Here is a 56,796-nt window from a genome sequence, read left to right on the forward strand (position 1 = left end):
GTTATAAACAATTGCTATTCTGTGCGATATAACTTCCATAAAAGTGTTTTGAAAAAATAAAAATGTAACGGAAACAAAAAGGTTAATTCCATAATTATAAAGGTTTGTAAATTGCTCGAAACAAGAGATGTTTTTAAGACAGTATGCAACTCTGAGCCCCATGTTGTCAGGAATATTTTGCCAACTGAATGAACTATGCATAGACTGAAAATAAAGCTGAATTGCCATTGACATTGGATGTTATTGAGTCAGATTATGATCATTTAAAGTGTGCGGATAGTAGGGAAGAATGATGCCATACTAATGTGGTAGGAATGAAGAGGGCGAGGCATTCTTGGATTATCAATCAGACAAGCTTTTTGTGTTGAACGCCACAGTGACCTTTGGACCCCATGATCCAAATATCAAAAGGGGTCATCTACTGGTCACGTCAAATCTCCACGTAAAGTTTGAGGACCAAAGTCTACCCATTGTCTAGTTATCAGTTCGACAGGCCTTTCGCATTTAATATGACTGTGTCCTTTCCCTTTGACTATGGTACTATGTACTCAAATCAATAGGGGTCATCTTCTGGTCACCCCCCCCCACCTTAATGTAAAATTTTGAGGGCCATGGGTGCTGGCATTGTCGAGTTATCACAAGGACAAGCTATTTGCGTTCAAGGCAAGTGTACATTGACCTTTGACCCCGAAAATCAATAGGGATCATCAACTGGTCAAAACCAACCTCTAAGTCAAGTTTTAAGTCATGGTTGCAATCATTTGCGAGTTATCACTCTGACTTTGACAAAGGTCAGTGTGGCTTTGACATCTGACACGATGACCCCTTAAATTAATATGGGTCATCTACTGGTCAGGCCCAACTTTCATGTCAAGTTTGATGACGATAGGTCCTGGAATTTTCAAGTTATCATTCGGACTTTGGTAGACCGACGGATGGACGGACAGTCCGACCGACAGACATTTGCAAAGGGAGCATAAATATGACAGCTCCGAAAGCAAGAGTATTCGCTTTTACATTCAACATCGATTTATCGTTGAAAAATATAATGCATGAAAATGAAAGCAAGTTGTTATGATGTTAGTTTTGTTCGAAGTTATTGAGTGATTAGTTTTATGAATGGCTGGTATTGAGCTGAATACTATTCACATTGTTTATCAACATATTTGTTCCTATATTTAGAGATAACAGACACTCAGTGATAATCAATTCCGAGATAATTGTATCAACTAATGTAAACCTCATTCGTAAATGAGAGAGTTTCGAAATACTCATTCATCGTTTTATCCATTCTCATAACATTTCATTTTTAGAAGTTTGAACAATAAATATTGGTATAAATTCATGTATTTAAAAAAGGCTGCTTTTTTGTATGTGAACGACAGCGCTCATAGGAATAGGTTCGTTTAATTGAATAACATCAACTAGAATCAACTTGTACATGTAGCTTATAGAATCACTTGTAATAGTGTATCCTTGCGACCCAGGTTGTAGATCATTGTATTAAAACATTAACTAGAATCAACTTAATATCAACGAGAATGAATTATCTAGTAAAAGTTAAATTCACTGTTGGAACTAAGCTTGTAGATCATTATGAGTTTGACGTTAGGGTCCGATAATAAATCAACTTAGTCGTGTGCATAAATAAAATAAATACTGTGTACAAAACGAAGCGTACGAGATACAGTGTACGACATACAGTGTAGGAAATGCAGTGTACGAAATACAGTGTACGACATACAGTGTACGCTATATAGTGTACGAAAAGCATTGTAAAAAGAGCAGTGCAGGGAATGCAAAGTACGAAATACAGTCCACGACATATAGTATGCAAAAGAGCACGAAGAGCAGTGCATGAAATACAGTAAACGAAATACATAATACGAAATGCAGTGTACGCCATACAGTATACAAAATCCAGCATAGTACATACAGTGTACGACATGCAGTTTACGATAGACAGTGTACGAAATACATTACATGACAAATAGTGTACGAAATGCAGTGTATGGCATACAGTGTACGAGATGCAGTGTGCGAAATACAGTGTGCGATATACAGTGTTCGAAATGCAGTGTTCGAAATGCAGTGTAAGACATAAAGCATACGAAATGCAGTGTTCGAAATACAGTGTACGACATTTAGCGTACAAAATACAGTGTACGACAAACAGTGTATGAAGTGCAGTGTTCGACATACAGTGTACTAAATGCAGTGTACGACATACAGTGTAGGACATAGAGTGTACAAAATGCGGTGTTCGACATACATTGGATGACACAAAGTGTAAGAATTACGGTGTTCGACAAACAATGAACGAAATACATTTAACGAAATGCACAGTATGAAACACATAGTACGACATACAGTGTTCGATAAACAGTGTACAATATACAGTGTACGATAAACAGTCACAAAATACGGTGTAAGAAATGCTGTATACGAAATACCGTGTACGAAATACCGTGCTCAGAATACATAGTACGACATACAGTGTAAATCATTCAGTGAACGAAACACAGTGTATGACAAACAGCGTGCGAAATACATAGTACGACATAATTTTAGTGTACAAAATACAGTTTGCGAAATGCATACTACGAATAAAAGTGAACGACATTCAGTGTAAGAAAAACAGTGTACTTAACAAAACACAGTGAACTATGACATACAGCGTAAAACAGTTTACGAAATAAAGTGCTCGACATACAGTGTCCGAAAAACACAGTACGTCATACATTGTACGACATACAGTGTACGACATACAGTGTACAAACTACATGGTACCAAATACAGTGAACGAAACACAGTGTATGACATACATCGTGCAAAATACATAGTACAACATAATTATAGTGTACGAAATACAGTGTACGAAATACAGTGTACGAAATGCATAGTACGAATAAAACGAAATTCAGTGTTAAAAAACAGCATACTACACACCACACAGTGTAATATAACATACAGTGTAAAATAGTTTTCGAAATAAAGTGTTCGATATACAGTGTACGAAATACAGCGTACCAAATACAACATACCAGATTAGCGTTTAAATACAGTGTCCGAGATACACAGTACAAAATACAGTGTACGACATACACTATACGACATACTGTGTACAAACTACATGGTACCAAATACAGTGTAATAAATGCAGCGTACGAGACACAGTGTACGATATACAATGTGTGAAATACAGTGTGCGAAATACATTGTACGAAATGCAGTGTAGTAAATAAATTGTAGCAAATGCAGTGTGCGAAACTAAAAGTGTACGATATACTCTGTACGAAATATTCGGCTTTGGTTGTAGTGAAAGATCAGGGGCGTAGCCATGCTTTACTGAATGTTACGCACGAAAGGGGGACAGTGTGGGGGAAATATATCTGAAGACGGTGGGGGTTCGGGGCCACATGGAAAAAATGGAAAATGGAACTACCATGTTGAGCTCTGGGGTGTATTAGGAGGGATTTATAGGTTCGAGGCCGCCGACTTTGTAGTTACCAAGTGATTGATTTAGACTCAGTAAGCTATCTAGCACAGAGAAGCAATGCTTATTTTAGCATTTTACTTAACTGTGAACTGTGACCTCGAAGGAAAGCTACCGATGAAAGTCTATGATCCAAAAGTATGTTCCATTTCAGGTCGTGATTGTTATGTTTTCTTAAACATTTTTGTTGCTTTAAAGGTTCGTTTTCATCAATAATTTCTTTAATCAGAAAGATTACATGCCACGTAACATTCATCGACATCGTCAAAAACATGTGTTAAATGTAGAGACGCTCAATTGATTGTTTTTTTTTGAAAGAACATGAGTCAAACATTTAATATTTTCTACACTTCCCATACTAAGACGCAATATTTAAAACAATCTAATTGAAGTTGCAATAAGATTATGGCAATAAATCAAGCCACAGTCAAAAATAATAATATTTTCGTCTTTTTCAGTTAGAAGACATTGCACAAAATTCTGCACGAAATGCATCTATTCCGTTAAAATGCAGATATGCATGTAATAGTTTGCGCATCTTAACTATCGTTGACAACGTATCTTTGGCGTACCACAAAATGGAATGACAGGTGTTGACGATCGAACCCAACAATGATCTTTTCTATTTACCCGTCTCAAAATCCTGATATGTGTGACAAACAAATATTTAAAAAAGTAATATTTTTCGTCCTTAAAGAGAGACGACCATGGCATATGTTACGTGTGTGACCATGGAATATAGAGTTTTCCTTTAATTTGAATTTTCCTTAGTTAATAACAATGTAACTTACAACGATAATATTGAATTTTTACAGCTTATTTTAAACACTCTCAAGTCCGCTTTCCGTGCCAAACTAACCAGTACTGACTGTCAATGTGAGAGGCCTCAAGAACGTTTTTCCAAATGTGAATCAAATCCAGGACCTTTTAGTCGGGAGGCAAACAGTCTGCCTCTGAGTAATCCTGACCTAATATTTTGTTCGGATTGACAGATAGGCAACTGTTTAAAATGAATAAAATACCTTAACCATTTATAAGCAGTTTGAAATGCATATCTGTACTATCTTGCCTTAGTCAGTTTAAGCATACTTGGATTGTACTTAGTTTAGCCTTATTGGTGATAGCAAAATTGTCATGATACGTAGATGGTCTAATTTACCCTTAATATATGGTAATTTTGAAGGTTATATTACAAATGTATTGACGCATATGTTTAGATAAGATAGCGTATCTGAAGTATATAAAGCCGTTGACAACGTATCTTTGCGTACATTTGAAATAAAACATACAAAAATGTGATGACGATCTAACCCAGCAATGAACTCGTCTGTTTACCGCTCCGATGTGCTCGCAAGATGACATGGAACTTTAAGGTAACTAATTCATCTTATACCTCGCACAGTACTCATTAATCCTCTTCCACTACCTTATCTCTTTCATGTTACTCAGGCGTAGAAAACGAGGTGGCGGATTGATGAAATAGATACATTATGCTTAGATTTCGCACAGTACTTCTTAATTTAAGTTCATTACCTTCACCAGATTCCTACTAAAACATTGGCACCGTGTTATTAAAGAGTATACATTCTGCTTACGCCTCATACGGTACTCCTCAAATATGTTTCTGCACCTCCATCCGTTTAAGTAAATTAAACATCGGAACATAGTTGGCGGGTTTTCAAAGGGGATTCTTTCGACCTATGAATCACACAGTGGTTCCCAATCTTATATTTACTACCCCAGGACCATTTTGAAACTAATCTCTGTAAGTTAGCTCTCATTGATCTCGTAGTCTACATTTAGCAGGTCTCAAGACATAGATTCGTATGAGCATCGGGTCAAAAATCAGAAATCACAAGGTATGTTTAAGTATTAGCTGGTTATCATTGATTTAGTTTGATAAAACCATGTCCCGGCTATCAATTGCCCTCGTCCTGTGGCTTATACTTCTGATTCAACTAAATATTCCTTAAGCTGAGATATAAGGTTTGATATTAAGGTAAAGATATTCTACCAATAGTGTTTAAGTCATACTCCTAGGTTCATTATTGATTATAATGACTCATTCCTTTTTTGTGATGATATATATAGGAAAAGTATTGAGTATATGGCATCAGTTAGGTGATTTCAAACAGTGCTCTTGGGATCATCTGGTCTCTTGCACATCTGTGAATAATAATGGCATCTTTTAACAATAGTACTGGTTTACATGATCTTTAATTTTCGTACATTGTTTATCTTAACTGCATATGTTAGATTGAAAAACAAAGGGATGTAAGCTGCTGTCGCCATTGCTGTGGTAATGAAATGAAAGTTCAGTTAGAAGTATGTAGCTTAAATGTGTATGGTCACAAAATGAGCTTGTTTGTAGAAAGTGGTTGTCTAAGGACAATAAACAATAACACTTCTGATAGCAATACGTTTGCTTACGAAACGATTTGCTTATAAAATGATGCCTTTCATTAACATGCCTTAAGAGGATACTAACTAGAGAGTACCCGATTCGTTAATAATAAGTATATCCTCAGGAAAATTGTGTTGATATAATTTTGAGGCTCATTTTCGTTTTTTATTGCGTAAACTAAACATAAGTTTTAAGCGCATGAGGTATTGTTGCTCACTGGCTTAATTTTTGGTTATTGTTTTGCTACACGTGAGTTTAGAATGACTAAACTCACTACATGTAAACTAATATTTCTAAAAACTAAGGCTGTATTCATATCTCATGAATTATGTGACCACTCTATTGAACCTAAATGTGTTCTGAGTGTCAAGTAGATATCATGTTCTGATGTAAGTTTCTGCTGACTTTAATTACAATAATTTCACATGAGGATTTATACCAAGTGTTTAAGGGTTTAATTCGAACATTTGCGTCTTTAATGGGTGGCCTACTTCCCCGGTATCATTATGTGCAGATGACGGTTTATCATTCGGCAATCACACCCTGATAAGATGCTGATACACTCGAAACTGTTGGTGCAGACACACTGAAATATACTGCCATATAACCAGCTACATCGTTTTTGTTGATTAGGAAAAATTGGGAATTACAGTTCATTGTATGTATTAGAGAAAAATATCCAAACAATAATTCACTAAATAATGAACAATGACAATAATAGCTGTATTTTAGTTATGCTGGACGGTAGATCTTTCGATGTGCAAATTCACCCCAAACCTTTTCGTAACACTGAATGTCATAGCATATAATGTATGTATTTTATAGTACATGTAAGCAGTATTTCGTTCTATATAATGTTTGACCTTTACTGATATCGTACCGCATGTGTCCGTTAAATATGATAAAGGGTTCATAGTTAGCAAAATCAGACAGTCGTCCGATCATATGTCTCGTTCGGTATCTTTCTATCAATACGAAATATAATCGCCGGGGTAGTTTAATGATATGCATTGATCATGTAAAAGATAACGCCCGTCTATCGTTGTTTTCAGTTTATAGTTATAGTGAGGTTTTTGTCTTGTTGATGGGCAGAAAGATCGCGCAGTACTGACGACAAAATTACATTCAGGGTGTAGTTAAGTTTAGAAAGATTTCTGTTTACAATATCTAGTTTTTGTCTTATATTGGTGAACAGTTTACATTCAGTGTGTAGTTTAGTTTAGAATATGTGCTTCTCATCAATATTCACTAATCGCGTACAATTGTTGAACAATAAACATTCAGAGTGTAGTTTAGATTAGAGTAGCTGCTGCTCTACATTGATGGAACATTTACATTCAGAGTGTAGTTAAGAAAGGAATGATTGATTTTTTACTGTTTTCACTAATTGCTTTATATTGATAAAATATTTATATTCAGAGTGTAGTTCAGATTAGAGTAGTTGCTGCTTATCATTACAATTCGCTTAATATTGATGGAACATTTACATTCAGAGTGTAGTTTAGAAAGGAATGACTGCTGTTCAACTGTTTTCACTAATCGCTTTATATTGATGGAACATTTACATTCACAACGTAGTTTATATAGGAGTGACTGCTGTTCAACTGTTTTCACTAATCGCTTAATCATTAATCAAACATTTACATTCACAGTGTAGTTAAGATAGGAATGAAATGTTCAATCGCTTTATATTGATTGAACATTTACATTCACAGTGTAATTTAGATTAGAATGGTTGCTGTTCAACTGTTTTCACTAATCGCTTTATATTGATAAAACTTTTACATTCAGAGTGTAGTTTAGTTAAAACAATGTTCTTTGTTCAGCATTATTCACTTTTCGTGATAAGCCGGTATTATAGTAGCATTTACAGTATTGTCCCCTTCCTTTGCGGTCAGTAAAGACGAGACCGCTGCATACGTGTTCTGAAGATTCGCTCTTCTTGTATTGGTATCGTATACATATCATATCAATATTTTAAATGTTAACTTTGTACACAACAGAGCATAACCTTCTCAGTATATACACATTCCAGTATAATCTCGCAGTTGTTACTATCCTTTTTACTACAGAAATCCCTATCGAAATGAAGAAAAAACACTGTTAGTCCTAGTTTAGAAAAATCTCAATAAATCATTCTGGTTTTTGATGTTGATTTTTAGTGTAGTACACCGGGGAAAAGATGAAGCTTAGGTATGGATTTTTTTTATTTAATCAGTGGGCATCATTTAGTATGCAGTAAAAATAAAAAGGCTACATTCTATGAGGCTCGTCACTGACAATATTGATATAAAAAACGCTTTAACGTATTGAATATATGAAATATACATCACCGTGATTAAAAGTTTATTTATTAAAAAACTTATTCTTTTTACAAGGCAAGTTCACATAATCTACGTGACAATCTCCGGAAAAGTTAAAATAATTGAATCACAATTCAAAAGCATACTAATAAGTCAGTTTAAAAGTTACGCATTTCTAGTAAAGTTATCAGTTATAAACAAAGCCCGCCTCTTATCCGTCATTCCAGTGACGTCCTCCATTTCATTTCGTAGTAGCAACTAGGGTGGATGTAGCCTTGCTGCTGATGCACTGGATTGTCTTTCAAGGTCAAAAATATGTGCTGATCAAAAAAGGGTCCTGTCCTGAATAGTTTCCGAGAGGAACACCGTCTCTATGTAACCATAACTTCTAAGCAAGTGTGGTTTTGGCTCTTAAACCCTTAGTGTTGTCAACTTTTTGAGTTTAAAGTTGGAATTTGCAAAATGTCCAAAGATTAAATATGGTCTGCAATTTTCTCAGAAATCCTACTAAAGTTAATGAATGTTATGCCAAGTGTATTATATCAAAGTTGTGTATGTTTTATATGATTGTTAACAGGCACTGTTCATGTTTAAGTCGATGGTAGTTCAATTCAGTGTAAGACATTGTTTTTTGTGTCTCTTTGTCGCTTCGGATGTTTCAAAAAGCCGCGACATTGCACGCAAGCAAAAGCCATAAGATGTGTTTCTTATTAACTGAAGATGAAGTACCACCTCTTAGACTTACCGTGTGTTAGTGTTTAGTGACAAAAACTTCACCTTACCGCATACTTAAAGTAAAAAATCCAATTTTGACATATTCATGTTCTCTTCATTTTCCATATCATTTATGATATGAAATAGGCAAAACATTTAAATCTTTTAACTCTTTGTTATGTTACGTTGAAAAATTATTAGGATAAATCGTACCGAAAATATGCAAAAAATGCAAATAACGTTAAGGAAATAAGTTTAAAGGAAATTAAAACGCATGAACATATCATTAGCCTTGGCTTTGTAAACGCAATTTATAGTATTAACGTCCGAAAGCGCAAATCGCATGATGCGCTTCATTTATATCTAGTACATGAAAGCAGTGTGACGTTCTGTATTATGTCTGATCTTAACTGATAAATGAGCGAGATTGATAACCGATATTAACGTACCGCAAACGTACTTAATTTAGGATAAAAGGTTCATTGCAAGCTACTATCAGACAATATCATCTGTCCATCATATGACTAATTTGGTATCTTTCTAGAACGTTGATAGGACAATACGAAACATAAGCACCAGGGCGAATTAATGTATGAAATTATCATAACACTCGTGAAACAACGTTTTCCCTTTACAGAATTATTATTATAATTTACAGAATACACTTTGACTTAATGGTTAAAAGTCAAATCGCGTTGTATTGGTGCAAAATAAACACTCAGAGTGTAGTTTGAAATAATTGCTGCTCACCATTTTTCAATAAGTGCGCAATAGTGTTGACAATTTACATTCAGAAGGCGGTTTAAATAAGAACGATAAAAGTGCAACGATATTTAATTATCGCGAAATATTATCCGTGTATCATTGTTTTAACTTGTTTGTTGTTTTATTTTACATTTCGTTGGAAAGACATATGGCGTTATATTGTTGGTCAAACTGCATTCAAAATGTAGTTAAGACTTGACTTGTTGCTGCTCACCATCATTTACTAACTCTGTTGAGGCGTTCATAAGCTGATTCTAGGCGAGTGTTGACAGTATTGTCCGTAACTGTCAATCAAACCGAAACTGCTGTTGGCATTATGTTTCTGAAGTTTATCTCTTCTTCTCTTTGTATCGCTTAACCTTTATTATTATATCAAATACTTCAATTTTCATTTTCACAACATGCTATAATCTTACCCATGTGTGATTTTTTACATCATGTACAAAATACTTTTATATTTTTCAAAATTACTCTCGAAAAGGCATTTTCTTAGTAATTTATTTAAAGTGACACTCTTATTCAAAATCAAAACCTACACATGTATAACAAACATGAACTTTGAGTGGTAAATCTTAAGCTACAAACTAAATAATGCATTTATGGATAATATTTATTTCTGATCACAAGATTTTAACAGTGTATTTTATAGTTGAACACCTAAAAATATTAAATGATTGATGGATGCTAAAATATTTACAGTGATCTACTTTAGTATCATAAGGTAGAGATACTGTGTTTTCTTCACATTTCTTTCAAATTAAACTCGGAATCCTTCATACGAACCATTGTTTTCGACATGTATTCATCCTTTCTGGTCTTTTTGATATTTTCAATGCATTTATTTATAAAAAATGTTGCTGTTATTATCGAAATAAAAGAGTTTTTATACAATTTTTACATTTCGTATCGAAATTTTAAAGAAAAACACAATATTTTGAAAGATAGACATCATAGATGTAAAAATCAATATCTACACTGTCGACGATACACACAGTAAGATTTGTCATGAAAAGATATCATGATTTCGGTTCGAGGGCTTCAAATAACTGTAATGATGGCATTTTAACCACTTCAGCCACTTTTTACTAGCGCTGAGTACCGGTTCTTGTTTGATATATCGTATTGAACGTTCGCGTATCGGTCAAAATATCGATCAAATAAAAGCTTGAAAAACATTTGTCTTATTTATTTATTTTGTGTCATTTCATCGATGAGCGCCGTCATATTAGTTTTCAAACAGTACTACAAAGGCAATACAATCATTTTTTAGATATCGCTAGATTTTAATATCAAGTAAGTGGAACATGTATCGTGTGACTTTCAGCGAGTACGATTTCTAGATCGTTGCAATGACTGGAGAGCTCACTGTGTCCAGTTGAAATAAATTAAATGTACGCATCGGCACGGTTTTTAACTCGAACAATACTGTTAAAATAGAGACACATATATCCATTCCCGCATCATTTATTCCGTCAGCAAAAGAGATGCATGCGTATGAAATAAAACTATATAGAGAACACCAAAATCGAGTCAATCGCTTCAGTTCAATCTAATATAAACTTAGCAAAATTAGTTTCAAAGTACCCTGTTTTCACAGGAACTTCAGTTGCTTCTGAGCGTGTGTTCTCAACATCAGTAGAAATACTCTGGTCGTAATAGTCATGTCTTGATCAGGACGCTTTGTAGGCCATACTATTTCTCGAGGAAAATGCAACCAATGGCCATGAATGGCCCTGATGTGATCATATGCTCAGTTTTGTTTTCACCAGACTTGCTTAATATCATAGTATGCAAATAAATAAATCAAGCTGTTCATCAAGCTAGTTCATCATACAATCTTCATTAATTACCAATTTTAATCCTAAACCTTGGTATATCAGATATCGGAAATTTTTTATCGATACAAATATCGTATCGAACATTTGATTCAGTTCTACTTTTTACACAACTTACAGTTTTTCTTTAAAGATGCTATAGCGTTAGAACCAGATATTTATTATCATAGTCTTTATCTTATATTTGGACCACTCAAGAATTTAAATACTTCAAATACTATATAAACCAACAAAGGACTCTTTTATCAAGTATTAGAATTACCAAATATATTTACTTCGCTAAAAGATGAATGCATATACGATATAATACATTGTTGATTGGAAGCAACTAGTTTCGTTTTAAGCAATAAATCATTAACAATAATAATAAAATTGTAATTGTTATCATAGGCTTCAACTCTAAAAGATGATACAGCATTGCTAAGATGTCTTGTCGAAGATCGCTCTTCTAAGATCAGTTGTAGAATGAAGCATGCCATTCTATGGGCACTTGTTAATGATTGCCATCCTAAGATTACTTGTAGCGTGATGATTTTTTATCTAAGATCACTTGTTGAAGATTGCCATATGATCACCTGTAGCATGAAACTTGCCATTCTAAGATCACTTGTTGAAGATCGCCAATCTAAGATCAATTGTTAAACATTGCAATCATATGATCACTTGTAACATGAAGCTTGCCATTCTAAGATCGCTTGTTAAAAATTGCCATCATATGATCAATTGTCGAAATTGCCATCATAAGATTACTTGTTGTGGATTGCCATAATAAGATCACTTGTAGCATGAAGCTTGATATTCTAATCCTCTTGTTTGGGTTGAACAATTAACTCGCTAATTAGTGTAGTATATTATTCTGCTTATAAAATACATTTTAAAGACGATATTGCAAGCTATGGGATCTGAGTGTGTTGTTCAAATGGTGGTAAGATTTAAGTTTTGCTGTTTGTGTACATTGATTGGACTTGTAGTACTTTCAGAATGAAAGAACTGCGATTCATACTGTATAACGAGCAAGGTTTCGTAAAAGTAATTGTTATTCCATTAACAATCTCTGAAATAATGCCACCGGTTTAGTGTTATAAAAGTTATTTATTCGAGCCGGAAGAGATCAATTAGGAGTTTAAAAATTGAATTGTGATATAGAAGTTCAGTTTTTGAGCCCGAAGAGAGACATTAAGAGTGAAAGAGTGGTCTTATGGTATCGAAAGATATAAATTAAGAGGGCGAAGTAGTCTAATGTAAAAAGAGTTCGAGCCCAAAGATATAACAGTTGTGTAGAAGCACTGCACTATGTCAAAATAGAATACGGGATACAGCTAATGTACCTTGCGCTATTGTTTTATGAATTGCGGCCATACCGTTTCTCTTTGCTCTTAAATATCATTTGACTCAGTGGTAACTTAACGTCTATCTATACATAAGTGACGTTTTTGTTCAATCACCAGTCGTCTCCATTTGAGATTCTGATACAGGTATGTATCTTTGTCACGTTAACTGTCAATGTAAAAACTTGCAATACCAACTGTTCTCTTTCTAACGGATGTCTGTATAGTTCTGTGTAAGTTATTTGTAAAGCAAATAAAGAAATGATCAATATTTATAAATGACTGATGTCCTTAGTTCTCTGACGCCTGGGTATATCTGACAAATGATTATCTGTAAAATGATTATTTAAAAAACGGCTGTCCTTAAGTCTCTGTTTCGTATTTGTATAGCAAATAATTATATAATAGATATGTGTAAATGGCGATTGATCAAAGCTCTCTCTCTCTCTTACTTATAAGTAAAGCAAATGATGGTACATAGTTTTCTGTTGCTTTTTGGTAAAGCACATGATGATCTTGCAAACAACATGTGAATGTCAAAATAATACTGCATAACAAATTATACAATTTTATGAAAACATCCATATTATTCAAAGAGAAAACTGGTCAATAAAATGCATGCATATCTCAATATAATTAAGAGCCTAGTTTCTCCCATCTCAGATAAGTAGATCCAATAATTTAACCATGCTAGATATTCTTATCTTAACCACGGGCGAAGATAAAATGCCCGGATGGAACTCCTTTTTCATGGTCAACACATTGTAATTACCTCCCTTGTTGAAGACTGTCGTCTGGAGTATCAAGGAAATCTTGTCTTATGGTAATATTTAGAACGCTTATTAATTATTTCTCGCTTCAAATGTCGCCATAAAACAGTTTTCACGCACCATTAAAGAAATAATGATTCATTCTCCTAAGAACTATTTAAAAAGACCGATTTGACTATTAACATTAACTGGTTCACTGCGCGCATTTCCATGACATCCACGTGCTATCGCATATCCATACGCATATCCATTATTTTCACTAAACAAAAAAGAGTTCCAGTAAAAAATACATTTTTACTTAATTTTGTTTAACTGAGGTGGGAGAAAAAGCATCTACCATAGCCGCTCGTGTAAACCTCGTTTCCGCAAAACACCCTACGCTCGGGTCGGAATGAATCTTACACTCTCGGCCATGGAAGATACTTATAATCTAGCCTGCAAAACATGTTTTCTTCTAACGATGGAATACCAGCTCAAATATACCCAGAGCAACTATACAATGTCTACTTATTTTCGTTATGACATGGAACAAGATAATATGTATGGCATCATTACTGTGCCAACCGACTCCTGCTGCATTTTGTTGGTTTGTTAATAGTTTAAACATTCTGAAATACTCACGCACAATGGCTGTACTACGGCCTTAACAACGTCCTTGGCACTAAGTTTGACACAAATTTTAACAAATAGTGATTGTATAAGAACTATACTATATAAAACTATACTCTAATTCAAACTGACAAGTAACCGTATATAATTTTGAATAATATAATTATATGAGTAATACACTGACAATACTAATAAGGATACAAAGCATGTAGAGAAATTAGTTGAAACATTTCGATGCTTTTCTTAGCTAATGAAATATAACACGTATATACCCACTCCTGGTACACAATGATAAGTATTGGATATAAGGTTACCACAAAGTTTCCTTAAAATGATAGACAAAAAGAGAAAATATGGCCCCAAAAACCTTAATTACTCTAAAAGATACTCATGTAACTCCCCTTAGAGTCATATTGTTATACTAAGGCTTCGAGCAACAGATTGGATACTTCCAGGCTCCGTACGCCTTATCTATGTCGGCCATTGAGGGGTTACTTGTGATCGTGAAATATCAATATTACCTACTCCTTGTCCTCAATGGTCTGTTGTGGGTATAATACTCTCATCTATGATGCTAGACAATCTAAATACAATATTGTTGTCCAAAACTCAGCAGCACATATTTAGAAAGAACACACGTTTCAGAAACCATTGCCTTGTGAAACTCTAATGACATAAGCGGGATTTGGCGTTACTATAGTCAAATCAAATCTGTAGATCAAATATAAAATGAAAAAAGTGCAAATGAACATTCCGTTGATCTATCATCCAATCATGTACATAACTCGTCATGAGCATTACATGTTTACTGAATCTGTACAAGTGTTCTAGCCGTGAGATTTGTTTTGTATGTGAATCGCCACTTGACTGCAATGCCGCGAGGTTGGACAAGGTTTCTGCTACGCTTTGTTGTACACCATAATTTTCTCACCCGCTTAAAATGATCAATCATACTATCTAATGACAACTATTTTTCAAGTTCAATTAAGGTTTTGAAAATGCAATCTTTGGTTGACTATTTTATTATATATGATTATAAGAAACACTGAAACTCTACACCTTAGGTGGTAATATTTGAATGGAGACCGCACGATTGTTTTTGTTCCTTTTGTAAAATTAGCTCGCCAATTAGTGTAGATTAAATCACCGTGAATGTCTTTTGAATAGGTTTAGCCAGCAGATGGCCTTTATACAACATAATTACGAATAAATTGAGTAAATTAAAATTGATATAAATGCATTTCAAGACAATAAGACAACAAGTTTTCATATTTAAAAAACATTTTAAAGCTACAATCTTCATTTGAATATTTGAAAAAACTGTAATTGTCCTTCCTAGATTTTGTGATATATTTGAACGCAGGACGCACACTCATGGCTTCTTTAAAGGTTGAATAGGTTGGCTGATGCAAAGTAGCTCTCATTTGCATATTTTCTGTCCTGAATTCGTTGCCTAAGAGTTGGAAGATACGGTAAAAAGCTTTCGCCAAAATCACTCGGTAAACAATGTAAACTTCGTGAGGCCGCCATTTTGGTTAATGCGTGTCGGAGATCATCTGGTTGCGTGGTCATGTGACGAGTGGGTGGAGCTACTCTGGGAATCGCGTCGTGTCAATTGGTTTCTTAAATTCTTATCAGTGTAGAATAAATATCCGTTTGTGTCCTAAGAAACACATTTAAAGACGGTATTGGAAGCTATTGGATGGAAGTGTGCTGTTGAAATGGTAAGTTTTACATTTTGCTGTTGATTGTATATTAATCGAACCTCCATTATTGTTTCAGTCAAATTTTATAATGAATAATATTATATTTTTACATTCGACTTAGACTTTATGTATATAGGAAAGCAATGCGATTCATACTGTTTAACACGCAAGGGTTTTGACATCATTGTTTATTCAATGTCGTATAAGTATTTGTATAAGTATTTGTATAAGTATTTGTATTTAAGTATGACTTCTTATTTCCGTTGGTAGACGACGTTACAATTATCAGCTTTTCATTTATTCAAGCATATCTTTCAACCTACCTTAAAGAATATGTACAACGCTGCATGATATTGTAATGATTATTCTGTGTGATTAATAATTGTTTCAAATGTTAGTATAGGAATTGTTTGCATGTGTTCGTGTGTTCATACTGTTAAAGGCAGATAGGCACGATTACTCATTGCACAAGAAACAAAAGGCGCATGCTCGATGGAATATGCTCAAGTGCTCTACTATGTGCCATTTAAGGCAATGAGATTGATGATTACTGTCCATGTTATCGCGAATTTTACTGCTCCCTGCCTCATAAATTCGCATAGTAATGTATTCGTTATTATATAAAATTACCAAAGGTGTGTTAAGAATTGTTCGTGAATAAGCAGCGCCCGCTCCATTTTTCGAAATTTCTTAAGCGTTACAACTTAAGTGGTCTTTTATCTTTATTTAAATATCTTACTTAACATTATTTCCTTCTAAATAAAAAAATCTTATCGTGTTTAACTTAAAGGTAATTTATTTTTTTTATATACCAATAGATAAACAGTGTGCTCAGTTTAATTCTTTTATAAGGGACTTCAGATGTTTGTCTCTCATGGTTTTGCTTAATAAAACATTAGACAAGATTACATTTTATGTCCCTCAGTGTCAAGTAAAGTATCAGTTATAACGTTAAGTTTGTCTCCTCACTTTGACATTAACAATTTCAATGGTATAATGGTAAAAGTTAGTGAAGTTCGAAACAAAAGAAATGTATTAAAACTGTGATAGGCTTGTGTTTTTGAACCAGAACAAGTGTTAGGCAGTTGTGTGGAAGAGCTAAAAGAAAAAAGTTAAGAGGGTGAGAGAGTTTTCTTTGTACAGAAGTTGTCTGTTCGAGCCAGATAAGAGATATGAAGAGGATAATAGTTGCTCAGTGGCAAAGAAGTTGTGTGTTCGAGCATGCAGAGAGTCAGTAAAAGATGGATAGTGCTCTAGTGATATAAACGTTGAATGTTCGAGTCAGACGAGATTCATAGACATTGTGTCCAGTGGTCTAGTGGTACAGACACTGTGCGATCGAGGCAGAATATAAACATTACGAGGGTGCGAACGGTCCATTGATTTAATTAGTGTTAAGAACCCTGCAACATTGTCTAAGTAGATAGGGGTTTAGTAATAGTATTATAACGTTCAAGAAAAGTAAATTCAGGATTGATGCTATGTTTGTTAAATGGCATTGCTCCTTGGTTGAATTAAATGGTACTGCACGTATCCCTGCATTTTCTTTTATACATTAATTAAAGGGGCGGTACAATGGTTAAGTTTAACTAGAAATTGATTTAAGGCTCAACTTTGGACGAAATATAGAAATATAGATATCAAGAGGTGTTAAACATCTAATTGACTTTCTTAACTACTTTAGTGTGCATTGATTTTTTTAAAGGTTTTTATCTTGAATAATTTAAAAGTTGACATAAAACATTGTATATTTAAACATTCATACTTCTAACGGTGAGTAGACAAAAACTGGCCACGAAAAGATTCCATGATCAGGCGGCTTGTCACGCAAAATACACAGAGCTGTACCTCAAAGGTTAAGGACACACTTGAAGGTCAAAAGCAAGATGAGTACACTGATAAATAGAGTATGTGATGTCGGTGTCAAAGGCTTGACCAACGGGCTCGACAGGTCGCCATTCGCCATCTTGTTTAAGATACTTAAACAATACAATCCTTGCTTTTTCAGATATTATATAGAACATCCTACATATAAACCGATAATCAAATTGATTTGTCTTGCAGAAATTTAAAACACTGCATGAGAATAAAACAGATTATTTTCCTAAATTTCTTTGTTCTTATCTGTCTAAATGTAAACAAAGGTACAATAAAGATAACTGCTAAACTAGCCTAAACATATACAGATGGATCTTTGATAAGTGCCTGTATTTCTTATTTAAGCTCAATTGATGTGTGGACCATTGAATGACATTGAGTGACAACTAATGCTTCTTTTAAATACCCAGGATACATTTGTCACCTGGGGATATACCCACAGGAAAGGTGCAAATGGCTTCTTTTATGGCAATATAAAAGTACGTATTTGAATAAAATGCCTATTACTTGTGTTTAAAAGTTCATCAAAAATAATCATCAAATGAAGTTAAAAGTATTGTTATTACTCTGCATGTGATATAATTATCTGTGTAGATATCAAGTTGAATACGTTTCGCGACATAGTGTTGTAGAAACTGGTATGGTAATACCGTTAGAAAACATTTAAACTACCCATGTTCGTTCAAGCCAAACAGGAGACATGAAGATGCTGAGAGTCGTCTTGTGATATAAAATGTGTCAGTATTAGGGAGAGCCCGCAAGAAGCACATGTACTACAATATACGAAAACAATGAATATATCTAAATTAACGTGAATGCACTTTTTGGCAAATGGTTTTCAAACACACAAAACATTTTGTACGCTATTATACAAGGAAAGCTGACAATGTTTCAATGGAGAACGCACAATTGTTTTTGTTCAGGCTGAACTATTAGTTTGCAAGTTTATGTAGAATAGAGTGCGGTTTATGAATTATGAAACATATTCATTTTAATGACGGTCTTGCAAGCTGTGGGAATAGAGTCTATTGATGTCAGGGTGGGTCTATTTCATTTTCAGTTTCGCTGTTGATTGTACATTGATCGAACATGTTGAAAAGGTTGTGAAAACATGTATTAGCCTTCCAGTAAGAATCTTATAAAAAATATTTACAGTCGCCCTAGATGCTCCAGTGCCGTTGCCAGAGGCATATTTAAACCAAGGCATTGTATTTATTTTTTGAATAGTATACCGAATATTTTAGCTTGTATGGCGCGTAGTCTTAAATTAATGTATTAATGTACTTCTAACGAGCATTATTTTATTGAACCAAACGACTGAGTTTTAATACTAACATTTTGTTGATAAACTATAATTATGCACGTTATGCTGTTGTGTTCATACGCTCTATATTTCTTGTTCAGTGTAATTGAGTCATCAACTAATGTTTAATACTTTTAAATAATTGGCCTATATTCCTGTATCGTCCATCCATCAGTCATTCGGTCCCCCTGCCATTATGTGTATATGTAAATAATTGCGTTAGTCTTTGGTACACAGGAGTTGGGTAACTTGATTTGGTATGTACGGGAATTACACCCTCTGATTTTGCAATCGAAGAGAAAGTGCATTTTGAACACCTCTGTCATTTTCCATCAAAAAAACCCTCGGATGTATGTCGGTTATTCAATAGAAGTAGCTCGTAAAAAATAAAGTATAGTATTAATTAATTGTGGTGTTTTAACGTATATTTTGTATGTCTAAGTTTTAATTGAGTGCCAACTAATTGTATTATTGCATAAATAGTTCAGATTCCAACAAGTATTATAAGTCATTAAGTTTAACTGCTAAATTAAACTTACTATGCGATCTACTTGCAGCGTAGATAAAATTTTGGACATTATTAACCGTCCATATACATTCGAGGTTATTTTCGATGGAAAATTGGCCGAGAAGTTCCGAATGATAGAAATGATGATGATTCTTTCGAGTTTGCTTTTTTACACCTTTTATGTTTCCTATCTTCCGCGATGGATAAATTCGATGGGTCGAATTCACAAATTTTATTTGAGTATGGTTCACTTTGTACCATACTTTATTTTTTACAAATACAGTAACTGTGAAAAATAGTTGTGTAACAGGCGAGCATTTGTCCTTGACACAGAAGGTGCAATGAAAGAAACGTTCTTGATATTACTTTAAACATATTTATTTTACAACGATTGTGAGACAAGTTATAATAACATTATATTAATCACTCTCGTTGGCACGATTTTACGCGAGAGTGTGGTCTTTTCTAGTGGGGGAAACCGGAGTACCTGGAGGAAATCCACTTGTCCGGCTTGGTGAACACAAACCAAACTCACATGCGCCCAGGCTGGGAATCGAACCCGGGTCGCCGAGGTGAGAAGCGAGTGCGCTAACCACTTGATATTCATTTTGCACTAAACACGGAAAATTTCAAAGCCGTTTACAAAACGATCGCAATGCATGACAGAACGACCCAATACAAGGATGAAGGTTACACCAGCCTTTTGATGTGCCAGCGTCTATCTTATTGTGAAATAATTAATGATTTCAATGTTAGATCAAAGTAGTATTCTCACGTTTCGAAGAATATTAGTAAATGCGTATTTTTATACTTCCAGGAGTGCTCAAAAGAGCAATTTATGAATTTATACTATTTTTGGAATTTGTCGATTCAAAGGATGCACTGGAGGATCATTTGAAGGAGGGCGCAGGGGATAGAAATTGACCTTTGTTTTTTTAACAGGCATATTCTTTAACAATATCACTCTAGCGGACCCCCACCCCTCTCAAATCGTTAATGGGTTTTTTTCTATCAATATAGGAGAAACAGGTTATAAAATGCGCCCAAACTGCACCGGAATAGAAATGTTATAATTTCTTGGAAGAGTACCCTCAAACTCCCTGCCAGCATTTCAAACCAAACAAAAAAAGGTTCTGATGTATGGGTGCAAGTCAAAAGGCTACGCCCTTACGTTGTGTCCCTCCAACATCAAATCCGGGATGCGTCCCTTTGATAGCAAATCGCTCATTTTCTGTGGAATGCATTACAGCCGTCAAAAGAGATTGTTGTTTCGCAACCATCGTTCTGCATATTTTAAGGAAAATCGATAAAACTTAAGTTAAAATTATTTAAAAGCTGTTTACTGATTCTGGTCATTGTCGGTAAGATTTTAATGTGAATGCCACGTTTTATTAACATTTAAAAACGAAATTGTTCGTCATAAACCTCCACGATACTAGATAATATTACCACGAAAAGCGTAATTATGCGCAAAAAATTCATTTTTATTTAAACCGCTTTCGTGGAATGATATTTTTTAGAAAATTCGGTTACTTTGCCAAAAGTCACCAGGATGTGTGCACGCCACAAAAATGGCTTCTTTTTTTTAAATAAAAAGCCTTTCCAATTCATGGAAGTTTAAAAGAAGTTTTGACGAAGCTGTTTTTGTATGAATTTCGAAATACATTCCACAGACGTTAAATTATTTAGAACTTTAGTCTTTTAACGTGATTTCTGTACTAAAAAAACCAAACGCGTGTTTTAGTATTTTAATTGGACCATTAGTGCAGCCAACCTGAACGATTAATTGAATTATATATATATATGCTTTCTGTGCTGTTTACTGTGACATAGTTTTTGGGGGGTCGATAGTTGTTTTAAATAAAATGTTTGCAAAAAGTCTTATATCTTAGAAAAATATAATAGGAAAACATGGTCTAAATGTGCATTTAAAAACAATATCGACCAATCATTACATCCGATAAATATGACGTCTTGTGATTAATGTGACTAGAATTGCAGTGGAAGTCAACTAAAATATATTTAGAATGTCAAAAGATGAAAAGAAAATGTAAACAACACGTTGTCATTTATATGAGCCTGTAACAAAAGTCTAAACGCTCACATCAAGCGCACATTGTATAAATGATACGACCTGAAGAAGTACCGGCAGGAATACGCGACCTTTGGTGCGACATCACTTTAAGAGTCGCCTGTAATTCTACAGATGGGCTGAGAATCATGCTGATAAAATGTTGACATTAGCTCACTAGGAGCGCATATTTGTTTTTTGGCATAAAACAATAGCCCTCCTTAGATCACTTTTGTAGCACGAAGAATGCCTATTTAAAATTTCTTGACGAAGATCGCTCTTCTAAGATCAGTTGTAGCATGAAGATTGCCATTCTATGATCACTTGTTGAAGATTGCCACCATAAGATCATGTGTAGCAATAGTATTGGCCTTTTCAGATAATTTGTTAAAGACCGCTCTCCTAAGATCACTTGTAGTATGAAGATTGATCATGTTATTTTCTACCAGATATAGTCAGTTAGGCTTTTGGAAATTGAATAATTATTAGGCTCAGATTTGCAAAAGTATCCCCAAATGAGCATGTACCCAAGCCTGTTTCGTGTTTGTTCATGAAATTTAGTAAAATAAACCTTATCGTGGCAAACATACAATATTTATGTGTAAGTTGCTTTACTGATTGAAATCGGAGTTGTTCTATTAAGCTATTTCTTAATTTAAAATGCATTGATATGCAAAGGAGTTTAATACATGTGTTTTTACAAAATAAAAATGTCTTAGAAGTCTGATTTAGAGATAACAAAGTATAATAAACCAAAACTATCAGTAAATGTCTTACTATTCAATTATTACTTAGATGTTTATGACTCAAAGTTCGGATTCACGAATAAGGTAAACAAATCATTTTGGTACAAAGAAAACACGGTCGACCATTGCTGCTTTCATGGAATGAAATTGAATACAAATCGGTTACTTTGCAAGGCGCTCAAGAGCAGTCATTTGGTAAAACTCGGTTAACCGGATGCGTGTATGACACCATGTGATATATAGTGCTAAATGATACCTTACACCTGAATAATCCAGAAGTTAAATCGCTCAAAACGTTTTACTTACAGTAACTTCCATAGAATAGTGTGTAAACATTACCCGCACAATAATGTATACGCGATAGGTTGAAGTTTCAAAGATCGGTTGACGTCTGGCTTGCTGAATCCTTGAACAAAATAGTTGTGCCCGAGGGTGTTATGCATGTTTTTACAAACCATTCTCTCTGTTCCGGCTAAATCCCAACCAAAATGATAACTGAGTCTGTCGCATAGCAATTGATTTTTGTACATGTTGAGCACATTGCTTAGGTGTTCTCGTCCTAACAATAAAAAAACAAAAACTTCGTCTTATCCTTTCCGCCATTGAGAATAAGAAAAACTAAACAAAACATGTGATGGATAGAGATGGTGAAGTTTATAGATGAAGTTGTTGTAAATAAACTAAACCAGAATGAAAAAAAATCATGTTGAGCACGCCGTAGTACAGTACAAGTAGAGATTGAACTAGTGGTATGTAACATCTTTTTGACACAATACAGTTACTCCCCTTACTTATAAATAACCATTTTTTAAATTTTGCGAGACTGTCATACAAAAGGAATTTGGTAACACTTTATTGATTAGTCTAAAATAATAGACGTGTTATACGGGATTCTTCTAATCCCTATGGAAGGATTTGCCATGTATTAAAAATCTGTCAATCATTTGGACTAATTATTGATTACCATAGATCGTGTTTTTCTCTTGTTTGGCTGTCGATACAATCAATGTCTCTTGTTACCCTTAAAATAACTAGTTTTATTATTTACAGTAAAATTTACATCTGTATTTAGTCTATACACAGTCTCGTTTGTTTCATTTGACGAACTTTTGTTGAAAACACAAATACCAATGGTGATAAGAATTGCCTACCTAGGCCTTCTCGAGTTTGAGCTCAGGATATGTTGTTAAAATTGTTCATTTTCTGAAATGTTATAATATTCTGAGACGAATGCAAGTGATTTGGGGACAATTGGTTAAAAATAAGTTAGAATGCAATCGATTGTCACCGAGTTCAGGCCCAACCAATCAATTTTCGATTATATCCGATAATCGGAACATCACTTATTTTTGACTCCACTATTCTAAGACTAAGTAATTCTGGTTCAGCTTTTTGTGAGTCAATATCTTAGCAAATACTTCAAGTTAAGTAATGACTCTTTAGAAAGTCCATCCTACTTATTTACTCAAGAAAATTACTGGCATATTATGCAGAGCAATGCTCTATTACTCGATACATAAATGTTTGTTAAGGTTTTGCGCTCATAAGTCAATATCTTGGTTATTACTCCATGTATTGTATTCAAACTTTGTACAAGGGTTCCCAACCATCCACCTTACTTTATTAATCAAGTTTGATAACTCTTGCATAAAGTACATATTTTAGCCGTTTATTTATCGACTTTGAAATTACGGTTAAGGTTTTACATGTACTTCCATGTTTCACCAAAACTTTGCAATCCTTCAACTGAAAAGCAGTGGAATAGTTGAGCGCACTGTTTCTGTGGCACCTCTTGTTTGATATTTGTTTTGCATGGGATCACATGGGATATCCGTAACGGACTATCTAAGAGGACGCTTTCATTTAAAAGATTAAAATTATTTATACGTAATGAATTTAAAAATTGTGACAGATCTAAGAAGAAATGTTGAATCATAAAGATAAATTGCACAGTTTTGCCTAAAAATGGGATAACAGAATAAGGATAGAAAATATCATTTGTAATAAAGGTTGTAAGAGTAGAAGCAGTAGCAGTAGCAGTAGCAGTAGCAGTAGCAGCAGCAGAAGCAGCAGTAGCTGTAGTAGTTGGTGTCGATTCTTAGGAATTACAATTCAAAATTTGCCGCCAATTTCCGAGCTTCCAATGAAATGGTTTTTAGTTTAGTTTATTTATCAAAACAAGTAAGCTTTTGCGATTATTTTCGAGCTCTTCGTTTTGTTTTATTCTTTTATTTCCTCAAGTTTATGTTCGATCTGATTTTACTTACATTTTGAATTTTACTTTTCCTTAATATACTATAGTCCCATAAAAATAGGTAAAACACTTCTATTTTGCGTCACTTCTGGACACAATAAGCTCCAATTGTTAACCATAGCAGTAGAACTGTCAGAAAACTTTATTTGAAAAAGAATGGGAATGCTAGTGTTAAATAACTTCAGTTTTATTTGAAACAACACCAATAAGTCATTTTTAATTAATGCCAAATTAGACCCTTCATTTAGAATGATTTTACATGTAAAATACTTCTTTAAAATCCTGTTGTTTTTGTTTGCCAGATTTTACATATCTACCAAAGCCTAAAACCTATGCCCTATCGTTTTCTATGTATAGTGCACAACATTGAAAACGCATCAAAATATGGTATGCTTATTCTAATCTAAAATTAATGAAATTTATCTACTTTAGGTAAAGGTATTTATATTGAATTGCAATTGGGCTCTCAGTTATAAAAAAAATATACATATTGTAGCCTAGGCAGGTCATATGAGGCTCATTCAGAGTTGGACCAGTGATACCAGGGTTCATGATGGGTGAATTTATCATTTTGCACCCATGTGAAAGCCATTAGAAGGGATGATGCTTTCCTTTGCCTCTCTTGTGGTGATAAGTAACTAAAAAGTAACTGTATTGCAAATATGTAAATATTTAATTACTTTTTTTTAAATAAAATACATTAAACAGTTTAAACAAGTTATACAAATTAAAATAAAAAATATTGTGCACAAACTTTTGTTGCGAAGTATAGTTAAAGGTCATGGTCGAAAACAGGTTGTATATAGGTCAAATACAACATGTGACAGCCGCCATTTTGGATTCAAAATGTAAACAGTAGACGATTGAAACAGATTTTATTTTTTGTTTTTTGAAAGATGAATGATTGCTTTAAATGGGGTATACACAAACATTTATCTTTTATTATCACTTATTTATGATTGAAATGTAAATAATCCTTAGGCGGTTGAAAACAGGTTGTTCCGGGATATAACGATGTGTTTAATATTTGGATACAAGTTGCCAATTCCTAACAGTGAGCTAACTGTTCTAACTTGGTAAACCTTACATTAATGGTAAACGCCCACTTGATGCAACTTGTATATGTTGGGTTGGAACGTTGTATGTGTATGTGTGTATGCATTAATGAACAGCAGAATGAGATCAGTGAGAACGCCACAATTGTATGTTAGCTTTAAAGCCCTGTTACAACCAAAGAGTATATAAAAGGCATTTGTTTTTATTAGAAATCGTTTTCAAATATTTAGATGTGTGTGGGGGCGCGCACACATGTGTCGTGGGGGACTCTCGTACATGTATCATGTATCAGAGTGATATAATACGGTGGGGGAGACACTCAAATGTATCAGTGGGTGGGTGACGGGATGCTGGAAAGGACACTCCCCCACATGTATCAGGGAAACGGGGAGGGGATGTACGGGTGTGGGGGTCACTCACACATGTATCAATGGGAAAGGGGGGCACTCTTACATGTATCAGTGGGGAAGGGGGGCGCTCATACATGTATCAGTGGGGAAGGGGGTGCTCATACATGTATCAGTGGGAAGAGGGGCACTTACACATGTATTAGAGGGGAAGGGGGGGGGGGCACTCACACATGCATCAATGGGAAAGGGGAGCACTCCTACATGTATCAGTGGGGAAGGGGGCGCATATACATGTATCAGTGGGAAGGGGGTCACTTACACATGTATCAGTGGGAAGAGGGGCACTTACACATGTATCAGAGGAAAGGCGGCACATACACATGTATCAGTAGGAAAAGCGGCACTCACACAGGTATCAGAGGGGAAGGGGGGCACTCACACATGTACCAATGGGGAAAAGGGGCATTCACACATGTGTCAGTGGGAGGGACTCACATATTTATCAGTGGGGAAGGGGGGCACTCATACATGTATCAGTGGGGAAGGGGGGCATCATACATGTATCAGTGGGAAAGGGGGGCATCCACAAATGTATCATTGGCGAAGGGGGCCCCCCACACATGTATCAGTGGGGAAGGGGGGCACTCATACATGTATCAGTTGGGAAGGGGATCACTCATACATCTATCAGGGAGGAAGAAGGGCACTCATACATGTATCAGTGGGGAATGGGAGCACTCATACATGAATCAGTGGGGAAGAAGGGCCCTCATACATGGATTAGTGGGGAAGGGGAGTACTCAAACATGTATCATCGAGGCACTCACGTATGTATCAGTGGGAATTGGATTCACCCACATTTGAATCAGGGAGTTGGGTGTGCTTGCGGGTTGGGGGATGGCTCTAAAACATATCTGGGGGTGGGAGATATGAGTGGGGGTGCTCACACATGAATCAGTGCGGGGGAGGGGGCAGTCACATATGCATCAGCATGTAGACCTTGAGCTTTAATTTTTAAATAAACTGCGTTAATGTTATAATAGATCAAAATGAATGTGCATGTCTTAAAATTATACTAATCGTTATTATATTACAAGCAATATCCAATATGTTTACTTTTTAACAAAGGAATTCAAAACGCAAAAACGTCGACTTATACCCTCGCTCAACACCATTAAATTTTAACTTCACAATAGACATTTAAATTAACGATTTGAATTGGTGAAAACAATAACTTAACAATAGAAAATTAATATACAGATGGACATTAAAACGACAATGCAAGTTTCATAAAACTTTTCTTTGCAGAGAAGGGATACAAAAACAAAGTAATTATGGGAAATTCCTTGAAAAGGACGAGAAGAAAAAAAGAACGTTTTGACGAGCTAGCTGCTAGTGGAGAGGCCGAGAATTTACAGCACCAGCAACAGGCAGATGAAGCTTTAAGAGCTGGTAGGTTTAATGTTTAGTATGGAAAACAATGTAATTTGGTATTTAAAAGTTTCCCGGTGATTTTTGCAGCACAAAGTCTGACATACAAACCAAAATATAGGATCCACTGTTAACATAGGAAATGTCAAAGTTTGAATCATTTTATTTTCAATAGTAAACATTTTAACATTTCAGTAGTTGACAACAATCATTGTTTAATTAGTAAAATAAGTAATCACTACACATCGAGAGCAATTTAAATTAATATCGTATACATCTGGCAATGAGCCTCTTATATGTGTATTATATTTTGTTCTAGTCGTTTCAGAAAAACTGATGATTACACATTTCGGACCGAAACTTATGTACCTCCAAGTTTTATTTATCTTAAAGACTCGACGAACAAACACAAAGCGCAGTTAGAGACAAATACAAATTTGTTAGCAACAGCCATTGAAGTTGCTGGGGATCGAGAATAAGAACGCATTGATGAGGGCGCAGAAGCACACAAACGAGACATTGACGCTGTACAGATTACACAGCAACAGAAGATTAAAGTGTGTACCTTTCACATTTAATTATCTTTATAGCCTCGACGAGTAAACACCACGCGCAGATAGAGAAACATACAATTGTGTGTACAACAGCCATTGAAGATGCTGCGGGTCGAGGAATAGAGCGTATTGATGAGGACACAGAAGCACACAAACGAGACATTGAGGCACTAGCTACTAGAAAGAAGTCCGAGATTTCACAGCATCAGCAGCAACGGCAGCAGGAGGATGAAGCCATCAGAGCTGGTAGTTAACAGTATTGAAAACAATCCTATATTGTATTTAACCTTTTTTCGGTGTTTTTGCACACACCAGTAGGACATACACTTGTACTAGAAGGGAAAGTAGATAAAAGTGTGTTCCTTTCATATTTAATTATCTTTATAGCCTCGACGAGTAAACACCACGCGCAGATAGAGAAACATACAATTGTGTGTACAACAGCCATTGAAGATGCTGCGGATCGAGGAATAGAATGTATCGATGAGGACGTAGAAGCACACAAGCGAGACTTTGACCTACTAGCAAATATGAGGAAGGCCGAGCTTTTACAGCAGCAGCAGGAGGTGGATGAAGCCTTCAGAACGGGTAGGTTCAATGTTTACAGTATAGAAAACAATGTAATCTGGTATCCAAACGTTTTGCGATGATTTTTTAACCCACCAGTAGATACATACACATCTGAACCCACTATCTTCATAAGAAAATATCAAAATTTGATATTTTACTTTTAACATATAAATCGTCAACATATGAGGATTTTTCTACACTCATTGTTTAAATATTTAGGTATTTTATTAAGACAATTGGAGTGCAATTGTAACTAAGAATGGAATATATCCGCATACTATGCATCCCTTTGAGCGCGAAAACACCTTTAACTGTTTCCCATGGAGCGCGAAAGCATATGTAATTGTTTCCCCTTGAGCTTGGAAATACATAAAAGTGTTTCCCCTTGAGCTTGGAAACACATGTAATTGTATCCCCTTGGTATTGCAAACACATTTAATTGTATCCCCTTGAGCTTTGAAACACGTATAATTGTATCCCCTTGGTCTTGGAAACAAATGTAATTGTATCCCAATGGTCTTGGAAACACATGTAATTGTATCCCCTTGAGCTTGGAAACACATTTAATTGTATCCCCTTGAGCTTGGAAACACATATAATTGTATCCCCTTGAGCTTAGAAACACGTATAATTGTATCCCATTGAGCTTAGAAACACGTATAATTGTATCCCCTTGAGCTTTGAAACACATATAATTGTATCCCCTTGAGCTTAGAAACACGTATAATTGTATCCCCTTGAGCTTGGAAACACATATAATTGTATCCCCTTGAGCTTGGAAACACATATAATTGTATCCCCTTGAGCTTAGAAACACGTATAATTGTATCCCATTGAGCTTAGAAACACGTATAATTGTATCCCATTGAGCTTAGAAACACGTATAATTGTATCCCATTGAGCTTAGAAACACGTATAATTGTATCCCATTGAGCTTCGAAACACATATAATTGTATCCCCTTGACCTTGGAAACACATATAATTGTATCCCCTTGAGCTTCGAAACACATATAATTGTATCCCCTTGAGCTTGGAAACACGTATAATTGTATCCCCTTGAGCTTCGAAACACATATAATTGTATCTCTTTGAGCTTAGAAACACGTATAATTGTATCCCATTGAGCTTAGAAACACTTATAATTGTATTTCCTTGAGCTTGGAAAAACGTATATGTAATTGTATCTCATTGAGCGTTGAAATTCATGGTTCCCCAGTCTGCGATACTGAAACTACAGCAAGAAATTTTGTTACATTGACATATTTTTCATTTTTTGCTTGAGTAATATGGATAGTCAAAAGCCTATGAACCTCTCAGACGCTAAACTGTATATAGTTTATTAAATAATGATTAAAAAGAACACATTTGACACCCAAACCATTTGCACCTTTTACATTTTGATTCTCTTTGGAACATTCAAAACACATTTTACAGAAAACACGTCTTGGCAATTACTTACAAAACAATTGTGTTTGATTTCTTTAATGATATAAGTGGCAAACAACAAATTGTACAAGAACGCAAACGCGTAGCTACACATGCGGATAAAAGTTGCAATTGAGTTTAAAATTTGCAAATTCATTCAACTCGTACTAGTATGTTCACTGATATTGCATTAATTACTTGCATTAATCCTCCTGCAATTGTAAGTGCAATTTTAAACCTCTACAAAGTACACACACCTAGATGACATGGTACGTCTAAAGAAGTTCTAATGCACACAAAGTGTTTCGTATTATTTCTATTGGACCTTTGGTATTCAAAAGACAACATGACAACAACCATACTATAAAACAAGCAAGTTAAAGCTGTAATTGGATTTGATTTACAACTGGAATGTATTCACATGTTAAAGCTGCACTCTCAGAGATTTAACGTTTTGATAACTGTTTTAATTGTTGTTTTGGAACAAGCCAATTTATGCAAAAATGCATGTAAACCAGTCATATAAGACTGCTGACAAAAAATAAGATCGCATATTTTTATTTTTAAGTTTAAAAATAAATGTTTTATGCATTTTTCTTAAACCGTTCGTAACGCTTTTTAGACATAAAACATTAATTTGGGAATGAAAATCTGCGATCTGATCTTTTGTCAGCAGTTTTTTATCACTGGTTTGAGATATTTACGCAAAAATGTGCTCATTCCAAGACGAAAAATAAAAGAAAGTTGTAAAAACTGTAAATCTGTGAGAATGCAGCTTTAAGAGTCATGTTTCTAGGTTTAAATTCATTATGCTCTATGTGAATACTAAATATATAATGAATAATAAATAAAGAGGCTTTAAGCTTCACTACTTATCTTTTATCACTTCACTGTGAGCGATAAGAAAATCACGTGATCACAAATGTGAATGACCATGGTGAAATTGATGCAAAGGTATATATATATAGTTTTAAATTTTAAAATTTAGTTTATTATAGTTTCTTTCTCATCGGTAATCGATTTCAAATAAAGACCCAGCCAACCGTATTTCACTTGATTTCTGCTTTATTGTGGTAAATTGTCTGTCATTCTTCATTTGTACTTCACAACATTCAAAAACAAAGTCGAAAGTGGCAAAGCCCACTGATTTTGTATAACTTGAGAAAAAAAAACGGATATTAACAACTGTTCATTACCAAAATCATTTATAAAGGCCTAATATATACCCTTAAGATTAGATATGCGAACTACCACACATTTTGGTCAATTTTAAATGGCTTTCGAATAAATCGTGCATGGTGCCAAATAATTGTTAACGGTTATTTACAATGTAGTATTTGAACGTTTTGAACGATACTGCACCTAACTTAAATTTTGTTCATGTTTACAAACCATCAATAAATCATTATTTATGTTCTCAAAAACAATCACAGACATGATTAGTGGCGTTCGGTGGGCTAGGTCTCTATTAAATTCGATTACCATTTGGAAAGAAAGCTTCAACATGCATTGTGGTATGTTGATATCATCGTGGTCATTCTCATTTGTGGCCGTGTGGTATTTTTGCTTCCTTACAGTGTCACTTAAATATTTGTACAGTAGCAAATGTGTAATATAACAAAAATGTTTTCTTTGTTCCAGAGCTAAAAGAAACTCTAATTAAACACCATTTAGAACGCAACTCGTTCCTTTCGCTTGGACCGTTTATTTCTTCGGATGATTCACGTCTGGAGGATTTTTACGTCCCTCCAAGGCTGTCTGAGGTTTTACAACAACAGATAAGCAAGAAGAACGGGCCAAGGGAAAATAAGACACGCCCTATAACATCCCTTGAACAACTGTTGACACCTGCTGATACAACGAAGCAATTCACAATAATAACCGCGAATGCTGGTGTTGGTAAAACATCGTTTTGTAAGTTTGTAGTTGTTTTGTGGTGCGCGTTACATGGCCGCAAGACGGATTCTATAAGTACATTTAAAAAGAGATTTGACATTCCTTTTGAATCTTTAGAAGACATACCCTATCTTCTCTACATTCCAATGAGGGATATTCCACCAGACCGCACACATTCCATTGAAGACATTATTTTTGCTCATTTGGAAAATGTGATTGGATACTCTACGGAAGACCGAGACAAATTGGGAAGAGTTTTCATGAAGGAACGATGTTTGGTCATCTTAGATGGAATGGACGACTCTTCCTTGCCTAAGCTTGACCCACCAATGGCTAAACGGAAGTACAGCATTATTATTACATGTCGCCCATGGAAACTCGCAGATACGAAATTACCGAAGTACACGCATGTTAGTATTGATGATCTGAATCGCTTTTCACAAACAAACCTGTTTGAACACGTGAATAAAACATTAAACGCATATTATTCGACCGCATTTGAAGTTCAGGACTTCTTAGCAACTTTGGAGGCTAAGACACTGGGGCCACTTTCCTCCAACACGCTCGTGGGTCTGCAACTATACTGTCTCTGGCATGACCAACGTATGGACAACGAAACATCAGAAAATAACAAAACAAGTATGACGCTTGGACCAACAAGATCACACATCTATGCAGACATATTAGAAACGATGTTCAGTCTAGAAATGAAAAAGAGAAAAGAATTTTCAGAACGTCCACAAAATAAAATTCCCACACAAAGACCTCTTCCTAAATGCTTTGAGGGACGGAAATTGTGTAAAGCAAAATCCTGTTTGATTTATGAAACGGGCAAGATTGCTCTCAATATGTTAGTTAACTCGAAGATCGAGTTTGATGAGGAAACCATGCATTCGTTACTAGATGGGCAATTTCTATTAGATTCAGGACTCATTTCAGCCTATAGGTCACACAAGTGCAGTATTGAAAACAAAGTGTACCATTTTCTACACAAAACCTACCAGGAAATGTTTGCAGCAATATATATTTCGTCACTGAATTTCACGAGTGAAGACTGGCTTAAGCTTGAAGACAACTTCGCTACTGTGTTTTCACCGGACATAATGTCATTCTTGTGCGTGATGAATTACGAGCAGGGCCGGCGATGTTCGGAAATATTCGGCAACATAGAGCGGGAGTTTTACAGAGAAGGCGCATTTTATGCCAGTGAGATAATCGAGTACCAAGAGGCCGTGCAACTGGCGTACAACGAATGTGTGAACAATGGTGTGTCAGAGCCGCAACTTACGTTAAGACATGCAAGGTTAAATAGGGAAATCGCTGCGTCAACCGGTCCACTCTTGCAACAAAACCTTAGCGGACTTTATTCGTGTGATATTGAATGTTCCGAAGGATACCCTGTTAATACAAGCATTACAAGCATGGAACAACTTCACACATTATACATATCGAGTGAAGAAGAGGGCAATGCTTCTCTACAAAGTATTCCAACATTGTTTCTTAACAAATTAACAGTTCTTTGTCTATTCGATTTGAACATAGAAACGGATAATCTTAACCTGGCCTCTTGTGGAAATATAAAAGTAATTAATCTGCAAAACCTCCGCCTTCGGCATGTGACCATCGCCCCGACCCAGCTGGAGGAGTTCTGTGTCTTCACAGATAACATACGAGAGAACACACCGCCTATGGAGGTGACATTCGCACACGGGAGACGGTTTACAAACAAATTAAAGAAGCTCTGTCTTGACAACGTTACTTTAAATGAAACACTTAATATACAGCAGTGTGATCAACTACAAAAACTATGGCTGGACACGTTAACATTTTCTGACGACTTCCACCTGGACCTGTCCTCATTCACGCACCTTTCTGAGGTAGTTCTTCGAAACCTCCGCCTCAGGCATGTGACCATCGCCCCGACCCAGCTAGAGAGGTTCTGGGTCTCTATCAAGATTAACATACGAGAGAACATACCGCCTATGGAGGTGACATTCGCACACGGGAGACAGTTTACAAACACATTAAAGGAGCTCAGTCTTGACTACGTTACTTTAAATGAAACACTTAATATACAGCAGTGTGATCAACTACAAGATCTATGGCTGGACACGTTAACATTTTCTGACGACTTCCACCTGGACCTGTCCTCATTCACGCACCTTTCTGAGGTAGTTCTTCAAAACCTCCGCCTTCGGCATGTCACCATCGCCCCGACCCAGCTTGAGAAGTTCTTTGTCTCTATCAAGGATAACATACGAGAGAACACACCGCCTATGGAGGTGACATTCGCACACGGGAGACAGTTTACAAACACATTAAAGAAGCTCAATCTTGACAACGTTACTTTAAATGAAACACTTAATATACAGCAGTGTGATCAACTACAAAAACTATGGCTGAACACGTTAACATTTTCTGACGACTTCCGCCTGGACCTGTCCTCATTCACGCACCTTTCTAAGGTAACTCTTCAAAACCTCCGCCTCAGGCATGTGACCATCGCCCCGACTCAGCTAGAGGAGTTCTGGGTCTTCACAGATAACATACGAGAGAACACACCGCCTATGGAGGTGACATTCGCACACGGGAGACAGTTTACAAACACATTAAAGAGGCTCAATCTTGACAACGTTACTTTAAATGAAACACTTAATATACAGCAGTGTGATCAACTACAAACACTATGGCTGGACACGTTAACATTTTCTGACGACTTCCACCTGGACCTGTCCTCATTCACGCACCTTTCTGAGGTAGCTCTTCGAAACCTCCGCCTCAGGCATGTGACCATCGCCCCGACCCAGCTAGAGAGGTTCTGGGTCTCTATCAAGATTAACATACGAGAGAACATACCGCCTATGGAGGTGACATTCGCACACGGGAGACAGTTTACAAACACATTAAAGGAGCTCAGTCTTGACTACGTTACTTTAAATGAAACACTTAATATACAGCAGTGTGATCAACTACAAGATCTATGGCTGGACACGTTAACATTTTCTGACGACTTCCACCTGGACCTGTCCTCATTCACGCACCTTTCTGAGGTAGTTCTTCAAAACCTCCGCCTTCGGCATGTCACCATCGCCCCGACCCAGCTTGAGAAGTTCTTTGTCTCTATCAAGGATAACATACGAGAGAACACACCGCCTATGGAGGTGACATTCGCACACGGGAGACAGTTTACAAACACATTAAAGGAGCTCAATCTTGACAACGTTACTTTAAATGAAACACTTAATATACAGCAGTGTGATCAACTACAAGAACTATGGCTGAACACGTTAACATTTTCTGACGACTTCCGCCTGGACCTGTCCTCATTCACGCACCTTTCTAAGGTAACTCTTCAAAACCTCCGCCTCAGGCATGTGACCATCGCCCCGACTCAGCTAGAGGAGTTCTGGGTCTTCACAGATAACATACGAGAGAACACACCGCCTATGGAGGTGACATTCGCACACGGGAGACAGTTTACAAACACATTAAAGAAGCTCAATCTTGACAACGTTACTTTAAATGAAACACTTAATATACAGCAGTGTGATCAACTACAAGAACTATGGCTGAACACGTTAACATTTTCTGACGACTTCCGCCTGGACCTGTCCTCATTCACGCACCTTTCTAAGGTAACTCTTCAAAACCTCCGCCTCAGGCATGTGACCATCGCCCCGACTCAGCTAGAGGAGTTCTTTGTCTCTATCAAGGATAACATACGAGAGAACACCCCGCCTATGGAGGTGACATTCGCACACGGGAGACAGTTTACAAACACATTAAAGAAGCTCAATCTTGACAACGTTACTTTAAATGAAACACTTAATATACAGCAGTGTGATCAACTACAAAAACTATGGCTGGACACGTTAACATTTTCTGACGACTTCCGCCTGGACCTGTCCTCATTCACGCACCTTTCTGAGGTAGTTCTTCAAAACCTCCGCCTTCGGCATGTCACCATCGCCCCGACCCAGCTTGAGAAGTTCTTTGTCTCTATCAAGGATAACATACGAGAGAACACACCGCCTATGGAGGTGACATTCGCACACGGGAGACAGTTTACAAACACATTAAAGGAGCTCAATCTTGACAACGTTACTTTAAATGAAACACTTAATATACAGCAGTGTGATCAACTACAAGAACTATGGCTGAACACGTTAACATTTTCTGACGACTTCCGCCTGGACCTGTCCTCATTCACGCACCTTTCTAAGGTAACTCTTCAAAACCTCCGCCTCAGGCATGTGACCATCGCCCCGACTCAGCTAGAGGAGTTCTGGGTCTTCACAGATAACATACGAGAGAACACACCGCTTATGGAGGTGACATTCGCACACGGGAGACAGTTTACAAACACATTAAAGAAGCTCAGTCTTGACAACGTTACTTTAAATGAAACACTTAATATACAGCAGTGTGATCAACTACAAAAACTATGGCTGGACTCGTTAACATTTTCTGACGACTTCCGCCTGGACCTGTCCTCATTCACGCACCTTTCTAAGGTAACTCTTCAAAACCTCCGCCTCAGGCATGTGACCATCGCCCCGACTCAGCTAGAGGAGTTCTGGGTCTTCACAGATAACATACGAGAGAACACACCGCCTATGGAGGTGACATTCGCACACGGGAGACAGTTTACAAACACATTAAAGGAGCTCAGTCTTGTCAACGTTACTTTAAATGAAACACTTAATATACAGCAGTGTGATCAACTACAAAAACTGCAGTTGGACACGTTAACATTTTCTGATAACTTTCACCTGGACCTGTCCCCCTTTACGGACCTCTCTTTACTTATACTACATAACCACCGCCTCCAGCGTGTGACCATCGCCACGGTCCCGCGGGAGAATTTCTGGTTATCCATCAAAATGATCATGCAAGAGAACACACCGCCTATGGAGGAAACATTCGCACACGGGAAACATTTTGCAAACAAATTACGAGAGCTCCGTCTGCATAATGTTACTTTAAATGAAACACTTCATATACAGCAGTATGACAAACTACAGCAACTGCGGTTGGGCACATTATTACTTCCTGACAACATTAGCACTGATCTGTCCTCTTTCACGGACCTCGCGGTGGTAACACTACAGAACCTCGGCCTCCATCATTTGATCATCGTCCCGGACAAGCTCGAGAAATCATGGGTGCTTGTCAACAATAAAATTTCGAAGTTGATACCAAACATTATAGAAGCATTGCAGAGTGACGAACAATGTTCAAATATATCTCAAATATATCGCTCTGCGGGATTCGCGTACATTAGCTAAGTCATTCAAATAAACACAAGTTTGTAGCTACATCAGTTGACCCTCAGTTTTATTTAAAACGTGTTGATATTGAAAAAGTAGGAGTGTTATTTAAAATGATAGATTGTACGAGGGGTGATCGGGAAGTTCGTAGAATGTTCGTAGAATGTCCGTATAACTTCCTTATTATTTGTGTCATTACTATGAAAATTTAAAAAAAACTATGATTAACATCTTCTCATAAGCGTAGAGTTGAAATACAAAAACATTTTGTATTATTCGCTGAATTATAAGTGTCCATAGCAACGCGTTTCGGCATACCCGGGCACCTAAAAAATTATGCACTTTCCAACATTGATTAAATTTATTACTTCCGCATTTTAATGCGTTTTCTTTTGCGGACGACTTCGCGAAATCGTCTGCTGTCCAACGTCGTTTATGACGTTACTTCCTGAAATTGTGACGTTTGTCGTTGTTTCCTGTTGAAAGATATAAGCATTTTTAACGGCGTTGTCACTAACCGAAATTTTAAAACCATGACGCCAACGGGCGACGTCGTGTAAATGGCAGCCATTAAATTTTGCGTGGGATCAGACAAGACACGAAGTAAAACGTTGAAGATGTCACAGAGTTCCAGTACAACCAATAAATGCAGTAGGGCGCTTGTCTTTAAGTGGCACCGACGGTCTCGGGAAGGAAGATGCTCTATAGAAGACGATCAACGATATGGCCGGCCGTCTAAGGTGAAATGTGTACAGTGACAGGCGAAACACTTTGAGAAGTTTAGCTTCTGAAATAGATGTTTCCACTTCTACAGTGCATGAAATTTTGAAAACAGAAATAGGCATGTCTGAAGTGTCGCGCGCTGGATGCAGAGACTCCTTAAGGATCATGAGCGGGCAACAAGGGTTCACTGTTCGTAAGAGTTCGTCCGCCGGTATGAGCATGAAGGCGAAGAATTTCTCGACTGCATAGTTACAACCGACGAAACTTGGTTATGGAACTTCGACCCGAAGACGAAAGCCCATTCCTGAATATGGAAAACCCAGGGGACCCCTCCCCATGCTCCTAAAGCACCAGGTTCCCGATGGCCAGACAGTGGCCGCTAGTTTCTATTCGAAGGTAAGCAGATTAACATTTTGAACATTATTTTAACTATTAAAATATACAAAGAAATTTAAAAATATTAGAATTTAATGTAAACAAAAAATATCAAAATGCACTGTTTTGGCGTTACTGTCACGATTCCAAATTTGACTTAATTTTATAACTTCAGATTCTCAAGCGTGACTTGATGCAGGCATTGAAGAAGAAACGCCCAAAGCTCGACCCCGAGCGCATAATATTCCACCAAGATAACGCTCCAGGACACAGAGCTAACTCAAGCCTTATTGAAATCAACTTGCTTGGTTTTGAAATTCTTCAGCATCCACCCTACGGCCCCCATGGATTTCAGAGTTCACCCGGAAACCAAGGCAGTGCTACGGAGCGTGCGAGGACGCCAGTGAGGTTCGTATGTATACGCAAAATGTTGTTTCGTCATACGACAGTGAATGGTTCAGCTATACCTACACGATATGGTGACAGATACATAGAAAATGCATTCAAATCCGCGTTGATTACGTTGAAAAAGTGTGACTGAATCTCTGACGTTATCATGACGTCTCTTGTTGTACTTTGGCTTGCTCCGGGTATTTACATGTATATAGTAATGTATAAAACAACATTCTACCAATAGTCTACGAACTTCCCGATCACCCTCGTATAATATATAGATATTGCTAATAGTACGTGTCAATCTTGTAATGTGTTTTAGGTCATCTTTTTTAATAAAACATGTATTCAGAAATTGTACAAAGACACACGCTATAAACTAACTATTTTATACATCCAACATTTAAAAACCACTGAATATTTATGCCAAGATATGTTAATATAGTTAAATAAACTCGCTGTATACAGCATATACAGTTGTATACAGAGCTTTTAAAGATGCACTCTTACTCCCAAACAAGATGTATTACAAGTAAAACAATAGCTTTAATTTACCCAAAAGCATTTATAAATATCGAGAACAATGGTTCTTATGAAGGATGCTGTGTTTAATTTGAAAGACAGATCTATGCAGAAAACACGATATTTATACTATTTGAAATGATAGCTGATCACTGTAGATCGTTTAGCACTCACAAATCATTTAATATTTGTGCGTTTTCAGCTATTAAATACACGCTTACAATCTTTTTATCAGTAATTATTACTTTCCATGAATGCATTATTAAATAAGTATTGAAAGGTTTAGCACCCAAATGTTATGTTTGTTACACATGTGTATGTAATAATATTTAATAAAAGTGTCACTTTAAAATTAGAAAACAATTTACTATGTTGCTTAAAACATTTTTGAGAATCATTTTATTGGAATTACATAACTCGTTACAATGTTAAATACATCCCAAATCTAAAGAGGTCATGCATGTAAGTGGGAAAAAATACAATAACTATTGACATATGAAAGTCTGTTTTACATACAAGTATTTTGTTTAGAACCTAATTGATCCACATGTATGATTTCATTTCAATATGCCATAATTTATGCTCAAATGCTAAATGTTCTTTTATTTCATGTACTCTGAAATCGCCATGTTTTGTGAGCATGTATTATTTCTAGTCAATGATCAAGGGTCAGTTTAACCCAATTCAATGTATTAATAAGGTTGAATATTTAAACTGGAAGACAATAATGTTCTGTTCTTTGTTCTGTTGATAATCTTGCGCATGCATGTTCTTGTGTTACATTAAAGTTTTGTGTGCACAATATTTTCAGTTACCATAAAGAGTAATATACGTGATCGCTCTTTAATCTGTATGTTTAGTTTGTATATTTAGATACATTCAAGGAACTATAATTGTAAAATATGTTGAAACTAGTTTTTTGCATTTCATGAAATTAATATAGAGTTTTGTATATCATAAAATAAATTGAGAATTGGTTTAATATGTATGCATTATCTGCAATAAAGTTATTAGATATCGATGGTCTCATTTCTTGCAAGAGTTAATGTAATGTTTGGAAACACAAACTAATGAAACAAACAAACGTATACATGATACGTAATATAACCAATTTGCAAAAATGTGTTACAGAATTAAAAGAAGATATAAATCCGTTAACTTTGGAAAGCGTTCTTTGCATAATCGAGGTAAATTCTCTGGCATGGGTATATCAGTATTTTCAATTGCTGCTTGCTGAGTTGAGGAGTTGAGCACATTTTACAAAGGACGATTCTATCATTGATATCATGACAATCTGCTACCACTCATATGTTTGTATGCGAGCGTAAACGTGTGTCGACAATATGAATATGTCAAAATGTTTCAGACATCCCGCGCAACATGCTTTGTGGCCTTTTGAAACGTTTAAATTAAGAAGGACAAGAGCTGTCACAGAAAACTGACAAATACCCCCGACTTGGCCTTTTTCTGAAAAATTCCAATGAGACCGTACTAAATTGAATTAATATTTATCGTCAGATCCCTATTTCATAACCTACCTATCAAGCAAGGAAAAAGTGCCGATAAAAAAATATCATTAGTTTTGCATAAATTCAATACACTTGCAAATGACTTTAAAGCACATTTGTTCAAAAAACACCTTTAAAACCTTTTAATCATTAAACTTGCCTAAATTTAATATGTTTGTTGACGTAATGAGTCATTATTTTTATTATTAAGATTTTGAAAAAGTTGTATGTTTGCGTTATTTCGATATTTTGGTGAGAGTTTCTGTTTCTTTAAATCTTAAAGCTGCACCCTTTCAGTTTGACCGTTTCGACAACTTTTTATTTTCTTGTCTTGGAATGAGCCAAAGTGTACGTGAATATCTGAAAACCGGTGATATTTAAGGCAGCTGTGTCACAAATCTCATTTTACATTTATATTATGGTATTATTATTTAATACAATTTGCTTGTACTAGTTTAAACATTGATTTAAAATCAATCATTAGGTAGTATTGTATCGACACGATACGGTAACACTTGACCAATTTTCACTGCTCTGACCATTTTTACGTCATCATAATTTGTACATGTTTTGGGTGTGTAATTCTCTAGTTAGTTGGGAACAGGTTTTTGACCAAGACAGACGTGTAACATTCTCTGGGTGGACGGACGGAACTGCCACGTCTGCAGTTATGCAGCCGAAAAGCTGTTGGGGAATGAATGTGCATTAATACTAAGTATTATTAACACCTGATACCAGGGTAAGTGCCATTACATTATAATTGTTTTATAGACATTCTTGCATTACAATTTAGGTTTGTAAATACAGTTAAATATTGTCTCTTGTACATGTACTTTGCAATTGTCAGGTTTTTATATTGCAAGTAAGCTTTGTAAACATTATTTGCTCATATAATTATCTAGAGAACTATTTTCATTCGTGTTAAACTATAATTGTTTAGATTCTCACAGTTTTGCCTTGACGGGGAATGAACCGACATTTTATTGTTTTGCTTTGCATAATTGTTGAGAGTAAAAGTGTATAATCATGCTTGTTAAATATAATTTAGGTAAGCAATGATATAGTAAATAGTATGACTTATGTCGTAATTTTGAATGTCAGGTTATACGTAAACAGCAGAACATCGTTTGCTATGGTTGCCACGTTACGGTTACATTGACGTTTTGGGGCTCATGACGTCAGAGGACGTTTTCAACGTAGTTGGGCTTCCGGACGCTAACAGGGCGGGATGTCAGTGGACCTCGTGTTTGTACCGGGAACGCAGGCTGATGCTGAGGACGGATACGCCTAGGTGGGCGTTGATATATCCTATCGTGGACGTCGAGAGGCGGGACGTGTATTGGGATTGGCATCTGAGTGACGTCAGTGTTGACGTCTAAGTGACGCCTGTATTTCCTGTGGTCGGCGTCGATGCGTCTATGTGGTGTCTGTATGACGCCGTTGTCGACATCCGGGTGACGTCTGTGTGACGTTTACGTTAGCGGGAGATTGAGATAGTGGAGTGGTAGACTGGTAACAGCGTAACAGTGTGGCAGTAGTGACATTCAACCATTATTACATAAGAAGATCTCTCTTTATTTATTGTAATTTATGTAAATAATATATTTGTTAAAACTTGTATTGTCATTTGTCAATTTCTTCATAACAATTAGGACTGCCCCTCTCTATGCTATTCCTGACCTGTGACAAGCTGATCAAAGACCAAATCGCAGTTTTAAATATTTATTCTCGAAAATTGATGCTTTATGGTTAAAAGCATTACCAACACTTTAAGAACAATAAAGTTTTTGGCAGCTTTCCAAACAATCTGTTAAATTGTGATGTAAATTAAATGACTGAATTGAAAGCATTAATGCCAAAATCAGTTGATTTTGAGACAAAAAATGATCATTCTGTGAGAGTGCAGCTTAAAAGTTGAACTTCCCCCCTTCCGATGACGCTAAACATTGACTTAGTTTTGGCCTAATACATGTGGGGATAGTAAACGTTATAGCTGAGATACAAACTATTGCTAAACAATAGACAGTGTGCAAAGTTGGGACAATTGTCATACACGACACACCAACGACTCTGTGATTTTCCATAGTAGATAAGGCTGAAACACTTTAGAATTGATTTAGTGCAAATTGACCTCAAAATGTAACCTTGATCATTAAGATGATAGCACAAATCCCACACACGACACACCTTATCTGAGCGTGAATGTTATGCATGACACTACTAGCGAAGATGTTCTGCAAGTCTTTGTAGTTTTAAATAACAACGAAGTCGAGACAATGTTACAGCAGGTTACAGCAGACGGGCGGACTCACTGTCGCACAAACGGATAGTTCTATGACTATAATTTAAATGCAATCATTCGGGAGAATTAATAAGCTATTCAACGTTGACAGTATTCTTTTTTTTTTCGACTGGCGAGATACAATTCATAGAAACAATATGTTATGAAGTAAAGATTTCTTTTTTTGCGAGTTACATGTATTGAATTGGACCAACGATTTCCAAACAACTTTTATGCCATAAAGCTAACTGTTACAAAATACGCTAGTCCTTTCTTAGAACGCCAAGTTTGTTTTCAATTGTTGTACGCAAGCCAAATTTACAGAGTGCACACTGCAATTCGAGGGTCGTAACTCTGGAATGACTAAGACGACATGGCTGGTTATCGAATCTAACGGGGATATTCTGCCCATAAAAACATATAACTGTATCACTAAAACATTTTCTAAATTTGTCATAAATGGAAAATGTGAATTAAAGTAATTTCTATGATGAAATGGTGCTTACTCTCGAGATAACTGGTTATCGGGGTTGTTCCAAGAGTTTGTACCCATACACATTCTGACCAAATTTGGTGATGATTATACAACATACAGTGTACAAAAAACAGTCTCCAAAATACATTGCACACTAAAACTCCGCGAGTCGGATGTGTCGCCTGACGAATTATTTACTGTCGACATTAAAGCTGTTCGATTGGCATTTTATTCATTTATAGACAATGATGTTGCCATTTTACTTTCAAGTGTAGGTGACATTTGAACTGAAGGTCAAAACCGTAAGACGATCAAAAATTAACAACGGAAATTAACAAAGCACAATAACTCTAAAAAATATGGAAGCAAGAGTTACGGTTATCGTGCACTGCACTTGCCCTCTATGATATCTATCTACATATGAAGTTTCAAGTTGATAACTCTTATATTCTACAAAATATGCCCCGGACAAAACTTTAAAAATGATAATTAACAAAGGGCACTAACTCTCAAAATATGGAGGCAAGAGTTACAGTTCTTGTCCTCTGCACTTGCCCTTAATGAGATATATCTACAAATAAAATTTCAAGTTGATACCACTAATAGTTTACGAGATATGCCCCGAACAAGTGAAAACGGGACGCCACCGCCGCTGCCGGCAAAATCAACCCATCTATATCTCCTAGTCAGGTGACACAAAAACGACATCAACCACACAATCCATTCCTTAGCCTAGGTATACTAAATGCAGCGTACGATATACTGTGTATGAAACACTTGGCCTTGGTTGAAGTGATGAACGATACATGCTGGGTGTTATATCGACCCTAAATGCGAGCACCATCAACACATGTACACATGTAGTGTAAGATATAGCAGGATTCATCCACTGGTTTGAAAATCCGGTGCCAGTGGATTTATCATTCTCTTCAAGTGTTGCTCAGAGGGGTCCTTAAATGTGAACTGCGACCTCAAAGGAAAGCTACCGATGAACGTTTTTGATCCTTACAGGGGTTATTTCAATAGCTGTACCGATGTATTTATCATTCCATAATACCGTCCAAGGAATGTAAATGCTCCTTTTCAATCTATGCATTTGGCAAATGATAATCAATTACAGCTATCACAGTAGATGTCTTCTTTCTTTAATTAATAGTGACTGTACCACAAAAACTTAATAAGAGCCAAATTAGCGTTACTGTTTGTTTCATCTGTACACACATAATCTGCTTTTAATGTTTTATGATCACAAGTTAATTAAGTCCCTCATAATAATACATCAACCTGTAATATTGGGCCCTTTTAAGGTAAACCTTTTTTACAATTTATGTGACCTTGATGAAGCACAGCAGCATCAGTAGCTACAGATGAAAATAATCTAGGTGTGACCGCAGTTTATGGATTTGACACAAATCTTTTACAAGACAGATTACAGAGAGCTCTTCTATGTAGCTATTCCATTTAGAAGATGGGGGAAAATTTTCTATCTGCCATGTCAACAGTTATATTGTATGGGAGTTCTTTACTAGCAGAACATAAGCATCTGTGCATGCAAGAAATCCTACTAAAATGGTTAAAAATATATTCGATAACAATTGTTCTCTGACTTCATAATAATCATTCGCCAAATTAACTTTGTATGACAATCTATTACACCAATCAAGTTTTATTTGAAATATTTGCTTACAGTAGCCTTTTAAATTTTGTAAAGCTCAGTAAAGTCCATCTACAAAGATGCTTTTTTCGCTTGTATCTATAAGCAGCACAACATTAACTCTCTTTCGGATCCCATTTAATAACGCACAAATACAGAACAATAGTTTATTTTTTGGAGTCATCATCAGCATATGACTTGATGAGGTCTGCTCGTTTCTGTGCAATCCTCTCTTCGCGGCGTTTGCGGGCTTCTTTGACCTTGGTTCTCCTGGCGTCAGCGAGGTCACTGAAGTTGAAAGATAGGTGAAATGAAAACTATTCACAATGTATCTATCACTGAAAGTGATTAGCTATCACTGAAAGCAATAAGTACTCTTGCATTCTTTAAACTTTTTCTTGTAATTGAACTATTGACCAAGAAAAGAGAATCTTTACAAGAAGCACAATAAAGTACCTGAGCTGCTTGGAGCGGGCCTTTTCAGCTTTCCTCTTGTGAATGTGCTCCATGAGTACACGCTTGTTCTTGAAGCCATTACCCTTGGACTTCAGGTACAGCTCATGGTACCTGCAAAAATCAAAATCTTTAGTTTCATACCATCAAAAAGTTTCACACACATCAATGATTGGGTTAAATTATATTCAGCTAACATAACTGTAACACAAAATGGATTTTTGTTCAGATCCTTCAAGCAATTATTTTTTACTTGAATTAATCAAAATTCACACAAGTCTCCAAGCTGAATCAACCCTTGGCTTGAAGAAGATTCTATATATGACATACCGGTATACCAATGATTAGGGCTTGTTCAGGAAAATCTTACAATAATATGAATTAGAATATGTACATGTTATATTCAGACTTGAATAAGAAAATCTCACTGTTGATGACTGATACCATTGTATGATTTCACAAAAATATTTACAAATATTTGAAAATTACAGTTTTATAGGGAAAGGGAGATAAATACAGACACTATTGCATTCATAATTGCAAAAATAAACTCCTTTTTAATTATCCTAGATTGATACAGGTTTATAGGGAAAGGGAGATAAATAATACAGATTTTGGAGACATTGCTTTAATAATCACAAAAATAAACTCCTTTTTAATTAACCCTGACTGATAAGGCACTTAAAACAGCCTGTGTAAACCTCAAACATCATTGAACAGTTTCGGGAAATAAATACGTGAAAGACTTATCGACTTTCATATCTTAAGAAGCTAACATGCTTCCAAAAGCCATATTTTTCAAACACAATATACTTTAAGTCTGATGTTTGATATACATGAGTCAAGTACATGTAACTGCTTTTACAACAACATGTTATATTTGATCAGAACACTTAACCAGTTGCCCATTCAGAAAGCTTAACCCTTTCAATGTTTCAATATACATATATATTTACAAATAGTAGTGCATCCCAAGCAGATGTGTTACTTGACCAGAAGACACAACCCGTTATAACCCAACTGCACCCAAAGCAGACACCAAACCTCACCACCCAAGCGCCATGTTGTCAGGATTATTTGGACAATTGAATGAAATATGCATCACCCGAAATAGAAGCAGATTTGTTATTGACATTGGATGTCTTTGAGGCAGTTTTAAGACTATGACCACTCAAAGTCTGAAAACAGTAGGTACAGTTTTAAATCATGTTCAGAAGATGACTGATATTTGCAGAAAAAAAATGTATCCTCTAAGCAGCAGGGAATAAGTAAAAATGAAAATGAAATTTTAATGATGAATATGAGTTATGACCATGACCTTTGACTCTATGGCCTCAAAATCCATAGGGGTCATCAACTGTACAACCCCAACCTAAATGTCAAGTTTGAGGGCCAAGGGTGCATGCATTGTCGAGTTATCTGTGACCTTGACCTTTGACCCAATTAACCCTAAAATCAATAAGGGTCATCTACTGGTCAGGCCCAGCCTCCATGTCAAAGGTCTAGGCATTGTTTGAGATATTACTCAGACAAGCTTTAAAATCCTTTTACCATTAAAGGTGTCCCGATGACCCCTAAAATCAATAGGGGTCTTCTACTGGTCAGGCCCAACCTTCATGTCAAGTTTGATGACCATACGTCAAGGAATTGTTATCACTTAGACAAGCTTTGGTCTACCGACAGACGGACCGACCAACATATACAAAGCAATAAACCCCTCTTCTTCGAAGGGGGGCATAATAACTGAACTATTATTAAAGCTAGAGTTTTATGCCTGCTAAGCATGTCTGTATGGTCTCTATCAACATGTGTACCAAGTACCATATTAATATAGTCACTATTTTTCACACTCAGCAGACTTCTAGGCTAGGACAACACTAAACTTTTTTCATGAAATAATCCTAAGTGGGTAGGTACGTACAGATGCTTGTCGATTTTCTTAGCCTCCCTGTAGCGCTTCAAGAGTCGGCGGAGAACCCTCATCCTTCTCATCCAGATCACCTTCTGTGGCATACGGGCATTGGCTGTACCCTTCCTCTTACCTGAACACGTAAGATAAATACTATAGTTAACTTAGGTATAGTTGGAATAAACAAGAGCATAGTTATTAAATCCTAAGTAAAGACCCTACCTTGGCCAGTGAAACATCTCATTTAAACATCTAATTATGTACCAAGTTTCTTTGATTACCACAAACAGTATCTTAAGGAAAGGCAAACATTTTTAAGTATTGCACTAAGCCTTGTACAAAATGGGCACAAGCTCAAAATGTAACAACTAGTACAAATTCCATCGGGCTTGTATAACTCCTTTCAAGTGCTTGTTGACATTTTGTAAATGAAACTAGCAGTTCTATTAAAAAAAATAGAATTAATCATTTTGTAACCTTAACATTACAATCGATAGAAATGTGATCAGCACTATTCCTCACAAGTATTTGGTAATTTTCGTTACAATTTCCGAGTCACTCTGGTCAACAAAATGTTTTGTAGGCAATATTACTATTGTCTGTACGGGTTCCTCTAACATTGTACATTGAGTATTGTTTCATTAATACTAGGGCTGCCACGATATACCGGTATATCGCGGTACGAGGCAAAAAAAAATCGTACCGCGGTACATTAGCGTACCGGTTTTTTCCATTAAAATTCAATTTTCAAAGTTTATCAGTCTTTTCATAATTGTTTACATCTTTCTAGTCCAAAGTTAAAGACTGAAATGATACAGAAGTTTTGAACTCCGTGATGGTTTTATTGTTGTGTTTGGTTCATTTGTTTTTAGTAAGATATGTTCTAGTCAACATATGATATCATCATATCTATGAATTGTTTAAGCACTTTGCTGTTTTGAATAAAATGTTCCAATTCGAAACTAGAACTGTAAGCCATAGGCTAACGAATACCCCCCACCCCTCCATGTCTAGGTTGTTTGCCCTGGAGTTAGGCCGGACAAAGCTAATTTTGCCTACAAGGGGAGATAACTCCAGTCAGGGTCATGTGACCTGTACCAAATTCACAGAGGCGAAAGTTTACAACATGGCCATTAATTTCTGAAAGTTTGATAAAGATTTGTTGAATAATAACAAAGATGAATCCCGGACAGGGCTTATTTTGCCTACTTTAACACATCAAGGGGAGATAACTCCGATCAGGGTCATGTGACCTGTACCAAATTCACAGAGGCGAAAGTTTACAACATGGCCATTAATTTCTGAAAGTTTGATAAAGATTTGTTGAATAATAACAAAGATGAATCCCGGACAGGGCTTATTTTGCCTACTTTAACACATCAAGGGGAGATAACTCTGGTCAGGGTCATGTGACCCGTACCAATTTCACAGAGGCCCAAGTTTACATCATGGCCATTAATATCTGAAAGTTTGAAAAAGATTTGTTCAATAACGACAAAGATGAATCCCGGACAAAAAAAAAACGGACGGACAGACAGACAGACAACCCGATTCCAGTATACCCCCCCCAAACTTTGTTTTGGGGGGTATAACAATATTACTAATACACAAAAATATCGCGGTACGTATCGCGATACGCTGCTCTTGTATCGCGATATACCGCGATTCGGTCTTGGCGTATCGTGACAGCCCTAATTAATACCATGAGAGTACCAGTGGCATTGCTGTTTTTTTTTCCAGTAAAATGTCAAAGTTATTTTCCTAGTGCTTAACCAGGGATAGAATAAGTGTCAAGAGAGTGTTCTAGATAAGGGGTACAAGGTCTTCATGGCTGGCTTTTGAAAATGACAAACTGTTTTGGTCGGTGATTGATTTCCAATTTTACTGAGGGTTCGGATAATATCAGACTTGACACAATAAAAACCCAAGAAACTTCTAAAAATTTGAGGAATTAAATTTTGCACAAAATAAAAAATCTGCCTCAGGAAATCGGACAAAATATTTTGAACACAAGCTCATAAAAATTCTGATAAAACTACTTCAAATAGAACCACAACAATTAAAGTTCTCCTCTTTCCAAATTTTACCCATGCAGCATTCAAATATTCATTCATGATTATAAATACCATATCCCATATGGCGTCCCTTCCTTCGGGCGATCATGTTTTTGCGCACTCTTGCTCGTGAGTGGACCGCCATCGGCTTCCGGATGATGAGACCATCCTTGATAAGCTTTCGGATGTTCTGTCCTGTAATAATATTTGAAATTATAAATTTATTAGAGGGAACACTTTGTAAGATTTTTTGGTGGTCTGATTAAAATATTTACCGGTACCAAATTAAACGTTGTACAAGATGTATCACTATGCTACAGATACTGGTTAAAACATTATAATTTTGGTAATGTACATGTACATGGGGGGGGGGGGTGTACATGTACATTCTTACTTGTCTATCAAAAAATGCATTTTATATTGCAGGGCTTATGTCAAGCACAAAACTTTACTTGTTCACCAAAAGGTCCAATTATGTATCATGGTTTTTGCTAATCAAATCTTAAATTAAAAGTGAAACATAAACTCACTGGAGTTGGCATTAGCAATCTCGTTTGTCTCATTGGGATCCAACCAAACTTTGTTTTTGCCACACTTCAGTACGTTGGCAGCTAGCCGTTTCTGCAACCTCAGAGTGCTAAAATAAAACAGGTAAGAAAATTAAAAACACCACCAAATGATACCAGAGTTCTTAAGTTATAGCCCAAGTACTTATCGTTAAAAGATTTGCAAGCAGACACTGTTATCAAGAATATTACAATACATAAACTTTGTTTTCAATAAACAGGCTAGCTAAAAGGTACAAAAATAAAAAGTGTGCTAGCTCAGTGATCAAGTTTGGCATTCCGATCTTTCATGGCTGTCTAGTAGAAATGAATCCAGGGTTTCCGCCAGGCCTTTATGACTTGTCGGGCCCGACATGATGCTGGCAAGGCTAATTACCGACACGTGTTAATTATGCCCACATGCTTTAATCCGCGCAGCAACAATCCTTATAAAAACAATCATCAGTTTTGACAATACAGTTTTGTTGCGATTGCAACGGTTGACTGACAGCCAAAAGGCGTGTTGGGGACTATTACGGCATTTGTATCAGCCATTCAGGATTGACGACAGCATGAAGGCATGTCGGTGAGGATCGACGGTGCAATTAACCAAACTCCTTCTATTCTTTATCAAAATGAGAATGTGTGAAACACACCACTGTCGTAATTGCGACCTTCATCCCTATAATTACCTATGAATGCAAAGTAAACAATAAGTGTTAATTGATTTTGGTAACATAAATTATGTGTCGTTTTATTTTGTTTATTGATCCCGAGTCCGTTTGTTAATTGTCCTTTTGTTTACCAATTATTAAATTTTAATTGAGAACCATGTTAAGATATCTGTGTTAACAAGTGTTATATGCTATGTCGTCGTATATAATTGAGTCGCGTTCCCGTCTTTAGTTTTGTGTAAAGTTATATTTTGTGTTTCTTATTATTAAACTTTGATTATTTTATCGTTCTTTTAATTTATTTCGAAAAAAAGATAAATAAATCTAATAATACTCATTACATTCCCATTTAGTTATTATTTAGCCGACTCGGCTTGAAAATTATTAGCTGTTGCAGCTTTTAATACACCCACAAGCAGTCGCTTTGCTCCGGGCTCTTATGTGTTCCAGCATGCAGACAGCGTGTTTTACACATTTTTCTCTATGACGTCAACGGTGTCATAACAAAGCTTCTTTATTTAATAATAATCCTACAAGAAATGGCAAGTGGTTTAAGTAATGCTCAACCTCGGGTTAAAGAACACTCGAGTTAGACCCACTTTCTCTTTCCCTCCGCAAACTCTCTCAAAACTTTTATTTTTTTGCCTACCCAATTTCCGCAGGTTATGGATTTTCAGCCATTGGTATCTTATTAGTCGACCGAAGAATAACTATCGCAACATTCCTTGAAGTAGTTAACTCTGAGAAACTTGATAAGAATCTCTGTTTAAACTAATTTTGTTTGAATAACAGTCAAAATCCCATACGATGGCTACAGTAAATAGCTGTTTTTCCTCTGCCTTTTTCATTTGTTTTTCAAATCCAATTCCAAGAAAATATTTAGTTACGCATTTCAGAACATGATTTTTGCTCTTGTTGACAATAGCGATTGTATCATGACCAGTGCTCCAACCAGAATTTGAAAAGGGCAAGCTACACGAGTCGTGTAGGGGTGATTTGGGTTGGTTGTGGGAGGGGTCCACCCCTGTCACAAGGGGGGCTTTTGGGGGTCTTCACCAAGAATTTGTTTTGCTTTAATACTCGATTTAAAACATTTCCCATGATTTTCAGACTTAAACAAAATGGGGGGGGGGGGGGGGTCTCAAATAATATAATATAAATTAAAAAAATTCTTTTTGTCTGTGGTAGTATGATTGTACTTGTCTGGAGTCTTCATTAGTGCAATGTCACATATTTCTCATAAAAATCATGTAAAATTAAGAAAAAAAACAAAGACCATTAAACATTAGAAGCAATCAAATAAATAAATACACAAAAAAAAAAATATGTAGGGACAAATCTTAGTTTGGTACGATCAGCATTGGGTACGAATGTTACATTCAGCCTGGCTGTTATTCAATTGTCTTTGGTAAAATAATGTTTAATATGGTGACGTTTTAACATAGATGACAATAAAAACCACTGCCCTTGCTTAAAAAAATCACTTATAAAACATAAAACACATAATTGATTGATGACATAACTTCAAAATTTGTTCTGACAAAATAGATGAAAGGGCAAATTTTAAGCAGTCAATGGGGGCATGGAGACACCTAGCAGGAACACTATTATTGTAAGTATTATGTAATTTGTCTCAATTATGACAGCGGCTGCCGATCTTTCATAATGATTTCAATAGTAAAAAGGGCACTAACGGGATAATTGGCGCTGATAGAGCATTTGTGAAAAGGGCACTACTCAACAGGGGGGCAGGGCGGTAAAAAAGTGGGCACGGGCGCTGCGCCATTGAAAAGCTAGCTGGAGCACTGATGACTTAAAAATGCCATTTTATTTAAATAATAGTATAAATATTGATAAATGCAGAACACATGAAAAGACTATTACTAATTAAAGATTTTCAAAAAATCGTAACTGGGGTCAAACACACAAAGTTCAAAGCACATGGTTGAAGGCATTCTTGCACCGTTTTCTGTGGAATATTCCCAAAAATACCAACAGTTAATGACCAAAATATCATATATATATATACATATATTGAACTGATCATGGGCATAACATCCAGGTCCATGGTTTGGACTTGCATCAAAATGTTGGCAATTATCGCAATGTTTATTATTAACAAGCCAATACACTACTTATTTTGGGTTTTCACACATATACTCAACACTGTTAAGTAACTTTATGCGACTTAATGTACACAAGGATTAAGGCACCAACATTAACACTTTCTGGTAAACGTGTGCACATGGCATTAAAAACTCAATAATGCTGTTTAATGAAAGTAGTAAAAATTACTGCCTGCACGCACATATTCAGTAGATATATACATGTTTTTTCTATTCAATGTACAAGTTGTACGGATGAAAGAACATTTGGTAGTATTCAAGTCTGCATGTTTTTATAGTCAGTATCCAAATTAAACGTATCAACTTTGAAAAAGCTTCAGATATCAAGGCAAACAGTATATTATCTATAATCAACAGAACTTTTGATTTCATGGATAAGTACACTTTCATGAAGTTGTATACAGCTATGGTCCGACCCCATCTTGAGTTTGCGAATGTGGTTTGGCACCCATATATGAGAAAAGATATTGAAAGTTTAGAAAGACTACAAAAGAGGGCTACAAAATTGATTCCATCTCTAAAAGATATGTCATATGAAGAAAGGCTCAAGCAGTTAAAATTACCCACTCTTGCTCATAGAAGAATGTGTGGAGACGCTATACAGCCTTTTAAGATTGTAAAAGGTATCGATGATTGTGACTTTGAAAGATTCTTTTGCTACGCTTCATCAACAAGAGGGCATAACTTAAAGCTTGAAAAACCCAGATTTAGGACCACTTTCTGCCAGCACCAGTTTTCTCGTCGTGTTATACAAGTGTGGAATGACTTGCCTCAACATGTGATAGATGCTGAAGATGTAGACTCATTTAAAGTAAGGTTGGACCGCCACTGGCAAGGAGACATGCTGTACCAGTTTTGAGACCTGTATCAAAGTTGTCTATGGACAGCTGTAATTTAATCATATATACTCATAACTGTTACCAACAACCTTTACACGATAAGATTTTATGAGCTCCGAAGATAGATCGTGACGAAACAAGTTTAGACGAAGAGGGGTTTAAAAAGGGCACAAGTCCTTATACAGAACCCAAAATCATCCTACAGGTATCCTACAGGTACAGGTATCACAAATGCAGACCCGCAGTGGCACATACTTTTGAAGTGACAGGGTTCTCAATAAGCTTCGACTGAACCGTATTAATTAGTTCAGTAACCAACCATTTCTCAAATGTTCGAAGCAGCCAAATTGCCATTTGAAACTTCCGTCATGGCTCCTTGCGTCATAACATGGTCCACAAATTGTTTAGAACATAAATAACAAAGAGTAACGGTAGGTTTTATTTGCTTATGTTATAAATTTTTAATTATGATCTACGTGTCAGCGAACATACAATCATTGTTTACGCTCATTGCAATAAATGCCGTGCGTAGTGCACCTCGGTACAACCATCGTTTGTGCTTGCCCGTTGTAGCCGTCGCATAAGTGGAAAATTAGTCGTTTTAAACTTGAATGAACACGAATTTGAAAAGACAATCGGGTGCAATACGTGTTCTTTCATATGGGACATGTAAATATGGCGTCTGGTAATCTTTAAATAGTGTTCAAAAGCCTAAATTGAGACCCAAACTTTACCTCATGGCTGCAAAATTTCACAACGTGATAAAAGAGGAAGTAAGCCGATTTACTCCGCGCAAAGTATCATTGCGCGCAGTGATATTTTACAATATTTTCATTTAAGCAATATTTTACTCAGTGCTTTATCCCCTATTGTAATGCTTTAAATGTTTTCATCACATAAGAACCAATAACTGTATTACTTATCAACAAAATAAGGCCATACACATCATAATATATTTAGAACTATTTTGTTTTATTTTAACCTTAAGAAAAAATGGCAACAGTATTTAATTTGAACGTGAATTATTTCCCCTAGTGCAGTTTTTCTGTTGGAGCAAGTCTTATTGAAAAAACTGGGAACAAGCAATGGATAATGATATGACCAGTGTCTTTTCACTTCATGTAGAGAAAATGTATGGACTTGAACCTTTTATGTAGGTATAAAAGATACCACTTCAAACCCCGGAATTGCCAACTAGCACGCTGATTTTATACGTATTGAATTCCGGTGAAAGCAAGTATTTTCACCCGGGCCCCCCAATCCATTAAGACCCCGACCGGTCATTATTCTTTAGAGAATAAGTGGCCCCTAGTGAAATAATGAAAACTCCTTGGTCATAGTTTACCATTTTCAGTAATTTACAACAACATGATTATAGCTGATTATCGCAAGAGTAGCAACAGCAGTAGTATTTGAAGTAGAATTACAATAAAATGTAAGTCATCATCATGGTAGTGGAAGTGGTAGTAGTAGCAGTAAGTAGTACCATCTGTATAACTAACACATGTTCGTTGAACTTATATAAATTTATTTTGCACTCATTCGGGCTTTGCTAATTGGCATACTATCAACCAAGTAAACATATCAGAGTGTTGCATTCTTAATCTTAATATATCTAAGGGACACAATTCTTTATATACTACAGCATATTTCTCTATTGTAGTTATTCATACTGAATACTATGTTTCATATATAGCTATGCCTGTAGTATTGTATTTCACTTGATGCTTGGGTATGAATGAATAAACATGTAACTCCATTTGAGATCTTATGAATCTAACCCATTCCGCAGGTTGTTGTAAGAACTAAACCAACAACGCAACATGGTGTCAGAAGTTGGTGAACTGATTCATATGGATTAAATTGAAATTAAATGGAATAATTAAATTGTAATTGTGAAGCTCATTCTAACAAAATGGCAAGCTTTAACAATATGCAAGGACAAACACCCAAAATGGACTGGGACAGCAGAGATTTGTCACAGTCATTCAAGTCGTTCAAGTCACATTCCGACTTTATGTTTAAGGGTCCTCTAAAGGAACAATCACAAGAAGTGAAGTGTAATTACCTAATGCTGTGGGTTGGAGAAAAAGGTCGTTCCATTTTTAGCACTTGGAGACCAACAGACGATCAACAAAAAGATCTTACATACTTCTACAACCAGTTCGAGAACTATTGTAAACCAAAATCAAACCGTATATATTCAAGATACATTTTCAAAATGAAAATACAAAAAGATGGCGAATCGTTTGAACAGTTTGTTACGGACTTGAGATTACTCATCAAAGAATGTGATTATCCAGAGGACATTCTTGATGACACGATCCGGGATCACATTGTATTTGGCGTTCGATCTGTGAAACTCCGCGAAAAGTTCATAAGCGAAGGGAACGGTTTAACGTTACAGAAATCTTTGGACATTGCTAGAACGTATGAACTTACAAAATCACACATTCAACAAATGGACAACAATAAAAGTGTAAATGCCGTTACACCAAGGACATATCACCACCCAGAGGCAAAGAGGAATCCAAAACAAAGGTCGAGAGGCAAACTGAAGTATGCTAACGCTGGCACGAAGAAGGCTATGTGTTCAAACTGTGGATCAAAACACGAGACCAAGGACATATGCCCAGCAAGAGGGAAAGACTGTAACTACTGTGGGAAAAGAAATCACTTTGTTAGTGTATGCTACAAAAAGCAAAAGGAACAGAACAAATCACGAGTGCATGAGGTAAATGATTTTTCTTCCTCAGATCTAAGTGACAACTGTGATGGTTATTTTGTTAATACTGTTACTCATGACAAACACAAAAATCAAGCTTTTGTCAATATTTCAGTTGGTAACAACAGCACACAATTCAAATTCAAGATTGATTCTGGTGCACAAGTTAATATCATACCATACCACATGTACAAATCACTTGGTAGCAAAATTCAGTTGAAACACACAAACAGCAAATTGACAGCTTACAATGGCACATCACTCAAAGTACACGGTGTAGTTAGTCTTCAATGCTTG

General features: G+C 36.1%; 2 protein-coding genes across 2 annotated transcripts; one reads left to right on the forward strand and one right to left on the reverse strand.

The window, feature by feature from the left end:
- Positions 1-4,781: 4,781 nt before the first annotated feature.
- On the forward strand, positions 4,782-42,382 carry LOC128206235 (uncharacterized). Its single transcript, XM_052908564.1, has 8 exons — positions 4,782-4,869; positions 27,405-27,548; positions 28,118-28,327; positions 28,469-28,669; positions 31,719-38,362; positions 38,517-38,749; positions 41,369-41,503; positions 41,866-42,382. The coding sequence occupies exons 2-5, from the start codon at positions 27,431-27,433 to the stop codon at positions 37,259-37,261; spliced, it is 6,072 nt and encodes a 2,023-aa protein (XP_052764524.1). The 5' UTR covers positions 4,782-4,869; positions 27,405-27,430; the 3' UTR covers positions 37,262-38,362; positions 38,517-38,749; positions 41,369-41,503; positions 41,866-42,382.
- A 2,913-nt stretch (positions 42,383-45,295) lies between these two features.
- On the reverse strand, positions 45,296-54,648 carry LOC128206223 (60S ribosomal protein L19-like). Its single transcript, XM_052908549.1, has 6 exons — positions 54,509-54,648; positions 50,121-50,227; positions 49,663-49,785; positions 47,549-47,669; positions 45,631-45,741; positions 45,296-45,462 (listed from the first exon to the last, which is right to left on the reverse strand). Exons 1-6 carry the CDS (start codon positions 54,511-54,513, stop codon positions 45,342-45,344), a joined length of 588 nt encoding a protein of 195 aa, XP_052764509.1. The 5' UTR covers positions 54,514-54,648; the 3' UTR covers positions 45,296-45,341.
- Between the last annotated feature and the right edge of the window lie 2,148 nt (positions 54,649-56,796).

The sequence above is a fragment of the Mya arenaria genome, chromosome 10 (assembly GCF_026914265.1).
Source record: "Mya arenaria isolate MELC-2E11 chromosome 10, ASM2691426v1".
NCBI classification, from domain to species: Eukaryota; Metazoa; Mollusca; class Bivalvia; order Myida; family Myidae; genus Mya; species Mya arenaria.

Coding starts and splice junctions, on each gene's coding strand:
- LOC128206235 (XM_052908564.1), top strand. CDS start 27,431: ATGGGAAATTCCTTGAAAAGGACGAGAAGAAAAAAAGAACGTTTTGAC. Junction 27,549..28,117: donor AGATGAAGCTTTAAGAGCTG/GTAGGTTTAATG, acceptor TTATCTTTATAG/CCTCGACGAGTAAACACCAC. Junction 28,670..31,718: donor GGATGAAGCCTTCAGAACGG/GTAGGTTCAATG, acceptor TCTTTGTTCCAG/AGCTAAAAGAAACTCTAATT.
- LOC128206223 (XM_052908549.1), bottom strand. Junction 49,786..50,120: donor GATTGCTAATGCCAACTCCA/GTGAGTTTATGT, acceptor ATATTATTACAG/GACAGAACATCCGAAAGCTT. Junction 45,463..45,630: donor GCCCGCTCCAAGCAGCTCAG/GTACTTTATTGT, acceptor TTTCAACTTCAG/TGACCTCGCTGACGCCAGGA.